Source organism: Grammomys surdaster, unplaced genomic scaffold (genome assembly GCF_004785775.1).
Source record: "Grammomys surdaster isolate TR1022 unplaced genomic scaffold, NIH_TR_1.0 126091, whole genome shotgun sequence".
NCBI lineage: Eukaryota > Metazoa > Chordata > Mammalia > Rodentia > Muridae > Grammomys > Grammomys surdaster.
Window position 1 is genome coordinate 3,345,838 of NW_021620899.1, and position 72,089 is coordinate 3,417,926.

Sequence of the window (72,089 nt, forward strand, 5' to 3'; positions counted from 1 at the left end):
GCAGGAGTGGGTGTCAAATCCCTTGGCATTAGCCTATAGATAGCATAAGCTGTCCTGTGGGTGCTGAGAACAAACCCAGCTCTGTCAGAGCATCCACTGCTATTAATTGCTCAGCCATCCCTTCAGCCCTACATTCTTTTTGTATAAATTATCCCTTTCATTTCATTCTGACTGAATATTGCTGATAAAATCTGAATGCAGTTTCTTTTCCTGTTTCATTTAAATTATAGAAATAGTTAAGATATCTCATAATTTTAGCAATCTTTTCAGTTTGTTTATTCACATAATTATTTGCTATCAGTTTATAAGTCATTTCATAGATGGAGACTTTTCTAGAAGATGGTGGTCTCCAACTGCAGTTTGATCTTTCTTACAATTACAATTTCTAGATTGTACTAAACACCTTAAGAGGAAACTTTGGTATAACCATTTAAAACGTTTATAATTTAAGCCAGGGTGGTACCTCAAGAGGCAAACTGTTTGCCTTGCAAGAGTGAGGACCAGAGTTTGGTTCCCAGAACACACATTAAAACCTGCTAGACTTGACAGCACATGTTAGTAAGCCTAGCCATGAACAATCAGATCCATGGGGTTTGAGGGCCAGCTAGTCTGTTTGACAAGGACAGGGAGGGATCCTGTCTCCCAAAACAGTAGTTAGTATCTGAGTAACAGCATTCATATTTGTCTTCTGACCTCCACAGGCATGCACACACAACATAAATTATGGTAGGCTGGATTCTTCAACTTTGAGACTAGGTGCAAAACAGTTTATTATATTCATTATGAATCATACTTATTTACTTTTTTCTTCAAATGTAAATAATTTGCATCTACCTCCTTTAAGTGTAAATAAAATTCATTAAAGCTGCATGAAAAAGCTTTTCTTTAAATTTAGAAAACAATTGTTTGGGAAGTATTTGTTTTCGAGTTTTTCTAGAACTTCTGAGACTCTTTTTCTGTTCTGAAGGATGTAGCTCCTAGTGTTTTATATTTTATAAACATGTAATAGCAATAGGAAAATATAAGTTCTTCCCCAGCTAATTGTCTGGGTCCTAGTGCATCACAATATTGAATCTCAACAGCAAACATTACTTCCCTTCTCAATCTAAATCTTTCCCACAGGTCAAAATTTACCAAGGACTTCAAGAGTGCTGTACAAGAGGGAAGAATTGACCCAGAAAACTGGGAGCCCTGCTCACATTGATTAGATGGGTAACCTGTAGTTCAATGCCTTGAACCGTCCTACACCTTGCAAAATTTTATCCAGACAAAACCTTATAACTTAAAAATACTGGCTTCTCTATTAGTTAGAAGGACATCTATCTATTTGGAGATAGTGACTAGGGAGCTAGGGAGGAGGTCCAAACATTCAACCTAGTCATGGAAGGAGGACATCCTAACAGTGCCATGCTTAATAAACAGCCAACACTCAAAAGCAGGAAATCCCAGAAAAAGGTATTAAAGGTGCTAAGTGTAATCTTTGCAGACACAATGGTATATTTTATCATAGAGGTATTCTACATGTGGGTTATATGTAAAGAAATGTACTGTTTTGCTGAAATGTTGTATTCATAGTTTTGTTTATTCATTTTGAGGTTAGTTTTGATTTCCCCCAGCAAAGCAATCATCCCATTCTTCTCCTTCTACCTTGGTACTAATTTCTAAATCAGATAGAAAGGTAAGTTCTTCATTCCCATCAGATACATAGGTTATTCAGCATAATTCTTTGCATTGTACATAAACATGAGGCTCCCCTACTACAGCTGCTACTGAAACTAAGACAATGGGTTTGGCAAGATTTGGTTAAACATCAAGTAAATTTTGAGGTCAAAAGTTGTTAATGCTTGGAATAGCAAAATACTGATTCATCTAGAATATCTAAGCTTGTCTTTGCCTTGGAATATTTATAAATCAATGCTACATAAAATGAGTTAGAAAGTACTTGAGAAATCTCAATTATGAAATAGTACTTTAGAGTAAGGCAGGCTTTTTACATCCTTTAGAATTCTGGCTGTCAGAGTTCCACAAAATATTTCTATACTCTTGTGCCCAATCACTAATCAAAATAGTGCTCATAATGATACTTTTAAAAGAAGGAAATATGTTGAGGTCTATTATAATATTAAAGTGACTTAGAGAACTCATGAGGAGATGGCAGTAATGTTATGATTGAAATAGTAAACCTAACGTGTATAAAGAACTTTACAGAGAGAAAGCAAGTATTTTTACATGCAGCACTTGTATGCTGGTGTCAAAATAATATTCATTTAAAATTATATAGTAATATTTTTATTTTATTTCAATATTTCTAATTTTATTTCAATACTTCTGATTAGCACAGGTTTTCTTCTGTTTTGTCAAGCTTCATAACCAAAGTATGTATGTCAAACTAAAAAGGGGACTGTGCATGATTCTGATGGTGTCATCAGAAATTATATCAGGGCATTGCTACTGCTATAAATTTTTCATTCTCCACTCCCATATAGCACGTATCAGAAAACAGTCACTAAATCAACAAAAATTTGGAATAAACTGAGATTTTCTACCTCTTTGATAGTAATGGCAAAATTATTAGATAAACCCAGCTCCTTCTAATTCACCTCCCTGATAATCACAGCCTTGTGCAAATACTCTTCTTTTTGCAGATTTCATTATTAAAGAATTACAACTGAATAAATAAGTTTTCAGTTTTATAGAGTGCATATGCATAAGAATCTTACCAAGATCACTATCTTCTTTGAGTTATTTTATATAGTACCTCCAACATCCCTGAAATATTCATATGCACGCAGGAAGCTGCCCTTGGCAATCTGTCATATTCTCATTCTTGAACAAAACATTTAAACATAAAAGCATCATTGGAATCATCTTAAAATATGTGAAAATGTATTTTGGCAAAAGTTGTATTTCCAATTTCGTTTTTATTCTTTATGTAACATAGATCTCACGAAGCAAATAAACTCTGTACAGAAAATTGAAAATGCTTATCAGTTTAACCAAAACACAAACTTTGATCCATAAAACCAAGGACACAATTCTTTTCATTATAAAACAGAGTAAGTCAAGCCTTTACATCCACAGTGAGGTTGGTTTTCTGCCTGTGTAGTTGTTAGAATCCAAGAGCTGTGTGGCAGACGAGGTTTACAAATGCATCAGTCTCTGGATCATTACACTGAACTTGCTTGTTGCATAGCTATAACCTCCCGAAATCTTATTTTGCTTTTAGTTTCTTTATTTTCCAACAAAGAAACTTCAACTGATCTAGAAGGTACTTATCAGATAATGTATTTATTCTCCTGAGGAATCAAAGTAATAGTTTAGAATTCAAATATTCACACTATATGCGATAATATAAAAGTCACAATCTGTCAGAATTTTCGAGCCTTTATGTTGCACGAGTTTATAAATAGAAATACTATTTCAGATGTTTAATAGAAATCTTTCTGTAAGAATGATATACTAACTTCTATTTATTTAACAAAATTATAGTATATATCATCATTATAAATAATATATAAACATTCTGTAAATATATACATTGCTATACTTCTTTTTGCTCACAATATTTAACATTTTATTTATGGGACCTAACAGTATGAAGTAATTTTAACGTCATTGACTCTCTTTTTTTTCAAAATACTTTTTATTGATTATTTGGGAATTTCACATCATGAACTCCAAACACACTCACTTCCCAATCTTTCCTTGTCTTTCCTCCTCCTCTGTGACCCAAGTGGGGGGAGGAGGAGAAGAAAAAGAGGAGAAGGGGGGAGAGGAGGAGGGAGAGGAAGAGGAGAAGGGAGAGGAAAAGAAGGAGGAGGAGGAAGAGAAGGAGGAGGGGGAGGAGGGGGAGGAAGACAGGGAGGAGGAGGGGGAGGAGGGGGAGGAAGAGGAGGAGGGGGAGGAGGGGGAGGAAGAGGAGGAGGAGGGGGAGGGGGAGGAGGAGGAGGAGGAGGGGGAGGAGGAGGGGGAGGAGGAGGAGGAGGAGGGGGAGGAGGAGGAGGAGGAGGAGGAAAAGTTCAATTTCCAATTTTTTTTGCCCATATACTCACTGGATCACAATCACATTCCCAGTGGTCAGCTCATTAAAGAAAACTGAGTCCTTCCCCACCTGCAGCTCTGCCAGAAGCCATTCATTGTGGAGAGCTACACTCAGCAGTCTCATCAAGATTTAAGTATAGAGTTTATTCAGGACATGGGGAGTGGAGTTGAGAGGGTAGTAGAGGAATAGAGGCCAGCCATGAGCACATTGAGAGGGGGGAGGGGAATAGGCAGAGAGAGGGTAAGGAGCAAGAGCAAGAGAGCAAGAGTCCTACCACAATTTTTAATAGTTCTCTCTGATGACTTTCTGCCATGAGGTGAGGGGTGGAGAAGGGATTGTCACAGAAGCCTTCTATGTCCCTTTTTCTCAACTGTGAGTCTGCAGTTATCAGTACCATGGGAAAAAGAGATTCCTTGTCCTTTATGGTCGCCAGGAACATGAATCAGACTTACACATGGATTTTGGTATCAGCACATGTCAGGTACCTCAGACCACCCACATCAACATGGTCCTATGCCACTACATAAGCTATGGATACCATCAAAGACATCAACATGGCCTCAGGTGGTAGGTAGTGTAGGGCACATGGATCAATATGGCTTTTGGTACCAGCACAGCCAGCAGACATCACCATGGCTTTAAGCTGCAGCCCGGACCACAGGCATTGCATGGCCTTCAGTGTTAACACATGTCACCAGCATCAACACAAGTCTTAGCTTCAGTAGGACAATGGATCCAAACATGGCCTTCTGCAGCAGCACAGGCCAGGGTTATCACTATGTTATCAGGCTGCTAAACAAACCACTGACATTGTGTGCCATTTGGTGGTAACATAGACCACAGAGTTTGAGACAGCCTGGGGCTACAAGATTTCAGTGTTTAGAATATCTTTGAAAGCATACAAACACATACATACTCATATATATACACACATCATACATGTATACATACCACATTTATCTCACATACACACACATACATATGCATATATACCTCACACATACACATGCGCTTATGTCACAAATATACACACACACAAATGCCTCACACATAAACACATGTTCACACACTTACACAGTCACTGGAGACACACATATACACACACCACATGCTCAAACTCACATTTTTATTTAAGATGAGTGAGCCTGAAGGACACAAAATTAACTTCATCCATCCTTTCCTACACTCTGTTAAGTCACATGGTAGTGTCAGGCCTGTTAAGTACTGGAATAAGATGAGCAAGGGAGGAATGGTAGCTCTGTATTCAGTGCCTGGTGAATACATTGAAAACTCAAACGCAGTTAGATTCATGGCAATATTTTAGTTAAATTCAGCACAGGATTTAGCAGCACATGTTTATCAGACATGGTTTGATACACTGAGTATTTCAATTTTCCTAGGTAGTTAATGAGCCTTTCTAAAGAAGTATCTTGTAGAAAGCTAAAACATAAACTTGCCCCCTGAGGCTTCTGAACTGGATCACTTCACATTCATAATTTGAAAGAGAAAGATTTGACACTGTAAGTTTTTTGATACATCAAAGGATGGATAATTTTTCTTTAATTTTCTTCCGACGTAATTTCTCCTTTGAGCTTACATGCCTGAGTACAAATTTACTGTCCTTTCTGTGTATGCACGCCTCTAATATAGATACAATCAAGCTTTCTACCTTACTGTCAGGTGTAGACTTAGGGTTTTCAATCTTGTCACAATTGTTAATTTGGGTCAAGTAATTATTTATGAGGAGCTTGCTTCTCTATAAAAGAAAATTAACATATGTAGCCTGTTCCTCCTAAGTGCCTTTAGAAATCCACCCTTGGAGTGTATTTTTTTTTTAATGTTGCTAACCATTATTCCCAAAAATGTCTTTAAAAAAAGATTGCTTCAGGTATCAAAAAGCTATTCTTTTCATTTGAACCTAATTTTAACTGATAAAGCTAACAGATGACTTTTGGTTATAAGTTGTCATGTGATTCTGATACATATGCATATTAGGTAATGGTAAAATCACTATACAGCTCCTGACATTTTCTTATGTCTTTTGATAGAAATGTTCATGCTCCTTTTTGTTTTAGGGTCATGAAGTGCACTGTAATCACCTTCATACACAATAATAGCTGAGTAAACTTTCTCCTCTCGGGCTGTAACATGATGCAGATTAACCAACAGCCCTCATCCCTCTCTCCCTGTGACTCTCCATGGTGCCTGCTAAGCACCATCTTTCTACAGTTAACTTCTATGAATTAGGTTTGGGGATTTAAGTGAGGCCATGTGATACTTGCCTTCCTGCTGTTGGCTCATTTCATGTAACATATAGGTTTCCAGCTCATCCATCTTGTCCCACATGATGGGATCTCATTCTCTTATTGGCTGAGTAGCATTCCTATTGTATACTTACCCTATTCTCTTTCCCATTTGTCACTTGCTGAATATCCAAGATGCATCCACTGTCAGTTGTAAATGATGCTGCAGCACATCGAAAAAACACAAGTCTCTTCAGTACACCTATGCCTATCTTTTTGTTGTATGCCCAACAGCAAGAATGCTCGATCATGTGGTATTTTTTTAAATTTTAAAGAAACCTCCAGACTCTTTTCTGAAGTAGCCATATAATTTTATGTTTATACTAAATATACATTAAAGTTCATTTCTCTTTTAGTTCCTTCAGCTCTACAGACAGACAGAAGACCATTCTCAACATTGATTGTCTCTGCAATACTGCATGAAGGCAGTCAGATAATATGTGATGATTGATTTACTAAAGAACATTTTCAAATAGCCCTGATTTCTTCTATATATCTTTTGCTTAAATATATAGATTTATTTATTTCAAGTATAGCAATCTGCTCTTTATTAAAGGACATATTAGAACAAGGTGAGTTAATCAATGGACATGCGCATATATATTTTCAAGGGCACGCAAAAGTACACAAGAGAAAACGCCTTTCTTTAAAAAGGAAGAACACACTGCAAGTCCATCAGACATGGTATTGTCGATACATCTTACTCTGAATTTTACAAACTGCCACAGTTGTGGTGTGTCCTCCTTCTAAATAACAACAAAAATCCAGTTCAGTGTGTTAGCCAAATGGAAATCTGTCAGAAATAACTGAAGTAATTTCTTTAAAACATCCACAGGGATGTAGAGTTAGAAGAGTTAATGTGTTCAATGCATCATTACTTCTCAACCTCCTTCAACAAAAGGGAAATCAGTTATTGGTGTACGGAGTATTTCAGTGTAGAATAATAAATAAATGCACATTATACATATAATTCTAAGCCCAATTGAATAAAGTAATTTTGTTTCTAAAGCAGCAAACAGAGGAGTCCATCAATCAGCTGAATACACTGTGTTTTATACAACACATGTGAAGAATAAATGTGAGAGTTCTTGTGAGAATGGAATGCTGTGTTAGAACTCTCTGGGAATCACTGACACCTGTTGGTCACAGGTGGTAATGCACTTCATATTCAAGCTTAACAGATTTTTATCCTTTTGAGTTAACCATATTTTATTAAAGGAATCATTTATGTTAATGCATATTTGTCATATTTCATTTGTAAAAAGTTGTTTCAAAATATGTTATGGTTTGCAATGAAGTCAAATCTTGCTTGCTGACAGGCAATTGATACAGAGAAAGATATTTCCTTAAGGGGCCTTTCTGTTTACTGATGGTTACAAAGCTAATCTTGTTAACTAGCACAACTGATATGCTGGTTCACAAAAGAAAACTGTTTTAAGACTAACAATTGTAAAAAGAAACATAAAGATACAAACCAATTAGAAAAGTAAGATTCTTTTAACAACAGTTTATGGGACCTATATATTTCCAGAAGAAATGGTTCATATACAAATACTTAAAGATTTTTATGCTATTTTATTGTTAATTACAAAATGTAAAAGATGACTAAATGTGGTGCTTTATAAGGAAGGACAACGAAATGCTGAATTCCATTGTCTTTTCAAATACATTTCTAGTTTCAATATATTGTATCAAGTTCAAGGAGCCCAGCTATGAAATTATTTCAACCATTACAACAATGCTTTTTTGCTTGTTTGCTTTGTACATTTTAATTAATTATTTTATTTGTTTACATTTCAAAAATATTGTCCCCCCCCCTTCCCAGTCTTCCTTCTACGAAGCTCCCACCCCATTCCCTTCCCCTTTGCCACTAAGAGGGTGTTCTCCCACCCCCATTCCTGCCTCATGCCTCTAGCATCCCCCTTCTCTGGGGCATCGAGCCTTCACAGGACCAAGCACTCTCCCTGTCACTGGTGCCAGATAAGGCAGCCTTCTGCTATATGTGTAGTGGGAGCCAACAATGCTGTTGTTTTTTAAAGCTATAAAATCATTTATTAAATATTATTTTTAACTGACAAATTCAAATAGTGCATATTATATACAATATACCTGTATGATGAAAATTATTAGATCAATCTTAGAATATTTAGGCCTCGCATTTGGAGGAAAGAGTCAGAATATGTCAAAGTTATTCTTTGAGAAACTTTCATTGATACCATATATTATTATTCTTACCTTCCATTGCCCTGCTGTATAAGAAATCAACAAAATGTATCCCCCCTATTTACCTGAAACTCTATCCAACTGATGAACATTTGTTATTCCTTTCTCTTGCCATTATGAGTATGGTGGCTATCATCTCCCTTGGCTTCTACGTGTTCAACTCTTCTAGATTCCATATATAAATGAGGAACTAATGTATGCATGTTTCTATCTCTGGGTTATTTCTCTTAACATAATGTTGCACAGGTTCCATGTGTGGAAAAAGACAAGATTTTCTTCTCTTTAGAGACCACACAGTATCAGTTTCATTATCCTTTCATCTGTTGGATACTTCGTTTGTTCTCAAACCTTGGCTGGTGTATGTCATGCTGCAGTGAACATGGGAGTCCAGGTGCATGCTTCTTCAGCTTACTAATTTTATTTCCTTTCAATTTTTCTAAGAATTAGAATTGCAAGCCAAGGCAATATATAGATGTAATGCAATCTTTATCAAGTTTCCAATGGTACTATTCTCAGAAATAGTATAACACAATTTTAAAAGTTGAATGAAACCACCTCAGACAACCAAAGCTGGGAATATCTATTTCATCATTTGCTACCAAGATATACAAAAGGTGTTGCAACAGAATGTGCAGTATTGGCATAAAATAAATCAGGCATATTGAAGAATACAAAAGAAGAGAGAAATCAGAAACAAATTCTAAAATATACAGAAAACTAATTTTGACAAACGAGCCAAAAACATAATATAGAGAACTTATATGATATTAGCCATTGTGCTACAACATGTAGGGTATTCTAAAAAATTAAAAAAAAAACTACTATATGAGTTGGTGAGTTTTTTCACAAAGTACTATTTATAAAGGTTTCTACGGGTGATCCAAAACAATCCACTTGTGGACACTTAATCTTTGACAAAGAAGCCAAAACCATACAGTGAAAATAAAAAGCATCTTCAATTTGCAACAAATGGTGCTGGTCTAACATGTTGCAATCTACATCGAGAAGAAGGCAAATTGATTCATATTTATTATCCTGCACAAAGCTCAAGTCCAAGTAGATCAAGAACCTCAACATAAAACCAGGTACACAGAATCTAATAGAAGAGAAAGTGAGAAATAGCCTCAAAGACCATGGCACAGTGGAAAATTTCCTGAACAGAATATCAGTGGCTCAGGCTTTAAGATCAATAATTGATAAATGTGACCTCCTGAAGCTGACAAGTTTCTGTAAGGCAAACGAGACTATCAATAGGACAAAACAGCTACCTACAAATTGGGAAAAGATCTTCACTAACCGTACATCTGATAGAGGGATAATATCCAAAATGTATAAAGAACTCAAGAAATTAGACTCCAAAAAACAAATAACTCAGTTAAAAAAAATGGGTTACAGAGCTAAACACGGAATTCTCAACAGAGGATCCTCAAATGGCCAAGAAGTACTTAAAGAAATGTTTGACATCGTTAGTCACCAGGGAAATACAAATCAAAACTGAGACAACTTAGACCAATTAGAATGACTAAGATAAAAACCTCAAGTGACAGCACATGCTGGTGAGGATGTAGAGAAAGGAGAGCATTCCTCTATAGATAGTGGGATTGCAAGCTGGTACAACCACTCTGGAAATCAATCTGGTGGCTCCTCAGAAAATTGGAAATAGTTCTACCTGAAGACCCAGCTATACCGCTCCAGGCAAATATCCAATAGATGCTCCCCAATATCACAGGGGCATATGATCTACTATGTTCGTATAAACCTTATTCAGAATAGCGAGAAACTAGAAACAACCAAAGTGTTCATCAATTAAAGAATGGATAAAGAAAATATGGTTCATTTATATAATGGAATACCATTCAGCTATTAAAACCAAAGACATCCTGAATTTTGCAGATAAATGAATGGAACTAAAAAATATCCTTAATGAGGTAAACCAGACCCAAAAAGACATGCATGGTATAAACTCACAGGTAAGTGAATATTAGCCAGAAAGTACAGAATACATATGATATACCCCACAGACCCTAAGGAGTTAAACAAAAATGGCCCAAGTGAGGAAACCTTAATCCCACTTAGAAAGGGGAATAAAATAATCATGGGAGGCAAAGGGAAGAAAGGACATGGGTGGGGAAGGGGAGGAGAGGGGGAAAATAGAGATAGGATCGTGTATAGGGGAAACAAGAGAGAAGTCCAGAAGGCCAAGAGAAAGTATGGAAATATGCAGCTACAGGAGTCGGGGAGGGGGGAATTCTAGGAAATCTAAGAGACCTGGTATTACGGGGGTGCTCCCAGGACTTACTGTGAGGAGTTTTAGCCAAAATGCCAACAGTGGGGATATGGAACATGAAGATCCCACCCCCAGTATATGGACAGTGGAGGGATGGGGACACCAACCCACCTTCAGAATTTTTGACCCAAAATTGTTACTGTATAAAAGAAATTCAGGGACAAAATGGAGCAGAAACTGAAGGAATGGGCAACCAGTGACCTGCCCAACTTGTAATCCATCCCATGGGCGGGCACCAAACCCTGGACACTATTACTGATGCTATGTTGTGCTTGAAGACAGGAGCATAGAATGACTGTCATCTGAGAGGCTCTATCAGCAACTAACTGAGACAGATGCAGATATTCAAAGCCAATCATTGAACTGAGCTGGGGGATCCCTATGGAAGAGTAAGGGGAAGGATTGAAGGGGCAGAATGGGATGGCAACAATTTAAGAAGACAATGTCAACTAACCTGGATGCCTTGGAACACTGAGCTACTAACCAAAGAGCTGGTCTGAGGCCCTGGCACACATGTGGGAGAGGACTGCCTTTTCTGGCCTCAGTGGGAGAAGAAGTGCCTAATTCTGAAGAGATTTGATACTCCAAGGAGGAAGGATAATGAGGAGACTGCACAGTCTTAGAGGCAAAGGAGAAGGGAATAGGGAAAGAACTGAGAGGTAAATCTTCGAGAGGGGCAACATTTGAGATGTAAATAAGTAAAATAATTAATTAATAATAATAAAGGTTAAGGTATTATCTAAATAAATAAAAATAAAGGTTAATCTTATGATTCCAAATAAAAAGATCATTCCCTGTGTGAAATAATATACTTATCCACTGTTGTTTATATCACATGATGGTAGTTCTACTCAACCCTTTCTCATCCTTCCCCCACCAAAATATGAAATTGCGGTATAATAAGAGGAAAGTGGATATGGAATAGAAAAGATTAAATTGGATGGTAGATGGGATGTCAGGGTAAAGCAGGAATATGGGGAGGGATAACTCATAGTAAATTATTTTGAAAACCTACTAGTAAATGACTTATCACTATACCCGTAGATCAGTACATCCCTCAGCCTTCATCAAAGAAGCTTATTATTGTAGATGGTGGTTAACAGAGAACCAGAACTGGTCAACTTGTCAATAGTAAAAAACTTCGGAGTTTTTAGCTCTAAGTAGTATTTCTCTATCACAGCTCTCCAGTCAAATCTTAAGGATCTTCAGAGAAGAGGATCTGAAATATTGTTAAGTGGCAGAGGTGGTAAATGATGCCAATGAAACTGTTTTTTTTTTTCTAAACACAAGACAAATGCACATATGAACCCACAACTATTGTGACAGCAGACTCATGATTTATGCCAACTCAACCCAAAGGAAATTTCTACATGGTGGGATGCACAGGGCAGTAGCTACACGTGTAGTCCCATCCTTAGTTGAGAAATTATTGCCATTGGATAACTGTTAGAAAGCGAAGAATCAAGTTCTTTTTAATAATATGATCTCTAATACACCCTACTTCAGGGTAGGTCCCACACCCAAGAGTAATTGGCTAACACAAATTAGAGTCCAATGATTTAAAAGAAAAAGGAAACGACTGTTAGATCACAAAATTGGGTGGGTTGGGAAGTAGTGGTAGATTTGGGAGGAATTTGGGGAGAATATGATAAAAAAAATTACATTGTATGAAATTCTCAAAGAATTAATTAAAATCACATTAAAAACTAAGATGCATTTGTCATATAGCTCTTTCCGTTGCTTGGTTAAAGTTACCCTAAGGTATTTTTTTATTATTTGTGACTATTTTGAAGGGTGTTGTTTCATTATTTTCTTTCTCAGCTCATTTATCATTTGTATGAAGGAAGGCTATTGATTTATTTGAGTTAATTTTATATTCATCCACTTTGCTGAAAGTTTGTTGTCTATCAGGTTTAGGAGTTCTCTGGTAGAAATTTTGGGGTCACTTAAGTATACTATCACATCATCTGCAAATAATGATACTTTGACTTTTTCTTTGTCTATTTCTATCCCCTTGTTCTAATTTTGTTATTTTATTGGTGTAACTAGAACTTCGAGTACTATATTGAGTAGATACAGGCAGAGTTGGCAACTTTGTCTTCTCCCTGATTATAGTGGGATTTCTTCAAGTATCCCTCCATTTAATTTGATATTGGCTATTGGTTTGCTGTATATTGCTTTTATTATGTTTAAGTATGGGCCTGATCTCTCCAATACTTTTAGCATGAAGGGATTTTGTATTTTGTCAAATACTTTTTTGACATCTAATGAGATGATCATGGGATTTTTTTTTTTACTTTGAGTGTATTTATATAGTGAATTATATTAATGAATTATCATATATTGAACCAAACTTACATTCCTGGAATGAAGAAGGTTAACAAGCTGAAGGACCAAGTGAGGATGCCTCAATACAACTTGGGAGGGAGACGAAAGAAATCACAGGGTCAGAGGGAATGAGGGACCTGAGTGGAACAGGAAACATGGATGGGAAGAGGAGAATATGATCAGGTATTGGGGGTATGAAACAGGAGTGAAGCCCTGAGGGTCAGCAGAAAGAATAGAAATAGGCAACCTTAGGAGGTAGGAGGTGGTGGGACCCTCTAGAATGGAATGTATCAAAGGCCTGGAAGGTGAAAGACTCTCAGGACTCAAAGGGAGGGATCTTACATGTAATTCCCAATAGTGGGGAGAGGGAACTTGTAGAGTCCACCTCTAGCATAAAGTGAGGGATAGGGTTGCCATCCCACAGTCAAAACCTCTGATCCAGAATTGTTCCTGTCTAAAAGAACTGCAGGGGCAAAAATGTAGAAGAGACTGAGGGAAAGGAGGTCCAGTGACCAACCTAAATGGGAATCCAGCTCAAGGGGAAGCCCCAAGCCCTGACACTCTTACTGATGCTATGGTGTGCTCACAAAAAGGAGCCTATCATGACTGTCTTCCAAAAAAACCCAACAAGCAGCTTAGTCAGATGCAGATATTTGCACCCAACCAATGGACAGAAGCTGCTGACGCCTGTGGTTGAATTAAGGAAAGGCTGGAGGAGGCAGAGGAGGAGAGCGAACCTGTAGGTGGACCACCAGTCTCAATTAACCTGGATTTCTGAGATCTCTGAGACACTGACCCACCAACCAGGCAGCATACACCAGCTGATATGAGGCCCCCAACACATATATAGCAGAAGACTGCTGGGTCTGGCCTCAGTGAGAGAAGATGCACCTAACCCTGGAGAGACTGAGGCCCCAGAGGGTGGAAAGGCCTGCTGGGGTTGGGAGGATGGGAACATCCTCTTGGAGATAGGGGAAAAGGAATGTGATGAAGAAATGTTGGAGGGCAGACTGGGAAGGGGATAATGATTGGACTGTTAATAAAAAAGATTAAGATTAAGAAGAATTTTTAAAAACATAAAAAGCAGCTTGAAGAATTATAGAATTATGAACCCTGTGATTTACCTCAAGAACAGTGAAGGCTGCAGAAGGTAGTAAAACAGAAACTTAAAAATGAATTCTACCCAAAATTTCACAATGGAGAAAGCCATGCAAAGATCATGACACAGCTTCTAACAATGACTTCTTCACTGACATGTTCTGCAAAATTACTTGTTCCAGCTTTTAAAAAAGGACTTTCTCTTCTTTAAAGTATCAATAGCATTACATAGAAGAAGGTTCGAATAAAAAATAAGTTGGATTGCTTTAAACTTGAATATTCCACTATTTAACCAAATCTTAACAGTGGCTTCATATTCTAAAAAATGTACTATATGAATCTTGTCATGCTTTTCATAATTAAAAACATGCTTTTAAATTGATTGTGTTTTATTTTCATGTTCATGGGTATAGGAATTTTAAATATATTTTATTAGTGCTTTAAATTTTTCAAACACTCCTACAATATACTTTGAGCATATTTACCCCCACTTCTACTCTGAACCCCTCTCAGATGCAAGCTCCACTCCCCGAACTCTCTCAACTTCATGTCTTTTAATTTCTAAAACTCACCAAGTTCACTTTATGCTGCTTTTATACTTGTGAATGTAAAGTCATCCATTTGAGCTTAGTCTGCTTTCTGGGGCCTGTACAACTAACAGAGAGCTATCTCTTCCTGTCTGTAAAAGACACTATCAACTGTCAATAGCTTCTCTTCTAGGTATGAAGTTTTGAGCTTTACCTCATCCTACCCCAGGTTATAATGTTATAATGTTAATGTCTTGAGGATCTGATACAGGGAATCAATCACAGCTGCAGTAATTTCATGACTACTGCCATCCTGTTATGTCCAGAAAACAGTTTCATCCTAGTCCTCCATGAACTCTGCTTCTTGCAATCTTTCTTTCCTCTTTCCCATAATGCTTCCTGATCCTTTCATGAATGGAATATAACATAGATCTTTAATTCATGACTGAACACTTCATAGATAATCAATATTTGCATTTTGGCCAGTTGTATGTTTCTGAATTAAACATTGTCTACTGCACAAGGAAACATCACTGATAAGGTCTGTGAGCTGTATTATTATATTAGAATAAAGATATAAAATTGGAGGTCAATTTTGTGCTTTGTCCGTTTAGCAAGATAGTAATAGACACCCCTGGGTCCTATGAGTTCCATGTCTTTGTAGTCCTATAGATTAGGCCTTAAATCCAGTCTTAAATTAGTTGATCAAACCCATAAGAGCCATGTCACCATTGTATTTCCTAGGCTGCTAACTATTATAGCTCACAGAGTGCACAGTTGAATGAGTACCTTATTCATTCATGGTCAGTACCCACTTGAGTTCTCCATGTCCTATACCCAAAATATGTCATGATTTCAGCAATAGGATCTTAACATTAAATTATTGTGGGCAACCAATAATAATGTCAATAACATGTATTATTTTGGGGACTATAAGACATTCCTGAAGGAAAAAAAAAAAGCTAGAGAGGAGTTATTCCGCACTAGGCATAATACCTTTTATTTGATAACCTTTGGCTTCTTGGATGAGTATTGTCCTCTGAAAATGTAGCTCATTTTGAGTTTTAATATGGCTGTATTCAAGAAGCTTGTAACATAGTCAAGTTTTTAAGGCACCCTTATTGTTAGTTAATCCTCCCTTCATCACTTCTACCCTACTCACTCAACCTTTCTCCCACCTAAACCCCCCTTTTTATTTTTCAAATAACTTCCTTTTCGAAGCTATTCATAGTATCTAACTTGTTCCTTGTAACCAGCATTCCTATGGCTAGTATCAAATCTTAATATGCTTTTGACTCCAAATAATCTTGTGAAATGTAAGACAAAAAACATATAATCATAATGACCAAGTAGGAAAAATAAACATATGAAACAGATATAAGACATCAGTTCCAGTATTATGATGAACAACTGGAAAGTCATCTAATTACTGGTAAGATGAGTTGACCAGTGTGGGCGTGGTGACTTAAAAAATGACCAGGAACACAAAAACAAATACATAAAGGAGAAAGAAATAAAATCTTCACAATCAAAGAAAAAAGTAAAGATATAGATAAAGGTAAGAAAGAAGTTTTTAAAAAACAAATACAGAATTTATGAGAATAATAACAATATTGTACTCTATAATGGCTACATAAAATGTCTAGGAATAAAAAGATATATCTTGGAAACATAAACTTTAAAGCTGGCGTTTCTTAAGAACCTAAGGTAGAACAAAATCATAACTATCCAAATAAGTCACAGAAGAATATTTCTGAAAAAATTCAAATCTTTTTACTTAACAAGCTAGAAAAACCTAAAACACAAAATTAGTAGACTTTGAGACTCATAAAAGCACACAGTAAAAATCAGTACGGCAAATATAAGTCACTAGCATGAAAGATAAAGTACTGAATTTAGAATTCACTAGCAAAAAATATTGTATCACATCAGGCACTGAGCTTTTAGAGACTTACATATGCCAGGTAACCACTGTGCAAATGAGTCACACTCCCAGTCCCATAGTAACACTGATGTTAAAGAATATTAACATGGTCAATAGAGAGTTAATAAGAGTTAATATTGTTAAGCAGTAGCTACAAGTCTGATTGACTGGAACATTATAAGGCATTCATTGTGAAAAAAAGTGACTTACAAATTGATAGTAATGTATTTCTTTTTCCTAAAAATAAAAATGAAGCATGATGGTGGATGATGTATGCTATATCTGGGACACTTGCTCTGCCTTAAAAGTCTTGAATTGCTCTAGAGAAAGAAAAACCTTTCCAACAGGTCCATCTGGGAAAGTGAAGATAGTAGAACGGAACATCTTTAGTTCAACAGATATCATGGGAAGGGGATACATGAGGTTCATGGTGGTAGTTCAGAAACCTTTTATTTTGCCTTGACAAGCCTCAGTAGGAAGTCACAGTTGAACTGCTCATTTAATTGGCCACAGTCACCAAATTACCACACCTGGTCACTTGATACTTGTCCTTCAGACAGTGCCTGTTGTTTCACTACAAATGTGCCATGAAGAGTTTACTGAGCGTGAAACAATAGAAACGGAATATATTATTGATTTCAATTTCTATGACCAAATAGCCAACAAAAATGAGTATATGCAAAGAAGGGATTATTTAAGGCTCACAGTTAAAGTGTGAAGATAATCATAGTACAGAAAGCTGGTCACATAGCATCCGTAGTCAGACAACAGAGATGAATGTTCATGCTCAGCTTGCTTTCTCCTTTTTATTCAGTCCAGGACCACAGCCTGTGAAATAATGGCACCTATTGAGTCCAACCTCAGCTAGATAATCCCTCACAGGCTTGCTCAGAGGCCAAGCCAATCCTTTATAGGCATGCTCAAATGATAAACTGATCTAGATGATGCCCAAAGTCTTGTGGAATGGCTCACCTAATCTAGATACTCCCTCAGAGGCTTGCACAGAGGCTTGTCTCCTACATGAGTCCAGATCATGCCAAACTGACATACATTATTATCAATCACACTAAATCAACTAATCCCATAGGAACTGTTGAGAATGACTTTAGTTGACCTGCTGTAGCTTTCACATACCACTTAGAAATGCCACTACATTGAAACAATGATACTCTTCCTCAAAGGAATGAGATTCAGCTTTACATTTTCTTTCAATGAGACCTTGTTCCTGTTGCCATTCTTCTCAGACCACTTGCCTCTTGTCTCATTCCTGGACACTCTACTGTACACCTAAACATTTATACATATATATGCTTCTCTCTTTTTCATTTCTTTCATTTTTAAATTACTTTTAATTTTTAAAGTCCATTCACTGTTCACATCTCTGTCCTGGATGCTTCTCTCTAGCCTCCATAGTCATTTTCTTCAGAATGCCCAGTGATGGCAGAACAACTGATTCAAAGGTGTCCTATCATCAGGTAAATCCTGTATCCAACTGTGCCCAGTATCATAATGTGGGGATTCTACTCTTCTCTCAACTAATCAGTTTGTCCCTCTGCATGATTTTCTATTTTAGAAAAAATTAGGATGGTCTACTAGAGATTCATAGTTCATACCTTTTCTACCACTGTCTTATAAAGAGAGGAGGACATGAAGGGAAGGAAGGAAGGAAGTATGGAATGAATCAGAACCCCACTATACAAGTTTCTCAGGAAAGCTTATCAAACAGGCCTTCAAACTTCAAACAAGGTATATAGCTCTATGGATCTTTTCTGGTTAAATGCTCTAGACATACAATCAAAATGCATGATTCTATCATGTGAAAAACAAAGTTACAGGAATATAAAGCAGTTGGTGAAAAAACAATATATGCAAAAGCCTTGCTTTTAACAATTCCTTCAGAATCATGTAATGGTTAGAAATTCTCATCAAGTGGCTACTCTACTCAACAAGTACATTTACAGAAGTATGCATGGATCTCGTTAGTATATTATTAATGTTCTTAATTTAAAATGATTTGATTAGCTGAACAATACTACAAATATTTAGCAATTGTCTTCTAGGGACAAAAGCATTCTTTATATGCTAAGTCACAGAAATAAAAGGAAAAAGTATTCACATTAAACATAAATGTAAGAAACTCTGCTGAGAAATGTAATCCTTAAGCATTCAGAAATTACAAATGCTAAAGTAATTTGATATTTTCCTGATCTTTGTGATCTTTCAAAGATGTGCTGAGTTCGTTCTAATGAAACAAATCTAACTAAAATATGTAAATGTTAGATTAACAGTTAAAAACAACAAAAATCTTTCTACTTAGTTGGCTTTAATTATTGCAGCATCTGTTCTACTGTACATTTCTTTAAAACACAAAAGCTCAGCAGAAAAAAAAAAGAGAGCCTTCAAAGTTCCTAACTGAAAACTTTGAAATACTGATACTTGATCATGGAATGGGAATAAGCAATTTCAAGCTCCCTTGGTAAATATAATTGAAGGAATAGGGGAGTTCTGAGGAATCTCTCTTATATGTGCACCTGCTGGGTATTACACAGCTACCTTGTATTTCAACATTTTATTTCTATCATGTCGTCAGGTGAATTTGGACAAACTCGGGGCTGAATACCGTGGAGCAGTCCTAACATCTCAGCACCTGATGCTACTTTCTGGAGAAGAAGAAAGCACATACACGAAATGATAGCATGCATTTGGGGGCAATTAAGTCCATTTGAGAAATGGACCTGGAAGGGAGTCAAGAAGGGTAAAAACCTTTATGAAGATAAATGTTTCATCCACAGTGTGATTAAGATAGAGCACACATTGGTACAGACAATCCCAATCACTGAGAAGAGCAGCACCACTCCCTAGCGCTACAGACACTAGTGTATGTCAGAGTACAATTGGGAAGGAATTTCTTCCAGGATTTTGCTAGCACAAGTATGAACAGAATAAATAAATCTGTCAGTTTAAACAAATTGCTCACAAAAACTGCTCTCAGGAGCAGTGTTTTGGCATTCCCTCAGACCCTTGGCAACATTAGGATCTGTCACCCATGGTCAGTGAGGAGAGGCAATGTCAGAACAGCCAAGTAGTGACTGAGTGCACATCCTCAGACAGGCATCTCTGTATGGCCAGTTCACATGGTGTCTGCTGCCTGAGTTTCCTCGTCTTCCTCCTGACAACCTGCTCTTTCGGCCTCCCCAAGGGTACTATTTGTTGATGAAGTCTTGACAAACACCTGTCTGAGATATCATACAACCATTGAAAGCTCAATTAATTTCACTTAAAATAGAAATAATGCCTGGCTTTCATTCAAATCCCACTTGATGTGTGTGTCAGCAAGAAATCTATAAAGAGCCCCTGGGGCTTCCTGTAGCATTTCACTAGGCCCGACTCACATGAGATGATAACCTTAAAAACTGCCAAGTGTGTGTTAAAAAAATCAAGCAGTATTGCTAAACTCAATTGGTAAATCTTAGAAGAAAAGCCTTTTGTCTTAATTTTCCTGTTTCTACTTATACCTTAATACCCTACCAATATGCAAATATTTTGCTTTGGCTTTGGAGACACGGTCTCATATAGCTCAGGCTGGCCACAAGCTCACTATGTGTATGACACTGGCCTTGAACTGCTGATCCTCTCAACTCTACCGTGTAAGTGTTGAGATTATAGATGTGTACCAGCATGTCTGCTTCTTCCAAATTCATCGTATAACCTAGTGATTGGAGTCTCTCGATTTCCAAATTAGTAAATCAAATTAGTTGATCCTCGAAAGGGAAAAGGTGCTCGGTAGACAGCTGTCATTTTGGTGAAATAAATTCTGTCTCCAATATCATGGCCCTGTTTCAGACAGTTTACTTTTCTTTTACATTAAAGCAGGATTAAAGCAGCCATAGCTCAAATGCTATCTCTCCTCCAGGTGAAGAGGTCTGGTATTCCTCAGAGAAACGTTAGCAAAGATAAAGAAGAAAGTTTCTACTTCCTTCTCAACCCCTTGCCACCCTTTTGTTCCTTCAAACCCAGCCTTGTCTAACATCTGAAATTTGCACTCTGAACCACAAGATGTAAAGAAAAGAACACAGAACATGTTTGATGGCACCATATCCTTTTGGTAGATGTCCTGAGAAAAGAATAAGGAAAGCACAATTAACAAGCCTACTTGTATATGAAAGCATCACGTCCTGTCACCTAGGTTATCACAAAGAATCACTTCTATCATGTCTTCAGGTGGATTTGGACAAACTCGGGGCTCAAAACTATGGAGCAGTTCCTAACAGCTCCGTAAGCCCTCGGCACCTGATTTCCTTTCTGGAGAAGCAGAAAACACAAAATGATAGCATGTATTAGGGTACAATTAAGTTTTCCTACTTGTTAAAATACATCCATCACAGTATGAGATGAAAATTAATGTCATAATATCTTAATATACTTTGCATTTTATGTGTTGAGACTAAATTTTATATTCAACTAAAATGCATCCCACTTTTTTGCACTCTTTAAGACAACCTTCAGGATTACATTCATCCATGCATCTTGTACACTAATTCTACAATATTCACTAGGGAATATAGACTCAGACTCTACTTAATACCATACTCCCTGCCTAGATAAAGTAGAAGCTGAAGTATATCAGTCTTTTTGTAAATTCTGGATAATTTTAAGTGTAAAGATCAATCAAGAGATTAAAATATGGGGATCAATAGGTCCTGTAGAACCTATAACTTATTATGTTAAAGAATGGTTTCTTTAGAGCCTAGTGAACTGGCTTAGTGTATAAAGGCATAAAGAGGCTCCCTTCCAAGCCTGTGATCAACATGGAGGAAGGGAAGAATCAACAATATAAATTGTTCTGACCTCTAAACGCATGCTTTCAGACATGCGCGCTCACGTGCGTACACAAACTCACACACACACACACACACACATGCACACAATGTTTTTAAACAGCAAATTATTTGTGCCTAACAAAGATATTAAGATAAAAAAATAACGCACAAATGACTAAAAAAACTAATTTCAGGTGTCCTTAATGTTTACATTGCATCTTTGGATGATACATTACTCTATAAAATAATGTCTTAGTTGGTTTTATAGGACACAAAGATAAGGACATTCATAAGAATTTATTGTTTACATAAGTTGATACCTCAATTAGGAGGCAAAGGTTTGCTTAAATTCTCTGTGAATTATACAATAATACTTTTTTATTTTGCAATGATTATTTTGTGGAAAGAAATTGTCAAATGTCTCCATGGTTGCTTATACAGAAAGATAATGGACCTGGGAGAGTGACCCTGAGGTTGGTATGTATCGTATGAGAGAAGAATCTCTTTTCAATAAATAATAACAACAACAACAACAACAACAAGAGTGCCCTAAGAAGGTGACATTCATTTATATTTCAGGTAAAATAAAGTCTAGAAGAAGCTCCTTTAGCAGTCAGGTGGGGGTACATAAAATTTCAGGCATGTTGAATCTTACCATCTGAATACATCCCAATCAAGGCTTCCTTGTTTTTCATACATATAATCTTCCCCGATACTCAATAATACTACAAATATTGCCCCAGCCATCATGGCTGTACCTATTTGGTTAAATGAAAGAGAGAGGGGGTGATTGTGGGTTTCACATTCATCTCCAGCTCCTCCTGGAATTCATTATTAAAATTATTATTATATATGATTTGTGCAAATCAAAGCTTAGGCCCAGACTTTACTGCAAAGATATCCAATTTATTTGTTCTTTAACCATAGACTTGTAGTCAGTTAATGACATCATTCAGGGAAAAGGGAGAATGAGTGTATGTGTAGGGGCAACAAAATGCAGTACATTGAAGAAATGAACTGATCTCTTAACCTGAGATAAGATGAAACAGTCTGTATTCTGACTTCTTCCTCAAGGAAAAATGTGCTTTTCCAATGGCTACATAAATATCTCAATGTAAATAATGGGTGTTGATTTTTATTCCACAAAGATACTATAAATGTGGTAAATTAGTATGTGTAGTGGAGTTTTCCCCTAATTAACTGATTGGATAATAAAGATGACAAGAAGCCAATTATTGGGCAAAAAAGAGGAGGCAGGCCTTCCAGGTTTGAGAGAGGAAGAGGGGACACAGGAGCAGCCTTTTTTGTATGGTGAGGCAGGTGCAAGAGGAGCAAGACATAGACAGGGAACTGTTAGATCTGGTGGCAGATTCCCCCACCTGAAGATTTCCAACAGACAATAGTAGATGAGTTTAGGACAGTAGATTCTGCACCCAGCGATTCTGTTATCCGTTGATTCTAACCAAAGATTGTCTGGTGTTTTCCATTTGTGGTGATTCAGGAGGGTCAGAGGGACAAGCTGACTTACTGAGTTCATGCTTTGGTATTCCGGGGAGAAATCCAATGACTTTGGCACTGATAGGATTCTACAGGGTGGGTCTAAGTCACAATGAACCTTTCTGTAACTGTCTTTAATAACTTCACACTACAGGGAGTTGAAATTAGATATCTATAAATGACACAGTCTGTTTTCTTGCTTTGAAAACAGACAAAGCAAATTCAGACATAAGCATTTGGAGAGATTATTAAGTTCAACACTTCTGCCATTTAGCATGTTGTTCCTTTGCTATAGTTTTAAAATATTGGGGTTAATCATTACCCCCTATGTTAAGTGAGTAAAATACTAATTTGAAGAAAGTACAAATATAAAACAATTTATATTCATTTATATTCATATTCAATTTATATTTGTCCAACTTTTATTACTCTAGTTCTCATCATTTTTTTAACTTCAATTTTCTTTACCACTTTATTGGATATTCTTTACCAATGATTGACACAGATATTAATCTAAATCATAGGTATCCCTAAATGAGCCTGTATATATTTTGAAAAAAAATTATCTATCAAGTCTGAACTGATGTCTCAGCAGTTAAAAATACTGGTTATTCTTTCAGGAACCAAGATTTGATTCTCAGCACCCACATGATACTTCATAACCTCTATAACTCCTGTTCCAGGTTATGTGGTGCCCTCCTGTGGGCTCTGCTGGCAGCAGGAATACACATGTTACTCAGACAGACAGACAGAAAAAAACTCATGCATATAAAATAATCCTCTATTTAAAAAAAAAAAACATAATTGCCAGATTTAGAAAAGAAACATTTGCTGTGTAGGAATGAAGGCAAACAAGTGCCATAGTTAGTGTATGATTGTCTCTGCCTGCATGCAGAGGCTGGGGGACAATTCTGAGCAATCAGTTCTCTTTCTACTATCTGGATTCCAGGGCTTTAACATAGCTTATTATGCTTGGAGACAGGTGCTATTGCCTGATGAACCATTTCACTAGTACCCACAGTTATGTATTTTGTCTCTTAAATATTCCACTGCCTTCTCCTCAAGATTCCTAAATTTATATCAAAGCTACTCTATTAGATCTGAGAATTTAATTTTGTTACCATTTTAATATCTACGATGAGGAGAAGAGAAGCTGGAAGAAGATAGTAGGCCCTCACTGATGTCCTCAGTGGGCCTGAGGCAGGCAGCTACATGAGCATGTGAGGTGTCTCAGTGCCCTGGGATGAGAAAGGATTGAGCTAATGTATATTCTGGGTCACCAAGAGATGCACTTTGCCCAAGGCCTATCTGCTTTGAAATCCTCTCCAAGGGACTCTGTAAGGCAATAACAGCCTATCTATTGGAAGCCGTTTGTCACCCTCAAGTGGATACTGGCTTTTCTTTCTAAGAGTGTGTAAATTAATTTCAAACTGCAACCTCATCAGCAAAAGCATAAATACAATTTTGTCACTAAGTATTCACATTAACCTCATGAGTCACATTCATGGTCTAACAATAGAATCTATTGTATGTATTGCAAACAATAATATAACAGTGTAATAATATCATATAAAACACAAAAAACAAATATGAGCAGGAGTTTCAATCTTCTTTTTATTACTTAGTCCTTGGGAAAGGCACCCCATTTTGGATATTATTGTTCTAGACCTAAAATCTTGGTTCCAAAATGTTTTTAGCACATAGCCATGTGCCTCTGAAGCCTTCCTTTTCCTGCAGTGACACCCTCCCAGTTGAGTCATTCCTATTGAATGCATCTGAACAGCTGCAGCTCTCTGCAGAAGCCTTACCAGCATCTCTGAAAGAAAAGGCTGTTTCTTAAAACATTATAACATATTTTAAACACACACAAAGAGTCTTTAAATGCACACTGATTTCCTCACACTGACCTAAATTCCTCCAAGTGCAGTTGGAGGCTTCTGTATGCTGATTTGTCAATAGTGGGAAGGAAAAAACATCTGCTGCTATTCTGTGCCTGTGATTTCTTCAAATGCATGAATGTCACTATTATGTGAGATGGCCACTTGTCTGATTTAAGGCATTTATTAATTGACTATTGGTGTCCCGGTGTATTTTGATGAGAAGAATGATAGAGTCATTGGGACTCAAATCTCTCAAAGATGTATAACTATTTAAGGAAATGAATGCTCTCTGATTGTTTCAGCGATTCTGCAGGAAGCCTGTGAATATGGCCCGAGTGCTCAGTCAATTTTGCAAAGCTGTGATGTTAGACAGGCACATGGGCCCAGTCAGCTCCACTCCAGTCACAGAGATGCAGACATCCTTCAGATTCCAGGTGACTGCAGAGGGATTAACAATACGAGCTGCCACTGTTTGATTCGGCTGACATGACTTAGCTCATGCTTGTAATTCACAGGATCATGAGTCTCCCACACAAGCCTCTGGGCTATGAAAATGGCCCCCTTTATGATTAGCAGCCTTTGCACAGTCTCCTCTGCCTCTGAGACTGATCCAGAGAAAAACTTATGTCTTTTCATACGTCAATCCCTTTAGAATGAGTCCTCCATGAGATCAGCGAGGCTCCCTCGGATCAGGTTTAGCATATTTAGGAGCATATATAATGCTAATATTGTTAGGCGATTTGTGTGAAAGTAGGCAAAATTCAGAGATCTCAAACTTCATAAAAGAAGCACGTTATTACAGTGTTCTTTGAAGAGTCTTGCCAAGTAAAGTATATTCTATTCTATATTTTTTATTTAAAAAAATATATTCTTAACTGATGCCAGTATTCCATATGCTCAAAAAATTGATTGCAATTTACTTTGAAAAATTCACCGAGGAAAACCATTATCCATATTTAATATAACAAAGGTGGGAGTGAGAATGGATGCAGGAGTTAAAGAAAAACTTCTTAGTAAGTAATAGGTTGGGGTGAAAGCTAATGTCCCAGAGAAACCTCTAAAACCAATGGGAAGTGTTCGATGGGTGCTTTAAATTCTTAAAATGGTGTCTATCTCCTCACATGCTGCTAGAAATTTGCAGGGCACAAAAAAGAAATGATACATGGCAAATCTTGGAAGCCATGCACCAAGTCCTCAACTCCTTGCTTGGAGCAAGAATTTCATGCCTGCATCTGATATGGAAGCAATAAAGTCAGACCAGAGCATCCAGCAGAGGCAGCTGTGGGAGGGAAGGGGGCCCAAAGCATTCAGGTGAACCTTGCAAAAAGTGGTGTTATTAATAAGACAAAAATTGATTTTCTTTTCCACATGGTATAGGGAATCTGGGAAAGAGATTGCCTAATACTTCAATTATTCAGATATAGTGGTTCATTTTACATATGAAGACAGGTAAAGTCTTACAAGACCAATAGTGAAATAGTGTGTCATATCAGTTTGAATGCATTTGCTTATAGTGTGCTTTTGAGCTTATAACTCATTTGAAGACCAGTTTACAGACAAAGACTATTTGGTAAGAACTTTGTTCTAATCTTCAAGTTGTGGTAGAAACTGAAAGTACAAAGGACTAAGTCAATGAGAGCAGTCATTATTAATCATGGCTAAGGATACAGAAAGGTAGAGCATACTACTTATAAATACATACATGTACAGTATTCTGTCATTTTTTTATTTTATTACAATCTCATTTGAATTAGAATGTCATCACTCTGACCTAAGAAAAACTTTTAAAATAGAAAAATTGAGGAGAGGTGTTTTGGTTTCAGAAGTCTTAGTTCATGGCTGATGGCCTTGTTTCTGTTCACCTTCGGGGAAGAATGTCATGCCAGAAACAAACGGAGGGACAAAAATTCCCACTTCAGGCCAGAGAAGAAACTGAGAGAATGATCAGGGACCAACAGAACCCTCTATGTCCCCCTCCAGAGACCACTTCCCCAGATAAGTCCCACTACCTAAACTTTCACTCTCCTCTCGAATCAGTACCACCAGCTGGTGACCATACCTCAATTTATGAGGCAGTGTGGATATTTCAAATGTAAACTATAGGAAATATTAGTTTTCTCAATATTCTGAAGTTGTGGGAGAGTGGATATTTGTCAAAAATGGTTATTTAGTTAAGTATACATATACTTCATTCTTATTTAATTATGAAATATGTATTTTATTCAATAAAACAGAGAATAAGACAATAGATGCCACCCAGACACTCTTTAAAATTATAGCTGACACCATTCTGTCTAATACCTAAAATTTACCAGATGTCATCAAAACACTACCTTTACATTTAAATTGACAAATGTCTTTTCTCCTTCCCTGTGTATGTGATATGTTCTATCTCTGTGTGTGTGTGTGTGTGTGAACGTTTGTGTGCATGATACGATGCACATATAGAGATTAGAAGACAAGCTGGGATGTCAGTGCCTGCCTTCTCTTTTATTTGACACAGGCTTTCCTTATTGTCTATTAATCATGTGTCAGATAAAATGTCTCCTGAATTTCTGGAGATTCTCCAGTCTCCCCCTCAAAATCACTATAGAAGTGCTAAGATTACAGATATATGCCACCGCATCTGGCTTCTATGGCTTCTAGGGTCCAAACTAAGATCCTCAAACTTAGCAAATGTTTACTCACTGAGCCACATATCAAACCAAAAGTTTTATTTTTCATCTGTACCACATAGTTTTTATTCCAAAACAACAGAATTTTTGCAACTGAAATATATGTATATGACATTATCTGCATTGACCTATGCACACATATTGACCTATTGAAAGATGCATCTGGGCTCCAGATTATAATTTTGCAGTCCAGGCATGTTGATATAAGTAAGACTAGTTTATTCATGTGCATGCTATTCCATCAAATTTATGTATCCATTCTCCCTTGAATGGAAACATGTTGAATCCACATGTTCATGCTAGAGCAGATCTCCTAAGTGAGGTCTATCAGTTTCTTCCTCTTCATATGTTATAATTTTGCCAATAGAAACATAGAAAACATCTCATCTTGATCATGTAAACATTACAAGTGTTGTAATATTGTTCTCAGGAGAGGTTGTACTAACCTACTATCTATCACTGATATTTTATGACTTCACATTTTCCATTATCTCTACCATAGTTCCAGTTTTAAATATTTACAACTTGTGACCTTTAAATATTTGTCAAAGTGTTTCACTGGAGCCTGTGTTTGTTTTCTAATCCTGCCCTAACACAACTGCAAATAACCCAGGTTTGTTAGGTCCCAGTTCTGAAGGGCAGATGTGCAATTCCTCTAGTGTCCAAAGAGCTGCAGAGCTCTTGTCTTCTTGAGGGCTTGAGGGGAAGTGATTTTCTTGCATTTCTAGTTTTAGCAAACTACTTCATTCCTGGGCTCCTGGTTCTTCCATCTTCAAAGCTGACACCGTGACATCTGCAAATTCCTAACTCGGATCTCCTTTCTTCTTCCATCTATAAGAGCCCTTGTGATTACACACTTCTTAGCCAAATAATCCCAGATCATCTCCTTATCTGAAGGGCAACTGAATTCCACTTTTGCCTTTAATTTCTCTTTGCACTGTACTCTTACATAGTTGTGGGTCCAGAGGGTGCTTTGCTTATCATCAGGTTGAATTGCATACTGTTATATTTACAATTGAGGCTAAATATTTTCAAATTATTTTTCACACCTTGAATTTTGTTTATGGAGCCCCCAAATTTTAACATTGAGGGTTGTTTGTTTGTCTGTTTGTTTGTTTGTTTGTTTTTGTTTTATAGGAATTAAGAAACTCCTTTCCATTTTCAGGATCCTAGTCTGTGGCAAATTAAATGCATTTGAGATAAATCCCCCAAGCCAGTGAATGCATTGTCCTTTCCCGTGACTATGGGTAATTGAGAAGTGTCATTGCTGCTAATATTGGTGTGGAAGTGTCATCAAATTTACACCTCCTGAGTTACAGTTTTGGTGGCTCATAGAATCTTTCCTACCTTGAAGTTGTCACCATTATTTTAAACTGTTATATAAAGTGCAGATCATTCTTGCATGGTCCAGAAAGTTTGTGTTCTTTTTATTAATCCGAGTAGTTTTATGTAAACTTTCTTTGATTCCCAATGTAGACACGTACACTATCTTCAGATAAGTAAAAGTTTTGCTTCTTTCTCCAGGACTTCCATGTTTTCACTCTTCATTGTACTGTCTGGAACCTCAAGTGCATCATTGAATAAAACTGTCAATAAAGCATCTTAAATTGCATTTTTGACATGCAGTAGTTATTTCTAAAATTTTATCACTGAGAATAAAGCTTCTTAGAAGCCTCTGGAAAAAGTCATTAGGACTTCTTACAACATTAATAATTTATTCCTGTTCTAATTTAGTATGAGTTTTACTATAGGTAAATACTGAATTTTAGTAAATGATCAACTAGATTCCTATTGTAAAGCTATAATCAAAGATAAATGTTGATTAATTATCCTTTTCAATGGCCAGTGTCATTTTACTTAAGCTCACATCTATTTTATTTTTAAGTACCAAATAATAAAAACATATAGAATTCTGAAAATACTGAATAAAATCTTTCATGGAATTTGGACTTACCCTGGGGGAAGGAATTAAGAAAAGCAGTCAGTTCAGAAGTACCCACAAGATATTCCAATATATTTACAGTGAAAAGGACCTACACTGAGACTTCTGAATGCCCTGGGAGGAATTGCCACTACTGCAAATGCACCTGCTCAGACTTGGAATATATATACCAGGCATAAAAAGGTCACCTTAACCATTTTCAACAAGAGACCTGTCCTTTTTCTCACAGACCTTCACTCAATTGTTAGGGAAACTTTAACTATTAGTGCTTTCCATCTATATACACACAGAAACTCAAGACACATACAAACACACAAGCAGACAAGGAGATAGACAGACACAGACACGCACGCGCACACGCGCGCACAAACACACACACACACACACACACACACACATACACCTTTATTTTTAATGTATAACCAGGTAAATCACAGCTGGTTTTAGGAATACTAGTTCCAAGCACTGCGCTTAAATAATCTTGAGAACATGGTGTTACCCCTTCAAACTATTTCACCTTCACATGCTGAAAAAGACATACTTCGCAGAATTAGACCTTGAAAATTATGAGATATTCTTACAAATTTTAAAGTATTTACTAAAAATCTATTTTGAACTTACCTTTATAATAGAACTTGGATGTTTGCTCTTGGACATCAGTTGAAAGTTACTGATAAAACAAAGGGACATACTCAAAGTTAATTGCTGCCTTCCAACTACTTTGGTTGTTACTGCACTGTGGTGTTCTCGTGTTTCTTATATATTAATGTCACATCATTTCAAGATATCTAATAAATGCTGGCATGCTTTGTGTGTCTATTTTATAAGACAGTGGGCAAGTTATACACTGAGATGACTAGAACAAGCAAGTAGAGAAAAGTGGATGGATCTAGTGTTGGAAGGATAGAAGGAGGAGAAAGAGAAAAAGAGAGAGGGGGTTCTTTACAAACTCCTGATGCTTTAAATAGTAGGCAGCACTCAATCTGAAGATAAGGATATAAGGGCTGGAGGAGGTCTTTTCATATGAAATCAGACAAGATTCATGGCCTTTATGAGATGTGGTATGAACCAGCTAGTTAGTAGCCACAGAGGTGTGAGCCCTACTTTTCCAGCGTCTGCTATTGGAATTATCGCTGTTACTGACAGGAGCCTTGTATTCTCTTGCCAGGAGGCAGACTAGTCAGGGAACAGCACTCAAAGTGATTGCACATTCTTTCTTGCAAACTGTGACAAGAGCTGATCAGTGCTGCCAGGGCATCCTATGCAGACCATCACTGCCCCCTTGTTTCCTAGAGAATACAATATGCCTTCACTTCTCAGAAGCGTGCTGACATAAATCAGCTGTGTTAAATAAGAACAAGTGTATGTCTACACATTTCAGTTTAAGAGTGCAACCTATTCATATCTTTGACTATGCCTAAAAATTATTTATTAAGTTAATAAACTATCCCCTCAAAAGAGGCACTAATAAAAAGTTAATCAACACAATCGTGTAAATTGAACTACTCTTACTCTATCTTAATGTAGTCTTTCAAGTCACTATAAAAAAATAAGATTGAGGTTTTACTTCTATTTTTGCATTAGGTACAGTGGAAGGTACATTAATAAATGTTTTTCCTTTGTTAATTAAGAAACAGCTCATCAGTAAGGAAACCCAACAGATCAATGGAAAGCTGTCTTTTCATAATACTAAAATGTTACCTGCAGATCACAGAACAAAGAAAATGTGAAAAATAAGGCGCTCATTGTTGTACAGGTTTCTTGCTTTAAAAAAAATATGTTTTATTGGATATTAGGATAGAATAATATTTTATTTAATAATAAAAATTATAAATAAATTGCTGTCTTTGTCAGCAATTATACATTTTTGAAGTGGAGAAAAAAAGAAATGGTATATAACTGTGGACTTTACCTTAAAAGCCTTATATTATATTTCTAATATGTTGCTAAATGAGAAATTTAACTGAAATCATCTCAATTCTCTCTGTATTACCAAAATATTATTTTTCTGTCTTGATAGGACATTATTTTAGTCTGCTTAAGATGCTATAACAATGAACCATAGATGGGGTAGATTATAAAACAATCTTTCACACTATTCCAGAGCAGTGGAGCCAACTGGCATCCGCCAACTGGTGAGTGTATTCCTTCTGACTGCAGATAACAACATAACACAGAGGAAAGCAGAGACTCTTTCCCACCTTTCTTCTTTCTTATTACATGGGCATTAATCTAATTCATGAGATTCTCCCTCTCATGACCTACATATTTTCCCAAAACCCCGACTCAAAATACTACTATGTCAAGGATTAATGTTCAACACATATATTTTGTGGATACATAAAATTTTGGCTCATAGATTTGACATAGAAAAGAATAATAAACCATTGTAGTCAAACACATTAAACTAAAAAATAACCTCTCAACATCTATTTCATATGGTTCACTTTACAGCTATGAAAACTTTTGCTGTACCCTACACAAAACATCTACTTACATCTACTGTAAAAGGGCAGACAATGTAAGCTCTACAATTTTCATATTTAGTATATGCTTATTATCTTATTTTAAGAAAGAGGATAAGGTTGAAATTCACTGATTTTTCCAGAATTAAACACATTCTGTGTCCACGGATTAGAACCAGAATGAAGCCTAGCCACCCCTGGTCCAGTGCCCATTATTTATACCATCTAGGAATGGGACAAAACCTTATTAGAAAACTTAACAGAGTAATATCAGTTTGAAAAGAATTGATTTAAAGTGCTATACAGGAGTTTAGCTTAAGTTTAAAATGTAAATAAAATCTCTGCATTTGCTTGTTTGCTCACTGCTGTAACAAATTACTTAACAAACACCAGATTAAAGATTGAAGGTCATGTTTTGGTTCGTAATCAGAAGGCATTCATCATAAGGAAGACAACAAGGCACTTAGAGAAAGTCTAGCAAGGATGACTGAAGAATGATGCATCTAGTCACACTGTGTCCACATCGTGAAGGAGAGCCTCTAATTGTTTTTCTCATTTGTTCACTCTACAACTCCAGTACTTGGCATGGTACCACCAAAATGAAGAATGAGTCCTTAGCACAATCAAACCTTTCTGAAAAAGTTCTCACAGACTTTTCCAGTAGTATTTCTCTTAACAAATTTTAACACCCTCATACTAACAGTCAAGATTACCCATCACAATATCAAAAATTTTAAAGATATTTCTTGTAGTACATTAATTATACATAGTAGTAAGTTTCATAAAGACATTTCACATCAATTTGTCATTCTTGATCATGTACAACCCATTCAGAACATTTCCCCTCGACCTATTTCATTCCATGTATTCATATCTAGGATTGTGAATCTAGGATTCACAAATGAGTTAACCATCTTAATCCAGTGAGATGGCTCAGCTAACAAGCTGAGTTTAAACACTGGAAAGGACTGACTCTTGACCTAAAACCACAGGTAAACCTCCTCCTTACAATAATAATAGTATTGCAAGAAATACCTGTGAGAGGTGAGTTGGTTTGAATGAGAATGACCCTCATAAGCTTGGACATTTAAAAGCTTGGCCCTCAAGTTAGTGGAACCATTGGGAAGGACTAGGAGGTGTGGCCATCTGGAGTAGGTGTGGACTTGTTTGAGTAGGTGTAAGCTTGTTTGAGTAGGTATGTCACTGGAGCTGGGCTTTGGGGTTTCAAAGACCCATGCCAGGCCCAGTCTCTCTCTTGGCCCACAACTTGCAGATTATTGTAACCTTTCAACTACAGTCCCATTACCACACCTTATTTCACCATATTTCCTGTCATGATGATAATGGACGAAGCCTCTGGAATGTAAGCCCGCTCCAATTAAATGCTTCTTTTACAAGTCTCCTTGCTCATAGTATCTGTTCACAACAAATAAAACAGTATCTAAAACATTAATACAGTTGCAGTAAGCTTACTTGTGAGGGTCATTTCATAATGTTCTGTGCATATAAAACTGAGTTATGACATACATTGAATATATAACATTTTATCTAATTATAGCTCAACAATGACAAAAGAAACCAAATTTAAGTGTAGAATTAAACAAACTAAGTTGCCACTAGTAAAATTTTGGCCATAGACTCTTCTTTTCATCTACAATTTCATTAAAAAGTCACTGTTTGAAGCTGGAAGACTTTAAGAGATGTCTCAAAGGTTGCCTCACAACAAGTTTCGTAATTACAAAAGTCTCTTAGCATGAGCAAATCAACTGCTGACACCTGAAATTAAGGCAAAATTACACAGATGTCTTTTAATCTATTGTTAAATTGCAGTTTTTACGATGATGAATGAAAAATTACTACAAATACTTTTATTTTAAAAATAAGCATACATCATTTATGTCATAACCAATAAAAAGTAATAAAATGGCTATTGGTACCAATACTCTCTCCTCTTAAACAGGTATGAAATAAACACTGAGCAATAAACAGTACAGGAAAATATAGAACTTATCTTTTGAGGATATCTGCAACATATTCTAAGTTAAAATACTCTGCGCATGAATGTGATCCTGAGTTCATAACTTGTTCTTACGAAATTAAGCCCATGAGGGTGATTTAAGAAATTCAACCACTCAATAGAATATGCTTCCTCATTTGAATAATTCACCTTTATATCTTGCTGCAGTTATCTGGCAGTTTTTCATTACCTGTCCCTACACTAGCTATTATCAAAAGTTATTTACCTTTAAAACTTATATCATTAGAATGCAGAACATCTACATTGAAAAAAAAATTCTGGTGAGCAAAATTGATTCTGGTCCTTTTAATTATTTTTAAATATTTTTATTTTTAAAAAATTGAAATATAATTATATCATTTTCTCCCTTCCCTTTCTTCCCGCCAAACCTTCCCATGCACAGTACCCTCTTGCTTTCCCTCAAATTATGGCCTCTATTTCTTTTGTTGCTTTTATACATATGTCATATCATATCTTATATTATATATGTCTAAACATATAACTATAACATTCTCATTCCAAGTAATGTTACTTTTACTTATGTGTATACAATTACAGGACTGAACACTTGATATTGGTTAATCAAGTGGGAGTTTTTTTCTCCATGGAAGAGTATTACTCCTACTTTCCCTCTTTGGTGTTAAAATGTTTGTTGGTGTCATCTTCGTTCAAGTCTTGTTTAGGCAGCTATGTTGATGAAAGCCTCTGGGTGTAGCCTGTCTGACATTTCCTGAAGACAAAAATCTCACAACAAACTTCATATGCCTTTTACAATCATTCTTCCCCCTCTTAATACTATGATCCCTAAATCTTCAGAGTAGGAGTTGCACTGTAGATGTATCAGTTTGGGCCAGGTAGTATATGATTACTTTTTCTCTGTAGTTTTCACTGGTTTGGGTTTTCTATAGTGATGTAAGTTTGTTGAAAAAATATGTTTCTTTGATGGTGGTGAGGCTTATATTTATTTGTGAATATAAGGAAAATACATAAAGTGTAGTTAGGAATTACATTGGTTGAGTCAAGTAGCATCAGTACGTTTTCTTCCAGGATCCATGACACCATTAGACCTTGGCTAGATTTCCAGTACCAAGTATGATTTTCCTGTTGTGCTTTAAGTCCATTTAGAAAAACATTGGATACTACCAAAGTGTGAGTGCCACTATTGATACCATAATGATACTCATTTTAGCTCATTGACATCAAACAGGGATACTATCAGTTGCTTTTCTTTAGTACAATCTTGTATTTTGCCTTATGTTACCATGAACGTTAGTTCTTAATGAAAAGGTTTTCAGTCAGAACTAGCTCAGATCTTGTAGGTCTTGTCTTCCAAGGACATGGTGTCTTCAACAATAGGGACTCAATTTCCACTTCCAAGAGGAATCCAAGGGCATGAGCAATAAGGTTTGTTTTTGGAGTCTCTTGAACAACCTGGACCAACAACTCAAAAGGGTGATTCTCATGTCTCATATTGAGATTTTTGTTAGATAGTCTATGGATCTTGGCAGAAGCATTGTCAAACCAGGGGGGAAATTTTTATTTAAAGCATTATATAGATTATATGCATATTGTATGCATGTATTATATATAATTTTAGGTATGTAAATTCTAATATGATTGCTTACAACTTCTTCAGATATCTGTACTCTCATTTTCCCCTCCTTCTTTATTAATATCCTTCCCTGCTTCCTAACTAACACTTCCTGCATTATTTTTCCCATTTCCCCTTTCAAGTCAGTTGTACCCCGAATCTCTCATCTCTCTTTCTCACCACCACCTCAAGATCCATTTAAGTTTCCAGTTTCTGCAGTTATTCTAGGTTATAAATTCATATATGAAGAGTTGGAGCAAGGAGCCACAGTTGAGAAAGAAAATGTGTACCTTCGAAAAAAAATGGTAATCTGAAATATATGACCACTTAAAATTATATATTGTTATACAAGCCACTTAAAAGGACACACATATTAAGGGGAAGTCATTTTATTCAGTGGTCAATCATCTTGTTATGTCTAGTAAAGTATGAAGTTTTCAAGCTAAAATAAAAATTCTGTTTTGAAAATTTTGGCAAAAGTCAATTTTTTTGCTGTCTTTTCAAATTTTCCACTTTCTTTATATTCTTTCTAGTTTTGTTCTCATTTGTTTTATTATTGTTTTGTGGGGGACAGAGTTTCTCTGTGCTTTTGATTGGTTAGTTGGTTGGTTAGTTAGATTGTTTGGTTTTGATTTAGTTTTATGTTCATGATACAGGTTTTCATTAAGTAGTTCTTGGTGACCTGGAATTTTCCATGAAGAATAAACTAGTCTTGAACTCACAGACTCCGAGCCTGCCAGCAGCTCCTGGGTGCTAATATTAAAGGTTTGACTACCATACCTGGTGTATCATCACATTTCATTATCATTATTTTATTCTCACACAACTTTGAACACATGTATCATAAATCCTGAATGGTCACATTGACTCCCCTACCCTCTCATATCCTTTTCTGATCTCCCAAACCTTCTCTACACAAAGACCTCATCCTGCTTTCTATGGTTTGTTGCTGTTTTTGTTATTTATATTTTTGCTTTGTGACCTACCAGGTTTAACTAGGGCCACTCTGAAGGACATGTGTGTGCAGTTGGTTACTGGAACATCAGTATTTCACTATTGACTCTTTAACTAAAGACAGTAACGTCCTCTCTTCCAGCAGCCCAACACAGATACTAGCTCCCTGTGTAGAGCTAAGAGGAAGAGCCTTTTCTCATCTATGAATAAATGTTTATTGACTCAATCTCATATATATCTGTTATGCAGAGAATATCAGCTATTCTGAGCTCATAAATGCAACATCCATTATACTATCATAATGTAATTGGATATCCAATGCTAAGAATCATCCTGGATTCACTAGTTTTCACAATCCACCAACAAAATATACTGAGTATGTACAACACAGATATGAAATAAGAAAATCTATCTCATTCAACTCTAAATAGGTTCAAAATGTTCCATTGGGTTTTATTCTTACTTCTTTGTTTTGTATAGGGCAGCCAGACTAATTTTTAAAATGTTAATAACCTGTGGTGGTTTGAATCACATTATAGATTCATATATTTTCATGCTTAGATCCCACTTGATGAACAGTCATCATTAGCAAAGAATTAAAAGGTGTGGCCTTATTGGAGGAGATGTTCACTTAGAGTGGCCTTGGAGGTTTCAAAAGCCCATGCCAGACCAACTGTCAGCCACCCCCATCCTGTTCCTCAACCTGCTACCTACAGAACAGTGTGTAACTCTTAACTACTTCTCCAGCACCATGACTACCTGGGTGCCTCCTTGCTCCCAGGCATGGTGATAGTAGACTACTGGAAGCAGGCCCAGTAGACTACCCTTCTAAAACTGGAAGCAGGCCCAAATTTAATGTTTTCTTCTATAAGGGTTATCTTGGTCATAGTGTCTTCTTACAGCACTAGACCATTGACTAGCACTTTCTCATAGCTTTCAAATACCTTTAGAAAAATGAAATAAAATAATTAAGATCTTGGCTGATCTACAGTTAAAGTTAATCACTTATTTGCTATAGTTTAAATATTGAACATTCCTCCAAAGTTCCAAATTGAATCTATTATGGTGGTTTTTGAAAGTACTGAACCTTTAAATAGTGACCCCTGGTGGCAGGAGGTTGTGGGACATGGATCTTACTGTCTTTGTCTTCCAAATCACTGTGAGGTGAATGAGCTTCATTTTCCATACCTTCTCCTTCCAATGAGGCATTTTATTAATTCAGGGCGCAAAGTAATGGAGCCACTATGAGCTGAAATTTTCAAAGCTATAGTAAATTTTTGTAATTTAAGCTCATGATCAATTATCTCAGCTATTTCACCGTAGCCACAAAAATCATAATATCCACCAGTCTTATCACTTCTTCCTTACCCCTATTAAGTGCATTTCTTCATATTCAGTATACCACCTTGACTATAGTCTTTGACTGCAGCAGTTACCGGTCTATGAATTCACCCAAGTATTTCCAATATGTATCTAATTTAATTTGTCAGTATTAGATAAATTAGTAAGTAGTTGGTAAAGATGTGAGGAAAAGTTTGAATCTCTGTAATAGTTATTAATGCACATAACTTATAAAAATAACAAAGGAGTGTCAACAATATCTCCACAAGGAGAGATACCTTAGATAATATACCTAGTATTTCCTTTATGTTTCCTAGTGGAAACGGGAGACATTGTTTTTTTTTTAATAACTGGATTCTTCCTAAGGTATTAAATAAGTTTGTGTAGTTAAATATTGTTAAAGATGTAGCTTCAGAGAAATAAGTATTTTCAAATCAAACAGTATTAGGGAGTCACTCTTGGTAGTTATTCATCGCTTTGATAGATATTTGTTGATTATAAAATGCTCTATTACTCTACATAAGTTGCATGCATTGGTAACACGTCTGGCAAGAGTTAGAGAGTATCTCAGGATCCAGAACAGAGATTTTCCTCAGTATGAAGTTAATTAAGCCACACAGGGACTCCAATCCCTGAACTTGCCCTCATTAGCACCATGCTGTAACCAACCAAGCCAAATGGCCAGAGAGTCTGAAGGCCAAAGTCCTCCTATTACCATTCTAACTCTAGTTTTCTATCAGAGAAGAATCAGTTTCATATTTATCAAAAATATTAGTGAAAAACTCCTCAATTTAATTACACATATATTTCAAAACTAATGTGTAAATGATAGCTAAAACACTTTTAGACTTTATAGATAAAGCCTGTTGATTTGTTCTTTGAATTATACAATTTTACCAAACACTCCTGCTTTCAGGTTGAAAAACTCATGACAGAGATCTTTTTCAGCTCAGAGGTTCTACACTTTCCTAATGCTGTGACCCTTTCTTACAGTTCTTCGTTGTGTGGTGACTCCACCATACCATAAAATTATTTTCATTAATGCTTCATAATTTTAATTTTGCTACTGCTACAAATAGTAGCAAAAATATTTAAATTACTATATAATCAATATTTAAATAAAAATATCCGGACTTGGTCGCGCCTCGACAGCGAACATGTCTCGGCCTGTCAGAAATAGGAAGGTCGTTGATTATTCACAGTTTCAGGAATCAGATGATGCAGATGAAGATTATGGGAGAGATTCAGGCCCTCCTGCTAAGAAGATTCGGTCATCTCCCCGAGAGGCTAAAAATAAGAGGCGATCTGGAAAAAATTCACAGGAAGACAGTGAAGACTCTGAAGAAAAAGATGTGAAGACCAAGAAGGATGATTCTCATTCAGCAGAAGACAGTGAAGATGAAAAAGATGATCATAAAAATGTACGCCAGCAACGACAGGCAGCATCTAAAGCGGCTTCTAAGCAGAGAGAGATGCTCTTGGAAGATGTTGGCAGTGAGGAAGAGCCAGAAGAAGATGATGAGGCGCCATTCCAGGAGAAAGATTCTGGCAGCGATGAAGATTTCTTAATGGAAGACGACGATGATAGTGATTATGGCAGTTCAAAAAAGAAAAATAAAAAGATTGTTAAGAAGTCCAAACCTGAGAGAAAAGAAAAGAAAATGCCCAAACCCAGACTAAAGGCTACAGTGACGCCAAGTCCAGTGAAAGGCAAAGGGAAAGTGGGTCGCCCCACAGCTTCAAAGACATCAAAGGAAAAAAACTCCTTCTCCCAAAGAAGAGGAGGAGGAAGCAGAAAGCCCTCCAGAAAAGAAGACATCTGCAAGCCCCGCACTCGAGAAGTCTGGAGATGAAGGGTCTGAAGATGAGGCCGCATCAGGGGAAGATTAAAAGTGATATTTGAGGAGAGGTTTTATTAAAAAACAAAACAAAAAAGGAAACCTCCGTAGGACACGGTTTTGGGCTGTGGCTTGACTCATGGGCTTTCAGTGCTATTTCATTTGTCTAGAATAATGTTTTTCTCTCTTTCATCTATCTCTCTCTCTCAAACCATTGTATGCTGACGTGTTTAAGTTGCCATTTTGTCTCATAGCCTTTTCTTTGCTAATCCCCTCCCCCCACGAAAGCCATGTCACTTAATCACTGGATTGACTGTTTCATCTTCGTGTTTTTAATGGAGGGAAGGAATGCCATGGCTGCAAAGCAATAAGATTGAGGTGGACGCTATGGAAACTGCTTTTTGCTAGAGAATGGCAACATGAACAATAATCAAAAACAAAAGATAGTAAGGTTTTAATTAAATAATTGTTCTTTCTTTTCCTGTACTTTTGACAGACCAGTTGTCATTTAACATGAGCTTATATGTCTAAACTGTAAATGTCAAAAAGAATCATGACTCTAAATTTGTACTAGTCAGGCAGTTGGGAAGTGAACATGAATTCTGGATTGTTAACTCGGTACTCACTGTTTCCTTGAGTGTGGAGGGAGTGGTATTTCTTGAACTTAGTATATTTGTTATTCTCAAAGAGATTCAGAGCCAGTGGTTCTTTTGTCTTGATCAGTCTTTTTTTTTTTTTAAGTAGGCCACCAGAATCAGTCTTAATTTCATATTTCATTCATGTTTTCATTGATTCAAGTTTTTAAAATACATCCTGTTATTGGGTAAAGTTTTACCAGTGATCAAAAATTAAAAAGATTTCTTTGAATTTTGATGACAAGATGAGTCTACCCCTCACAGTGCATTTCTTCACAGGCTGATGATGTTAAAGTTTTAAGCAAATAAAGTTGGAGTTAGTGTGAAGTGCAGATACAAAAGATTGGGATTTATCCTTTATGAATACAAAAAATTGAAATGAGGGCCCATGAACCATCCATTTTTATTTTGGGATAGAAACAGTTGTTTCCTTTTGATATTTAAATCTTCCCTTCATAGTAACACGATAATGACATAATCTCACTTCCTCTTGCTGCTTCCTTACTGTGGAGTTACTTGCTTCTTAGTTGGTCTGCCCCTCCTTTCTGTTCATGTTTCTTTTTAAAGCAAGAGCCTGAGCCTCAACGGGATGAGTGAACTGTATTTTAGGGTGCCTATGTGCCATTGATAACAGTCTAGATACTTTAGCAAAGCATCAAGGACAGATCTATAGGTTGAATCCTCCATATTCAGGTCCCATTCGCCAATAGATGCAAAGATTAGGGGTCCTATTATGCTAATAAATTAAAGATTTAGTGGAGTAATTTCTGTATATTTTTCTGCACTTAAGCTAAATTTGCTTCCTCAGTATTCTGCTTTTGCGTTTTTTAAGTGACATGTTTGTCTCAGACAATGTCATTTTCTTATAGGTGTTCGTAGGACAAAGGGTTATTTAAGAAATATTTTTACTCTGGTTTTTAAGACACTTTAAAGAACATTCTTAGATCTGCTTTAAAATAAATAAATGAGTAAATAAAACACCTAGTGGCAGAGAGTTATTTCAACCCTGCACTGCTAATAAATGAGTATTAACATGGCCAAAAATAGAAACTTGAACATAAGCAGTTCACTTATTGTATTCTGTAATGGGATATATAGTTGTGAGCTGTGTAGTGGGTATTACCGATTATTCTATTTGCTGTGGTGGGCTTGCTCAGGAACCCGTCCTTAAAGAAAGAAGAGACTCACCATTTCCACTAGGCATCTCTCCCTTTTAGGGGTTTATAACTCAGTCTTACATTCCTAGTGACATTTGGGCTTTTCTTAGGTTATGTTTCATAAATTTGTGGATAGGGTCTCTTTCAACTTAAGCCTCAATTTTTTTGAACAGTCTCTTTAATAATCTGCATTAACATCTCTGATTTTATCTATGTATAATTGAGAAATAATACTATCTTCTAGGTTACTTGTGTAAAAGGTGTGTCTGATTGGACTTCTTATTTAGAATCCCTTTTAAAACCAACTCATTAGATTGAAGATGTATCTTCTAATTATAGGTCGGTTGGGTTAATGGTGTCACAAGTGAGCACACAGGCTCTAAGTGACCTTGTTTTCACTTTTTAGTGGTTTATAACACTCTGGTCTTCCCTTCAAATCATGCATGCAAACAGGAAGACATTTAATGTGACTCAACTGGAAACAGGTGCTCAGCAGTTAGGTGTAATAATGACATGAGGGTATGTTCATACGTTCGTAGTAACTGGTCCTTGGCACCTCCATGGCTTACTCTCCGTCCTCTTTTTCTTTCTAGTGTGCCTATAGTGAAGTGGCAATGTATTCACTGTCTTAATTTGCAGTGCTCAGGAATGGGATGTTCATTTGAAGGTGCTTGTCTGTTACAGAAGCTCAGCTAGGTTTACCTCTTTAATAGATGGAGCAGTTCAGCTAACACTACTTTCTAGTTCTTCAGGCTCTGCTTAAAGCCTTTGTCTTCCCCTGTCAGAAGTGGTAGCCTCTGTGTTGCCCAGTGGCAATTCACTGCTGCTTTTAACCATCTACCACTGATGGGGTTTGGGAGAGAGGACCCAAAGGGTATATTTTAAATATCTGCTGAAACACTTAAGTGCTTTCAGTACCTCCCTCCCCATATTAATCTTACAAAGGAAAACTAATGGTAGGATGAATGTTTCTTTTTCTAGAGTAATGAGAGGATCCCCACAAACACTTTACCAAAAACCCCCAGTATTTTGTGTACCCCAGGCTGGCCTTGAGCTTGCTACATGGCTAATCTTAAACTCATGTTTTGTTTTCAAAATAAATGATTTTTTTCCTGTCTTCAAAGCTTATATATGGTACTAGTTCAGATAGCACATAAAAATCAGTGGAATTTGAGGTTATAATCTAAAAGGACTTTTGATGACTATAATCAGCTGATCTTGACCTTTTTTTGAGGCCTGGTTTCACTCTAATCTGTCGGAGTCTTTTTTCCCCCTACCCCTCACTCACACACTGCTGGGATTAATGCCACCATGACAGGTGACACTTTTTTAAGTGGGCTTTTTATGTCCACGAACATGTAGATTGGAGAGGGGAAATAGTGTAAACAAAACTCAGGTTTAGGGGCCCCTGCCAGAGCAGACTTGAATAGAAGAAACAAAGCTTTGTTGCTGCCTGTGTGGACAGTTCTCTTTACTGTAGCACCAGAAGCTACACTAGAAACATTCCCACCTGTGACCAGGTAGGAAGAAATGCAGGCTCAGCACTTCATGGTGTGCAGATGGAGGTCAGAAACAAGCAGTACACGCTTCTTGCCAAAGGAGAGGGGAAGTTAAAGCCACTGGTTGCTCTTGAGAGTAGAATATTATCATTTTCTCTCTGGAGGAAGCTGCTGAGTTACTTGAAGATGGGGAGTTCTTGGTTTTTTGTTTGTTTGGGTTTTTTTTTTTTTTTGAGTATTTCAATGTCAAGCTGTCAATAGCCATGTTGCTAATTTGAACCTCCTTTTCCCTTTGTCTTAGAAAATACATAATTCTGAATATCAAATCCATAGATTATACTTTCGTTAAAAGCCTAATTCATAGTGGTGTGGTTGTACTAACCACTAGGAGGATCCCATATGCCTACCTGTTGCCATGCCAATGAAGAATGAAGTGGTGACATCTGAGCATGCTCTGGCTGTAGAGCATCACAGTTGGGTGGACACTTTGTATATTGGGTGAGGGGTTTTCTAGATCATTGGGGAGGGTAAATTGATTTTGGGGGTGTTGGTTTTTTTCAGTTTTGGGGGATTTTTTTTGTTTTTTTGTGGTTTTTTGTTGTTGTTTTTTGGTGTTTTTGTTTTGTTTTGGGGGTTTTGGTGTTTTTGCTTTTTATGGAGGGTTAGGGAGTATAGTACTCAGTTATGCCCTAAAAATAACATGTATAAAACCCTGAAGTGTGATATGGGTATGTGTGAGTGCGTTTGTAAATGTCTGGCAATTAAACCTTTGCCTTCTGGAAGTTAGTGAATTTTTTCCCTTTTCCTCTGGAAGTATTTGTTACAAGACTTGTAAATAAGAGCTCTACATAGTCCACGTACCGTGAACATATTGCAGCAAACCTTACATGCTTCATTCCTGCAAGGCACAAGACTTTGCCAGGCTGCTCAGCCGCCACGATCATCTTTTCAATGCCTTTGTTTGCCTTCATTCATCTTTTAGACTTAATTTGTCAGTTCTGAAAACTCCTACTAGTCTTCCTCTATTTTAGTCTTGAATCTTTCATGTTCTGAGCAGAAAGGGTCAGAAAGCTAGCCTAACTATCTGTCTTAGGCCACAGGCTGAGAGCCTGGCAGCCTTTTCTTTATACTGCAGTGTGGCTGGATACATGGCTAGACAGCAGAGGGTTGGGCATTCTTGCAATACCTTAGCAGTGCTGAAATCTGCAGCGTGGTACTAAGGAAGCTAAATTTTGAATGTAACCACTTTATTTAAAGGTTTTCTTCTTTAATTTAAATGAAACCGAGTTGAAGTGAACGTGATTTTGTTGACCATGTTCATGTATTATAGATGCGACATGCGTTGGCAGGCTCACGTGGTGGTCTGATGCGACACTTCATTTCATTTACATATCCTGGTCTGTACGCATTTGCATAAACAGCAACAACAAACTCCTGCCTTGCTCCAATTGAAGGATTTCCAGGACTGCTGTCTGTTCCTGAACTTTGTTTTAAGTATGTGTATCCTTTGCCTGTATTTTGTATTAAGAAATAAGGAAAAGAACCCCTTATTGTTGAGCATGTTGGTATTGTCCCCTTATTTTTTTCTCTCTTGGGGACATATGAAGCAAGTATTCTTTTTCTGTATCTTTTTCTTTTCTTTTGTAAGCCTTTTGGTTTGTTTTGTTTAAAAATGGCTTTATAAAAGGGCTTTTGTAACCCAAAAAAAAAAAATAAATAAATAAATAAAAAATAAAAATATCCAATTACTACAAATAGTAATTAAATATCGGTGTTTTGTGATAGTCTCAGGTAACCTCTGTGAAAAACTCATTTGACTCTAAAGGGGTTGTGACCCACAGGTTGAGATCTATTGATTTAGCACATGGAGTTCATAAAATAAAGACACAAAATAAACTCAAAATCTATTGGCCCTGTTAAAATTTAAAAAGGCATTAGTCTAATGCTATTTGTTGTAAAAGTTTTTCAAACAACTACATTATACACATATATACATGTTTTATATATATATATATATATATACATATATATATGTATATACTAATATGCATATGTACATGGATGCATATGCACAGATATTGTCACTTATGGAACACTATTTACATATTTTATCCATATAATGAGTGCCATTTATACTACAAGTCAACTAGTAAAAGCTGTCATATTGACTACTTACAATAATTTAAGACCCTGGAGACCTGTATTTTCACTTTCTCTGTTGCATATTTTGTGTTTAGGTGAGAAAAATATTAACCCATGATGATTGAAAAGAAAATAACAACTAATAACACAGAAACCGTTGTTCGCTGAATATAATAATATATTAATCATCATTATGTTGCTGTAATCAAACAACATGACTAAAAGCAACTCTGGGGAGAAAGAGTTTATTTGGGCTTATGATGTCATAAGAATAGAGTCTATCATGGTGGGCAAGACACAACAAAAAGAAGAGAAGGTTTGATAGCAGGAACAGGTAGCTGGTCAATTACTTTCATCTACACAGGAAGCAGAGTGAGTAACTTCAAAACTCAACCCCTGTGACATGTTTCTACCAGCAAGGCACTACTTGAAGGCTGCACAACCTCTTCAAACAGCACCATGAACTAGGGCCAAGTGTACAAATACATGATCCTCTGGTGTACAGTCGTCACTCATTCTACCATATCATGGCCGTGGCCCCATGGGGTCAGGGTAATTCTCTGATACAAAATTAATTAAGTCCAATTTCAAAAGTCCCTAAAGTTTTTTAACAGAATCAGCACTGTTCAAAAGTCCAAATATTCTTCTGAGACTCCATGTAATCTCTTAACTGTGACCTTTTGTAAAATGAAAGACAAGCATATTCTTCCAGCACACAGTGTCATATAATATACATTCCCATTATAACATGAAGAATGGTGAAATAGTGAGGAAAGACTGGATCAAATAAGACTAAAACAAAGAAGGAAAATCACCAAAATCCTCTGCCTCTATGTCTGCAATTGCTTGCTTTAATTTCAAGAGGCATTAATGGTCTACCTTTAAGCTCTGCTATCTGCAAAGTACATCTCACACTTGGGCTGGTTCTCCTCTCTTATATTACCTCCCCTTGTCATGCATATTCTAATTTAGTCTTCTTTTACTATGATCAAACACTGACTAATTGCAACTGAAGGATAAAAGGATTTACTCAGCTTACACTTCCAGGTCTAATCCATTAATAAAATCTCAGCAGGACCACAGGGTAGGAATCTGGAAGCAAAACACATGGAAGAATGTTGTTTGCTGGATTGCTCTCTGCTAGTTCACCCAGCTTTTATATACAATCCGGTATCACTTCCAGAGTAATGGTGCTACTCAAAGTGGCCTAGGCCCTCCTCTATCAGTGAGAAATCAAACAAAGCCCTACAGATATACAATACATATGGCCCAATCTGATGAGGACAGTTCTTTAATTGAGGTTCCTTCTTCTGATGTGATTCTAAGTCATGTACAATTGACAATAAAAACTAAGCAGACAAGCTGGTGTAAAGTTTTGCAATAAATTAAGAAAAAAATATAGACTATCAGAAAATAAGGAAAAGTATATGTCCTTAGTGTTTTAAAGGTACAGCAAAAAACATTGCATATTAAGGCAGAATTAGTAGCTTAACAATATGCTTTCTTAGTAATGCTATCATTAGGTTTACTTGCTATATTTTTCTAGGTGAATTATCTAATATTATATCACAATTTGTCAAGATATGACAGGTACCAAAGAATTATGTGAGAAGTGTTAGAAACAACATTTTCTTTGGGATTATGTTGGATTTTTTTTGTAAATGGCCAGCCCATTTCTAAAATATATTCCTTATATTTAATAAAATGTATCTATACATATAGTCTTGAGCCATACAAAATGTATGAACTCTATGTAAATTATCTGAAAAGTTTCAGTGAAGTATTAAGAAATCAACCAAGCATTATGTTAAAACCCTAAGCTTAGGTTATTATATTTTTTTAAAAAAATACTTTTATTTGTTTTGATGCTGTAGTCAGAGCAGCTGGCATTGTGAGCATTTTAAATATTAAATTTCATTACATATATGAGGTAATGTATATTTAGTCTTCTGACAACAGACATCACAGGATGGAGATCTCTATAAAAGTGAAAACATAGCAAGTAAGCCTAATGACGTTACATCATTGTGCAAAGAAATACATCAGATAATGACTCTGAAAAGCCTTAGCAGAACATAGGAATTCCAGAAAGATTTAGAGACAGAGATCAGGTGGTGAAATTGCTTTGGCAACTGAGTGCTTTGTGGGCCTGGAGTCAAAGATGGTAAACTTATTCTGCAAAGCAATCTGTAACATTACTCTAGGCATCTCTACAATTATTTTCTTAGATATTAGGCATTGTATAAACAAAGCAAGAGCTGGAACAATTGTGGACCTGTGAACTACACACAGAGTTACAGGATGTTGAAGAACTCTACCTAGCCAGCTAGAGCAAAGCCCTTTAGGAATTTCAATAAATTTCAAAGAATTGAAGTGTTAATGAATTTCCTTTTCTTCTTAAATAACTTAGAGATCAGAGAGAATGAGATATGTTCAAAATCTCCACTGCAGTAAAAAAATATCTAAAAAACTATAACCATGGCAAATCCATGAGTCAAAGTGATCATAAGCAAAATAAAAAAGATGTATTGAGTTCCGTAATAATAACATAAGCTATCAAAATCTGCAGTATATGCTTGCAGTGAATGTCGCAGCTTCCAAGGTCTGTTGTAGCAGGATGTGAAAGTACTAAGAAGAGTAAAACACCACTAGACAAAACTTCTGAACACTCCTAATATTATAACGTTGTAATATGGTGTCTGCTTTCTAAGAATGATAAATATCTTCATATTATAAGATTGGGAATACTCTTAATATTATAATGCTACAATATTAAGTTTTGTTTCTAAAGATGATAAATATCTTCATATTACAGATTGGGAGCATGCAGATTGTGTCTCAAAGGAAATAATTGGGTAAATATTTGAAAATTAATATTATATATACCATATTAGAGAATTCATATAATTATCATATAGTCATACAACATTTACAATAATCTAACTCCCATTTATCATCATTTCTGCAGGAATGAAAGAGAAGAACACCTTTTCACACAGATAGTCAGCTCCTCTTTTTGAAAGCCACAACTTCTGTAATCATTGATGGTAAAAACCTTCCTTCATGAAACTAGAAAGGAATCAAAGTTTTCTCTCTAATTCTTTTTATTTAGCATTTTGGAAAGAGTTTAAGACAGGGAAAAGAAGAAAGAGAGCAAAAAATAAAATAGCCAGTGTCAATAAACGTATAAATCCATCTTTACTTAATGAGTAAAACGATTATATACATGAAATATTAAGAAACACTATTTACAAAAAATTACAATAAATAAATAAATTTCACAAGGCTAGATAATATGAAACAAGCTCGATTTCTATATGGCAGAAAAAAAGAATGAATTTAAAAAACACAAAAGTTACAAATTATTAAAATATTAAAAAAATAAGAGCATTAGTAAAAATATGCAAAACTACTAGCATGAAAATAATAAAGCACGATGGAGATTAAATAAGATATTAATTTATTGAAAAAATATGGAGCTTCTGTCCTGAGCCTCTGCCTGTACTAGTGGCAGTTCAGAATGCCCCCTCCCATCCAGCCACAAAGCCTTCCTGTCTCCCAGGAGTTCTGCCCTAAGGACACCAGAGGACTACTCTAGCCAGGGACACAGGAAGCCTGAGCTAACCAGAGACAGCACTGACTATCTCCCAAGAGGTCTGTTCTAACCCAGGTCACAAAGCTGTACCTGCCTCCAAGGAGGTCTGCTCTAGTCAAGACACCCAAGCCAATTAACACCAGAGATAACCAGACGGCAAAAGGCAAGTGTAAAAACACAAACAACAGAACTCAATGTAATTTGGCACCATCAGAACCCAGTTTTCCCACCACAGCAAGCCCTAGCTACCCTAACACACCTGAAGAGCAAGATTCTGTCCTCAAATCAGATCTCATGAAGATGATAGAAGCCATTAAAAAGGATATAAATAATTTCCTTAAAGAAAACAGGAAAACACAGGCAAACCAGTAGAAGCCCTTAAAGAGGAAATAAATAAATCCCTTAAAGAAATACAGAAAAATACAATCAAACAGGTGAAGGAATTAGCATAACGGTCCTAGAACTAAAACTGAAAATAGGAACAATAAGAAATAGCAAATGAAGGCAACTCTGGAGATGAAAAACCTAGGAAAGAAATCAGGAACTACAGATGTAAGTATCATAACAGAATTCAAGAGATGGAAGAATCTCAGGTATAGAAGATACCATAAAAGATAATGACACATCAGTTAAATGAAATACAAAGTGTAAACAGTTCCTTACCCAAAACATTCAGGAAATTTGAAAAACAATGAAAAGGTCAAACCTAAGAATAACAGAATTATAAGACAGTGAAGATTCCCAGTTCAAGAGTAAGAAATTATCTTCAACAAATTCCTAGAAGAGATTTCTCTAAACTAAAGAAAGAGATGTCCATAAATTTACAAGAAACCTACAGAAAACCAGATAGATTTTACCAGAAATGAAAATCCTCTTGCCACATAATAATCAAAATATTAAATGTACAAAACAAAGAATATTAAATGCTGGGAAAGGCCATCCACTGACTGATCCATCTTGGAATCCATCTCATGGGCAAGCACCAAACTGTGATGCTATTACTGATACTATGTTGTGCTTGCAGACAGGAGCCTAGCATGGCTGTTCTCTGAGAGGCTCTACCAGCAGCTGTCTGAGACATATACTTATAGCCATCCACTGGACTGAGGTCAGGGACTCCAATGGACAAGTTAGAAGAAGGATTGAAGAATCAGAAATAGATGGCAACCCCATAGGAAGACCAGCAGTGTCAACTAGCCTGGACCCCTGGGAGCTCGTAGAGACTAAACCAACAACTAAAGAGCATACATGAGCTGGTCTGAGGGCCCTGAGCATATGTAGCAGAGGACTGCCTTGTCTGGACTCAATAGGAGAAGATGCACCTAGTCCTGTAGAAACTTGATGCTCCAGAGAAGGCAGATCCTCCACCACAGGGTGTTAGGGAGTAGTACCTTTACAGAGGCAAAGATGAAAGGGGTGCAATGATGAACTCTCATAGGAGGGATCAGGAGGGGATGTCATTTGGGATGTACATAAATAAATTAATTAAATAGAAAAAAAGAAAAACAAAAAGTATGCTTAAAAAAAGAAAGAAAATATATGACATTTTGTGGGTGAGATATGGCACTTTGTGGGTCAGGCATGATAATATTAAAATAGAATTTTCCCAAATTGATATATAAAGTCAATGTCTCCAATCATGTTTTATAGAATTTGTCAAGTTTATGTTAAAATCTACATGACAATCCCAAAAATTTACAGTAATAGAATCAATCTTAAAATATATATATACTTGGATGTTTCAGTTTCTGACTCCAAGACTTAAAACATGCTAAAGTAGCTGAGTGTGGAAGCATAGCCTTGTAATCCCAATGTTTGGAAGACTGAATCAGGATAATCAGTTTGAGGCTAGGCTGAACTATACAGTCAGTATCATGCCAGATGGGATAACATGTGAAAGCTTTGATCACAAAACCAAAAATAGTTACATGTATGGAAATGCATATGGATATGGATCAAATTAGGCACTAGACATTGTAATAATAGTTTTGTGTGCTTGCTGAAATCAAGGCTACCTTTTAAACATTTTCTGCATTTCTTTAATAAATACATTAATTCAATTTTTTTAAATTTATCTTTCCAAATCTCAAGCAAATATTAAGACGCCCTCCAGTACCTCTGCCCTTGAAGTGTTTAAGACATATCCTTAGTGAACTGTGTGCCGTAACCCTGTGAAAACATCTTCTCAATAATTAAAGCATTAGCCAGTTGGTTGTTTTCCATAAAAATATAACAGAAATAGCTGATCACCACATTATGATGGAAACTCTATCCCAGGGCTGGAGATTAATAGAATGGCAAATTCCACTGACATTGGTATAGTCAGCACCAGTGTTCTTTCCATACAGACACAGAAGTGGGTACGCTGTTCTGAGCCAATCTAAGGTGATTACCACAGAAACAGCCCTCATTTTACTAACAGCAAGGCACATTATCCTTCATGCATGGTCTGGCATGGAAGTTTAATAAGATTTTGAAAGTGAAACTGGGGACATCTGGAATAAGTACCTTCAATCCTCTGGAAAACATATTTTGTCATATCTGATTTGATTATAAACTGTGTATCAAATAATCATCTCCCTTTTGTCAACAAATCAAATGGTTAAAGTCAAAGTAGCTACATGCCCCACAGTAGAAATATCATGTATGATCCATACATGAAAGTCTGCTACAAGTAATAATGATGTTTCATCTCTTATGGTCATTTCATGAAAGAAAAAGATTGGAAAACAGTTTCTCATTAGGCAACTTCAAATATATCACAACCCTCTAAATTTTATACAAGGAAACTACAGTTATATAACAGTCTTCTAAATAATAGACTTTTGTGATGCTAAGATATTACTACAGATCAACACCACCCTTATAGCTAAAACACATCAGAAGTTACCCTCCTCAAACTAGAATACAGAAAATGGCTGTGTGGATAGGCCAGAGCTTCTGTAATGCCCTCCATCCTTCCCTACACTCACTTCTATTGTGTCCCTTGAGAATTCAGCACCACTAAGAGACTTAGTAATCTCTTAACCCTATACTGTTCTACATATAATATCTTAGCACAGGCTATTTACCTTATATAGAGTACTCTGACTTATCCTTTATCTGTTTTATACTTCACTACAATATGATAAGCTTACTAAATATACAAACGTCAGAGTTAGTTATCAATCCTTTGAACTGTCTATACTTCACACATACGTGTGATACATCAAGATGGGGATTATTGATATGTATTTTCATAACAGATTCTATATATGCAAGAAGGAATGGTATTCTGTCTTAATCATATTTGTATCTCTCTAAAAGAAAACAATAGATGTTCCATAAAATATGTTAAATATTGACTGCTGACCTAGTGAGACTAATTAGGAAAAACAAACTTTAAAAAACAATCAGCACAAAATATAATTAAGGGTAATCTACACATTAATGAAGGGAAAAGACAAAGTCAGTGGTTATGAACTGTATGTTACTAATGCTTGATCCAATTTCTTCATGTTTACTAAATTAAATTCTGTTAAAATCTTCTAGATTCTTTGAGTATCACTCAGATCAATGTCTCATCTCATATTCAAATGCTTTCAAGAACTGCAATAGAACAACTAAAGTTGAATACCGAGCTCAAACACCACTCGTTCTCACCTGAACAGATGCAGCAACTGCTTGGAACAAGCGAAGTACCTGTGCCTAGGCACTTTCCTACATCTATCTCTTAGTCTGGAAACTAGAAGACGGTGTAGCAGTAGTTTAGTATCCAGTGAAAACTAGAAGATTAGAAGAAGGTTTTTGGTCAAAATTAGGGAGAGGAACATACCTTGTTCCTACTAAGATAGTTTCAGAATTCTTTGTTCAATGATAATGTATGTGCCAATAGAGATTACATTTGGCTTTTTATTGCAAATATAAATAATTCCCAGGTGTATCTAATGAATATAAGTACTATCACAGGTGTTACTTATAAGCTTTTCATTTGAAATGCTAAATCAATTATTTTATACAATTGGCATACTGTAGACTCTTATGTTGTCCCAATAATATGGAAATGTGACTTTAGCAGGAAATCTTGGGATAAGAGTGACTTCTGGAAGAGAAATTTCAAATCTAAGATGAGGTGACCAACCTAAAAACATAGGTAGATAATACTGAGTAGATACTGAATAGAAAATAAAGGTTCAAAATTCCAGGCAGATAATTGATCCAAATGTGGCTATGCCAGGTTGAGAATATTTATGCATTCAACAGAAGCATACCTGCAAAGATCTGATTCAACATTAAAAGAGATGATTTCATATTATTGGGACACTGGTGTTTGTGATTTAAATAAAATCATAGAAGCAGTTATAATATCACTTTTGTATTCTTCCACTGATTAGTTCTGAGGCTGTTAGAAAACTGTCTATAGTCAAAAAGAGAACCACAGCGAGCCCATTAAAGGATTTATATAAAGCATCTAGCATAATAAAACTCAAAAATATTGAAACACTGTTATTCACTATCATAACCAACATGTTTCCAAAATTCAGTAATTCAGAATTGGGATGAAGTTCCAGAGCTACTTATATTAAATGCCCAAAGAAGACTCAAACTGGATTGCAAATATCTCCTTATCCAAGTGAGGAAGAAGAGGAAAATTAAGATGCATTCGATAAATCTTCAGTTCTAATTTGCAGCCAAGTGTCATTTCAGGTTCAATGCCAAGTCTCATTTCCACTTGAGAAGCCAGCCTCACCCTGGCTTCTGGACCTCCCCACCCACCACACACACATTTAAGAGCAAGCAGTACTTACAAGTCACCATGGAAGTTTTTGCAAATTAATATTGTCCCAATAACTACTGAAAGAATCAGCAATTGTTCTCATGGTTTCTGGGGATGGCAGATCCATATCAACGCAAGAAGTGATTTGAGTAATTTTTAAGTACAAAAGTGAACTGTGGAGCTTGCCTTGTAAACACTGTTTTCATCCCAACCTTTACTCATAAAGAAACATGTAATTATTCCGTGTAAGGGCTGGGTGAGTTACATACAGCTATATTAATGTTATCTTCTCATCATTAGTCTTTTTAAGTATTATGTTCTTATAACATTAACTTGACATGCAAAACATAGCTTTGGGCTTTAGAAGAAAGTTCAAATCTAGATATCTGATATATTTTTAAAAATATTATATATGATAGATTACTGCAGGGAAAAGATTTTTACCATCTAAACCCCTTCAATGAGAATTTTTATATAGGCAGAAGATTGTATATGCTTCATATGCTAATTTTAAAAATCAGTCTCTGAGTTGTACTTTTGTTGATTATAGTCATCCAGTTTTTGGACATAAAAGTTTTCAAAGTAATGCAAACGGGGTTGCTAAGTGGAAATATTTCAGGAGTTCGGAAAGTATAAGCTTGACAGAGTCATAGCCTTGAAATCCCAAGTTTACAAGAAAATTTATTGTACTCACATGTTGTGGCAATGAAATGTGATGTGTGGCATTAAATCAAGAAACAGACAGGGGAACACCAGCACCTACAGTTCTATGATCCAGTGTAAAACAAGAAAACAAAAAAGACAAGAAAGAAAAAAGCACCAGGAGGGACATTACAATAAAAAGCACCTGTTTAAGCTATTATTTTCTAGGCTTTGGTCTTAAGCTCTGAAGAAAACAGCTTTCTCTTTTTTAAATTGCTCTTAACATCAAAAGCAGGAAAATAAAAATTACCAGTGAATTCATTGGAAACTTACTTTACAGCTCTGTACTTCTGAGACATTGCAAACCACAAAGAAAATTGAATACCCTACATAAATACAGGCTGTAACAGTTACAGAGGGTAGCATGTATGTAGTCTGTGAGAAGGGCAGGGATGGCATTATAATTTTGTGGAATGCAGTATGTGAATGTGTGTAAACAGAAAACCATAATTTCCAAAGGAAATGACCAATGCAACAGTCACCTATGGAAACACTGCCTGTTCTTCATATTGCCTTTCCTGTGGCAAAGTATGAAAACATTTCAAGTATCCAAGAAACTTCGCTCAGAACCTTTTGAAATATATATGGTTAGCAAAATAAAATTTGGTAATTTTACAAGTACTGATGTTTTCACTAGGGCAGCTCTCAAAACTTTGTCTTTACCTTCGAACTATTATTTTTATTGGATATTTTCTTTATTTACATTTCAAATGCTATCACCTTTCCTGGTTCCCCTGCTCCCGAAATCCTCTATCCCATCCCACCTTGAAGCTTCTATGAGGATGTTTCCCCTCCAACCTACCCACTCCTACCTCCCTGTCCTTGAATTTCCCTACACTGGGGAATCAATCGTTCACAGGACCAAGGGCATCTCCTCCCATTGATGCCCGACAAGGCCATCCTCTGCTGCATATGCAGCTGGAGCCATGGGTCCCTCCATGTCTACTCCTTGGTTGGTGGTTTAGTCCTTGGGAGCTCGGGGCGGGGGGGTTGGTTGGTTAATGTTATTGTTCTTCCTATGGGGTTGCAAACCCCTTCAGTTCCTTCAGTCCTTTCTCTAACTCCTCCATTGGGGAACCCTTTGCTCAGTCCAGTGGTTGGCTGTGATCATCCACATCTGTGTTTATCAGGCTCTGACAGAGCCTCTCAGAAGACAATTATATCCCTGTAAGTATGCATTTCTTGACATCCACAATAGTATCTGGGTTTGGTGAATGTATATGGGATGGATCCTCAGGTGGGACAGTCTTTGGATGACCTTTCCCTCAGTCTCTGCTCCACACTTTGTCTCTGTATTTCTTTTCATGAGTATTTTGCTCCCGTTCCTAAGAAAGACCAAAGCGCTCACATGTTGGTCTTCCTTCTTAAACTTCATGTGATCAGTGGATTGTATCTTGGGTATTCTAAGCATTTGAGCAAATATTCACTTACCAGTGAGTGCATGTCATATGTGTTCTTTTGTGATTGGGTGACCTTACTCAGGATGATATTTTCTAGTTCTGTACATTTGCCTAAGAATTTCATGTATTCATTGTTTTTAATAACTGAGTAGTATTCCACTGTGTAAATGTACCACATTTTCTGTGTCCATTCCTCTGTTGAAGAACATCTGGATTCTTGCCAGCTTCTGGCTGTTATAAATAAGGCTGCTATGAACATAGTGAGAATCATCACAATCCCTGACCTTAAGCTGTATTACAGAGCAATAGTGGTAAAAAAAAAAAATGCATGGTTTTGGTACAGAAATAGGCAAGTAGATCAATGGAATAGAATTGAAGACCCAAAAATGAACCCACATACTTATGGTACTTGATCTTTGACAAAGGAGCTAAAACAGTCCAGTGGAAAAAGGACAGCATTTTCAACAAATGATGCTGGTTCAACTGGAGGTCAGCATGTAGAAGAATGCAAAATGATCCATTCTTGTCTCCTTGTACAAAGCTCAAGTTCAAATAGATAAAGGACCTTCACATACAACCAGATACACTGAAACTAATAGAAGAGAAGGTGGGAATGAAGCTCAAATATTGGGCACAGGGGAAACATTCCTAAACAGAACACCAATGGCTTATGCTCTAAGATCAAGAATTGACAAATGGGACCTCATAAAATTGCAAAGCTTCTGTAAGGCAAAGGACACTGTCAGTAGGATAAAATGTCAACCAACAGATTGGGAAATGATCTTTACCAATCCTATATCTGAGAGAGGGCTAATATCCAATATATACAAAGAGCTCAATAAATTAGACTCCAGAGAAACAAATAACCCTATTAAAAAATGTGGTACAGAGCTAAACAAAGAATTCTCAACTGAGGAATCTAGAATGACCAAGAAACACCTAAAGAAATGTTCAGCATCCTTAGTCATCAAGGAAATGCAAATCAAAACAACCCTAAGATTCCACCTCACACCAGTCAGAATGGGTAAGATCAAAAACTCAGGTGATAGTAGATGCTGGCCAGGATGTGGAGAAAGAGAACACTCCTCCATTGTTGGTGGGATTGCAAGCTGGTACAACCACTATGGAAATCAGTCTGGCAGTTCCTCAGAAAATTGGACATAGTACTACCTGAGGACCTAGCTATACCACTCCTAGGCATATACCCAAAAGATGCTCCAACATATAACAAGACTGCATGCTTCTAACTATTATTATCTAGAGTAGCATCATTATAACCTCAAAGTACTCATAACATCATTAGGTATGAAATATACAACAAGAACAAATAATTATAGACTGTTCTTAATGTACTAAATCAGAATCCAAGTGAAGTACTGAGAAACACTAAACAAAAGAGAAAGAAGGAAAAGAATGGAGAAAATATACATGATATTTACATTCACAAGCTAATCTGACATAATTTTTAAAGCCTTCAAAATTGGAAATACATTTAGTGTAGTTTGCAAACCGCATATTACACATAGTAAAAAGTAATGAACTAAGATTTTTAGTAATTATAAACAAAAGAATGAACATATAGATTCACATATTCTTTGTATATCATTATAAAGTCCAAGATTTAAAACAAAAATCCAGGTGGTAAATAATAAATTGACTTATATAATAACATAATAATCCTTCAGAATTTTATGATTCTTACTTAAGAGATCACCTTTCTTCTTTTGTTTCCTTAATACTGCACCTGCTATGCTATTTTGCTACATGCATCCATGCATGAGCTCCTTTACTGTGTATGTTTATGTTTTGAAGAAAAGACTCAACAACGGGTGTTTAACCAACAATAGCAGAGCACTAATCACAACCCCAGCAAACACATAATGAATGCAACTAAGTCTGAACTGTGCCAACTAGATTGTTATGGTGACCCTGTGGGACTATTTATCATGTTTCAAAACAACTATTAGTAGCATATGCAGACAAAATGTATGATGGCTTCAATTTTTAATTTGGACTTTGCAGCTGGTTCTGTTTTTTACCTACCATCTGCTAATCCTTAGTTTTTCTTACTCAAACAGAAATAGTGTAGGTAATCATACCTCCCATAAACCACCCTTATGATTTATGAAAGAAAGCCCTTCTAACTGCCAAGATTTGTCCCTAAAATATTCACAACACATTATACTATCCACTGAAAAGTGTGACAGATGTAAGGAGTTGAATACTCATTCTCAGCATCTTCTGTTCCTCTAGATAATGCTTCAAGAATAAATGTTTGTTATCAAATGCTAATAGTGAAATGGGTTATGTGGTTCATCCAAACATTCAAGCAAATTCAAGATTTAACACATACTGATGGTTCAGCCATACTTCCTTAGCCTCACCCACTGCTGGTCTTCCCAAGTCCTTAGAATATTGACAATATTTTTACAGATGACAAGGGCAACACTCCCTTCTGATAACCATCCATCAGATTTTGATGGTGCCCTAAAGTTGATACTTAATAAAGTTCATTCAGTAGTAATAAACAAGATAGACATGAACTTTGCTGTTATGAACAAATCTTCAGATAAGTAGCTTGAAGACTAGTCAGTATTGAAGAATTTGTCATCTGCTTCTCATTATGAGGCTTCCAGTAATTATGTAATTGTAGAACAACACTAAAGAAATTCAGTAGCCATTACAATCTACAGGAACATAATCTAGCTTATTGTTAACCATATGAAAACTACAGCAAAAAAAAAAGAAAACTTGGATATTCAACCAACCAGAGCTCCCAGGGTCTAAACCACCAGCCTGGGGGCACATAGAGAGGGACCCATGGCCCCAGCTGTATATGTAGGGGAGGATGGCCTTGTTGGGCATAGGTGGGAGAGGAAGCCCTTGGTCCTGTGAAGGCTGGATGCCCCAGTGTGGGGGAATTCGAGGGCAGGGAGGTAGGAGTGGGGAGGGGGCACATCTTCATAGAAGCAGAAGGAAGGGGGATGGATTGGGGGTTTCTAGGTGAGGGGAAATGAGGGAAGGGATAGCATCTAAAAGTAAATAAAATATCAAATAAAAAATTAATTAAAAAAAAACCTTGGGTATTGGGGCAAATCACTAAAAACTGATTTTGTGATCTGACTCAAAAGTATACTACCTAAATTACGTAAGGCTAGAGACTCATATCTGTATGTTCACAAGGTAAATTCATATTGTAAAAATGTGTGTTTTACTTAGATTTTTTTAGCATCACATAAGTTTTGTTTTTAAAATTATTTAAGAAGTTTGTGCTCTTGTATCATGAATTTTAGCTATTTTTTTCACCCCATTTCTCTCTCAGCCACCTGGCTTCCACTGGAGCCCTTCTTCTCAACATGCTTCCCCCCCACTTTAAAGTCTTGTCTTAGTGTGTTTCCAACTGAGTAGAATTAGAATTTCTTACCCAAGCACTGCGGGAGAGGCCATCTGCATCATGTAAGAAAACGACATCCTCATAAGCCTCCTGGGTTCTACCTTTTTCCATGATGAAATGTCAGCTGGCCCAATCTTGTGCAACTCTTGTGCAGATAATCCTTTGGCCAAATACAAGAGTGAGGTAATTTTCATAGGTGGCAATATTCCCTGGGACTAACATGTTGTTTGTTGGAGGTACTTTCTTTTACATTCGCTAGAATGTAAACTCTGGGAAGCTATTGAATTTCATCTTTATGTATCTCAAGTATATATATTTGTGGAATGAGTGAATGAATAAGCCTAGAACTAGAGTCATGGTCTGAGAAAGAAAGACAAGTAAGTAAATGCTAGAACATTGTCGTTGCATGATTGTACTCTAATAGCATCACACAGCACATCAGTGATGTGTCACGCGTGTCTGTGCCTCCCCCTTAAACCAAAGATCCATCCTGATTCCCTGTTACATTAACACTAACATTAAAGTTAATCCACTTTGAACAGTAGATAGGCATTTGTCATGTTTGACTTTTAGTTAAGTGTTTACAGAAGTCTTAAGGAAGGGTTTGTGGTATTTGTGAAAGATGACTTAATATGACATCTCCATCATCAATCTCTTCATTCATGATATGAAGAGAACTCCAACACTGTCATGACTTCAATATGAAAAGCTGAAGACCTGAGACATGAAGATTCCAATGATAGGATAAAAATGCTAAGCTTCGGAAACAATGACACAACTACTTAGGCTGTTTTTAAAGATTCACAGGTGTGTATGCAGTCTGTCTTGATCATATCTATCCTTGACTTCCCCTACCACACCCACCAGGACATTTTATCACCCTAATCTTTTAAATTCTTGTTCTACCCATAAGAATGTTTTAAATAATAACACCTTTGAAAAGATGCACATATATATAGAAGACAGTTTTCAAACTCAATTGACTGCAAGGTTAAAAATGGATAATAAAAGACACATCTTGTGAGAGAATAACATTGAAAACATTCAGCTTTCATGGAGCCCATTATAAAACCAAAGCAGGACTTTATGCTCTTCAAGAATTCAGTTCACATACTGATGTGTGTTATTTGCACTGGCAAGATTAAGCTATTACTGTCAATAAAATTGACAATCAACTCAACTCTATTTTCTGACAGCTGCAGTTTGTTTTACAATTAAGGCATAAAAAGTAGGATGAGGTAGATATGTCATCTTATTCTCTACAATAAAGGCCAAAAGTATTCCTTCCTGTATTCTTTATTAAGACCAATGACAGTGTCTGAGCAGAGACCATCAGTGGGCATAGTAATAGCATTGCTGTGTCGTTCTATTTCTCTATCGCATGTGGCCAATTCATAAAAGCATATCACGTGACATCATTCACAATTTTTTAATGAGGCAGATCTTTCTTATAGTAAGGTCTCAGGTTTCTATTCTTGAAATTTTCTATAGCACTATATTGAAACAAAGTAAAACAAAGGTGTTCATCAAATCTATACATTTTATACTAATAGATCCTTCTGTGTTATATCATTACATTTCACTGCTCTGAGTATACTTATAGCCTAGTTGCATAAATTACAAATCTTGAAGATATGAATGTCTGAAGACCTGAGCTGTTTCTACTTTCTCCAGCAGCATTGCTGAACTTTCAAGTTGCTCAGGTCTCAACAATACATTTTGACCCTCCACATCATTGTAGTGATAATTCAGTCAAATCTCTGGATTAAGAATTCTCATATGCAAAACAAAAAAAAATGAACAATCTAATTCACAAATGACAACAGCAATGACATGAAAAATAAGTGTGCTGAATGCTGTAAAGATTATTCCTCCTAAAAGCCTGCAGGCTGCACAAGGATGGATGATTAGCCCTGATTTGTATGCAGCCAGCAGCTTGTCTGAACCCTTCAGGTTATGACCATGACACCGGGATACTTTTGATTTTCTTCTTAATTGAAAATCACATGGTAACGATGGCCAAGTTCTGTGTAGCACTATCTCATCATCTCTCAGAGGCAATCAATGACTTCCCAGCTGCCCGAACTAATAGAAGCTCAACTGAAGAACATTCAGAACACAATCACTGTCTCCCTTCCCCAACTTTTTCAGCAGAGTAGAGATGTAATGTTTTCCATTTTGTTTAATGTAGTTTTGTTTTCATTTTAACTATGTCACCTTGGACCTCAGGACAGAATGTACCTGTGTCTTAATTAACGCACACTTGGAAACTCAAAATAATGTTTCTTTATATTCATCGTGCAGGCAATAAGAATTGCCTGACCTAAGCTTTGGTACAGAACGTCATGAAGGTATAAAGGTCATATAAAGAGAGATTTTTCAATCATGAATCTACTTTTTTTCTTTCCATTTTTTTTCTCCCTCAGGTCTACAATGTAGGAGAATTACAATCTGTAAAAGAATAAAAATTCATGACTATTTCCATCATAATTTTCATGTTTTACAATCTCAGTGTGGTCAGTTCATCTTTGCTTCTTTTAGATCACTTTGTTTTTAATATCACATGCTGTATATACACCTCAAAAATTCAAAGCACTTGATGTTAATTATCAAAAAGTTACTCATGACAAATGCCACAGACAACATTAGGTGTATGACTTTAACTGTCTCTGTTCATATATTCATAGATAGATGTACATCATTAATGCTTAATTGCATTTACTTTCTCTTTTTTATTTCTAGATAATTAATCTGTAATTTCTAGATTATGAATTTGTAAAATATAACAATTTAAAATGAAAACTCAACATTTCCTTGATTAAGTGTAACATTTAATTTTTGAATAAACATACAAGTTGTTCTTAACATTAGACTACTGACAATAAAAATGATTATCCTTATTTGTAAATTATTGTTTTATAACTACTATTTACTTTTCCTTCATTTTACTTAAGCATTGTTTTATGATTTATTCTTATAAATGGGATTTATGTTTCAAAAACTTTGAATATCTTTAGATCTTTTATGGTATGATTCAATTATCTTCCTATATAGCCTTAAATTTCCATATACTATGAATAGAGCTGCCTATTACATCCAATGAAATCAAGTCTCACACACACACACACACACAAGTTCTCACAGCATAATATAGAACAATATGTATCACCTGTGGTGAGAGAACATGTTACAGTTTCCATTCAAAACTGAGCAATGAATAGTTTATCGGGGATGAGACATATCCTAAAAATGAATGGTAGTAAAATATACAGGTCTGAGAATTTGCATGTAGTTGTCTATATTTTTTTTAGATCTATTCCAAATATATATATATATATATATATATATATAACTTAAATACAATTATAAAATATTTTGTAACTACAATCTCAAATTGTTTCTCCCAATATTTATTTTCATTGCCATAAATCATATCATTCATTCATTCATATATTCAACAAATATGTACTTATCACTTTCTCTGTGTCAAGCACTATTTTATGCATTAAGGAAAATCTAAACAAAAACCATAAATTGTCACATAAATGGCACTCAATCTCTCTTGTGAAGAAAAGGAAGTAAGTAGAATTAATAAATAAAATATGAACTATATTAGAATTTTGTAACAGGTAAAGTCAAAGCAGCAAACAACTCTTTAAGGGTGGGATCTCTCCTAGATTTGGCTGGTAGGGAAGCCCTCCATTAGGTAACTTTAACTCTGGTCTTATCCATGATTACTTTAACAATGTCAGTGTGTTACTTGCTCCAGATAGGTTAACATGAGACTCAGAACTGGTCAAGGATTTAACAGTAAAGTGTCTTTTTATCACCTTGGTACAATCAGTCTTACTGGAGTAGCAAAAGTCAGAACTGAAATCAGGCTTAGGTGCCAAAGATCTCACTGTACCTGCAGCTTTGAGAACCTGAGGTAATAGAAAATGTTTCATTTAGAAGAGGACATCAGTAAGTGAACAAGGGTGAAAGTCAAAGCTCACAGCAATTTGGTCATTCGTTAAATTTTTCTCATGTCTCATAGCCATATAATACAATACTGTCAGGACAGCTGTTTACTTTCACACATTAAAAGTTAACAAATATACACGTATTTATACATAAATATACTTAAATTTATATATGTCTAAATAAATACATATCTGATCATTTTATATAACTTAATATTCATAAAATTTAATAGTTATGTATAGTCTACATGTAAATAAAACATGTATATGATTTATGTGTCTAAAATAAAATCTATATCCTACTAGATAAAGAAAAAGTAATACTTATAATTTATTTTTTGATTTAATAAAGTTTTATTTTTCCAAATGAAGAGTTGATTTAACCTGTTCTGTGCTTTGGAAGCAGCTTGCTTTGTCCTTCACTAAGTAGCTGCTGATGCCCTTGCAGGGAGAGCAAGTGCTCTTCAAAGTTGAACCATCCCTTTAGCCCCTGATAATTTCTTTTTTATAAGTTAATGAAACTAACACTAAGTCACTATGTTAAGTTTACTATTGCTGTAATGAAATGTCACAGACAAAGCAACTTGGGTAAGAAAGAGTTTATTCAGATTATGCTTCCACTTCACAGTTCATCATGAAAGAAAGTCAGGACAGCAATTCAAAGACAGAAACCTATAGCCAGGAGCTGACATAAAGAAGTGCTACTTATTGGTTTGCTCAATCCACGAGATTGAATGTCACAGAGGATCCTAAGTATATGCTGGAATCTTGATGAAGCAGTCTCTAATGGAAGTGAAGAGATGGACTTGTCAGCAAGGCATGGGCAAGCCTTCAAAGAACAAAAGTTTCTTTCTTTAGCCTTCTAACAGAAAGTGTAGCTTAGGTTAAGGCTGTGTGTACCTGCCTCAAGATCCAGATTAAAGGTGTGTGTCCTTCTCTCTCAATGGTCTGTATTAAAAGTGAATCTACACACTTCAAAATAATAATAATAATAATAATAATAATAATAATAATAATAATATCTGTCTCAGGTACACCTTACATGTTTAGATTTTAGTTAAACCCAGCTGAGGTCAAGTTGATAACCAAGAATAGCTATCCTAATCTCTCTCTGTCGCTGTCTCTCCATCTCTGTTTCTCTCTCTCTCTCTCTCTCTCTCTCTCTCTCTCTCTCTCTCTCCAAACACACACACACACACACACACACAGGTTTATTCCATAGCTCAGATGGTGGGAACAGTAAGACAATAAACAAATACCTTGTTAATACTTTTAGTAAAGTCCTTTGGGTATTACATTAGTTTCATTTTTGGTTTTGTGGTAAAAAAAAAAAAAATCTGAAAGAGAAAGACTTTACTTTGCCTTAAATCCAGAGGGGATATAGTCCATCCCAGCAGGGAAGGTATAGTAGCAGGAACATGAGTTCATCCCTTGCATTGCATCAAAAGTGCAGGGACACAGAAAAGAACAAATGAGCATAGACTAAAGAAATCAAAGCCTACACTAAAGGACATGATTCTTCCAGCAAGGCTCCACTCCTTAATCTTCCAAACAGTGCCCCTGGCTGGGGCTATGTTTTTACATACATTAGCCTAAGGGAGGTGCATTTCATATTCAAACCACAGCAGGTGGTATAGATGGGTCATATGGTAGTTTCAGTGTTCTGAAGCCTGTTCGTGCTGGTTTCAATAGAATCTGTATTAATTTATGTCCTCACCAGCATTGTATAGGAATGCATTTTGTCCATATCCTAACCAGCCATTTTAAATATTTATTTTCTTAATTATAGTCATTCTGATGGATTCACAATTCATTACTTTTCCCTGGTGGCTAAAGATGTTGAATATTTTTTCATGGAAACCTTGCCCAATACATACTTCCTTTTTATCTGAAAATTTTGTTTATCTCAAGAATGCATGTAATATTGGTGATTGTGAGCCTTAGCCCTTAACGACTGAGACATCGTGATTTTTGTAGACAAATTGTTGGAACTAGAAAATATCTTCCTGAATGAAGTAACTCATACCCAAAAGAATATGAATAACAGGGCTCCTGAGAGGCCCAACAAGCAGCTGAAAGAGTATGATGCAGATACTTCCACCCAACCAATGGAGAGAAGCCAGGACCCCAGGGGTGGAATTAGGGAAAGGCTGGAAGACGGTGAGAAGGAGGGCGACCCCATAGAAAGACCAGTAATTTCAACTAGCCTGGACTGCTGAGATCTCTCAGACACTGAGCCACCAACCAGGTAGCATACTCAAGCTTATATGAGGCCACCAACACATATACAGCAGAGGACTGACTGGTCTGGCCTTAGTGAGAGAAAAAAACATCTAACCTTCGAGTGATTTGAGGCCCTAGGGAGAGGGGAGGTCTTGTAGGGTGGGAGTCGGGGTGTGGACCTCCTCTTGAAGACAGGAGAGGAGGAATGGAATGAGGAACAGTCCAAGGACAGAGCTGAAGGGATATAATGACTGGACAATGAACAGAAGATGTTATCTTCCTGTATCTCCATCTGTCAATTCTTGGTTTATGCCCTGAACCTTTGGAGTCTTTTGCAGAAAAGTTTTGTTGCTCTTGTGCTATTACGTATAATCATTAAAGGATTAATACATATATATTGTCTTCTTAGGAGTAACATGTTTTATCAATTTATTTATTAATCAGTTAGATACCTATCTAATATTAATACCCATTCCAAATAAAATAAATAAATACAGATGAAAAACAAAGCAAATTCACTGAGGAATAAAACTTTAGATAATGGTTACCTATTTTATAAGAATACTCTTCCATTTTATAACTATACTCTTGCATTTTATAATAATATCATTAGGATAATTTTATACATCAGGATTTTCATTTGTAAAGGCTACCTTTGTTTTCCTCCAAAGATCACCAAGACACTTCCTGAAAATTAACATGAACTATATTAACCTAACTGTAATCATGACAGAGGCTTGACAATGGCCATGTGGTGTGTAATGTGGAAGGCATAGGCTGTTTTTCCAAGGAAGTCTCTCCAGGACAAGTGGTGAGAACTGAGCAAACTTGGTCTTACTTAGATAATTTATTTACTATTTTTATTGTATGTTTGCATATATGAATATGCATTATCTTCTTGAAATGACACATAGTACTTACTCTACTTGATTTTGTATAAAGATAAAATAAACCCCTCTTCTACATAAAGTATTATATGAGACTAACCACCAAATAAATTCTACTAAGTGCTGAAATGAAAAATGTTAGATAGTTCAGTCATGTTACAGTGAGGTACACAATTAGTTAATAGCAAAATATTCTTTCTTTCTAAAGCAGAAAAAAAATGTTCTTGAGATTCACAGAGAGAAAAAAAACTGAACCTAAGTGCTGTAGTGCAGAATATATATTAGAAACCACAGAAGTAAAGGAAGGGATCATTGGATAAAGCATAAGTGAAGAGTACATTGTATAGTCAATTTGTTAGTTTTTTGGATGGTAACATAGGACAAAGAGGAAAAGGAGTTAAAAGAAAGCAGACTACACATCTCTACAGTACCCTGAGTGAAAAATAACAGGGTAATGGGAAGGAACTGAGTTTAGGCAAGACACAATGAGGGAAGCTCAAACGTGTGACATGAAATAAGGCTAAAGTTAGCTAAAGTTCATAAGGGGATTTGTGGCTTGGCTCATGGGAAAATCCTGTCATGGGTAAATCATGACAATTTTCAGAAAATATTCAGAAAAATAATCTTATAAGTAAATGATATAGAGTGGGCAACACATAGCTTATGTAGAAGAGTACTTTCTGAACAAACATGATGACCTAATTTCAAATCCTAGTACCCACGCACAAATAAAGCCTGCTATGTACATACATGTACCTATAACACTAAGGATTCCTGGGATTGCTTCTGACTAAACTAGTCCTTTTCTCAAGGAAGAAGTCCATTTTAAGTGAGTCATCTGGAAATTGATAGATATGGGACCTAAAAGCCTCCACTGGCCACAAAACACATGTATAGGTATACCCATATTAGTGTGTCTTTGTGTGCATTGTGCAGTTGTACACACATATAACTAACTCAAACATACACACACACACAAACACACACACACACTATACATATATATATATATATATATATACTTCATATTTTATACATATATATATTGTAAGCATGTATGCATGTATGTATGTATGAACATACGTATGTGTGTATATATATTGTGTGCGAATGTATGTATGAACATGTAAATGAATGTATGTATGCATGTATGCATGTATTCAATTGTGCATATTATATCTTGCTGTCAAAATTCTGGCAGATAATACATCCAACTAATTCTTTGTCCTTGAAAGTTTCAAACCAACAGAAACATGCTTCATTCAGATAATTGGCTCCATGTAAATAACTATTAAACTGATTAAAAAGAGAGAATAAGACCATAAAGTGACAAAAATGTAGCCTCTCGTGTTGGTGCTAAAGTCAATATTGTAAAAGGAAGTTTTAAATTTTATCCAAATTACTCAAACATTCTTCCCCAAATTGTCTTGCCTTAAAAGTCATCTGTTAACTCATCCTAAAATGTCTTTATTTCCGTTAATGTAACACAGGCCTTGTCACAGTATGCAGTTACCAAAAATAGTCATTATGTCTTTGGGCAAAATAGGCAGACAGCATTGGCGAGAAGAGCATGGGAAAGCGTAGCTCCCCTATGGAGACAGAGATTATATGTCTGGCTTCCTAAATACTAGAAGCAATATTGGATTAAAAGTGTGCCATTGAAAGACTCCCAAATGCAGCTGGGTACAGTCCAAGGTTCCTAGTTCCCAAATACACCTGATTCCCAGGAGGGAGAGAGGAGAGAGATGGGAAAATGTTTTATTTTTTTTCCTATTCAATATTGTAAGAGGCATCTTTTGTGACTAGATGACACAAAGAAATGAAGTGTTCTTTCCAGAGTTACAATTCTGACAGTGTTCTCTGACCTTGGGAAAAATGTGTGGCTCAACCAAACCATCAATAAAAATCTCTTACACTTAGTTTTGAAGGTCTATTTAATTGGCAAAGTGCCCTTAGACACTACATTAAAAGCACTAGACAAGTGGGATGTCTTTTCCATTATTAAGTCCAAGTTTAAAGAACAGTGAAAGAGTCGTGTAAGAACTCTGTGCAGACTCTGTCAATCACCGGAGTGATGAACGATGTGTGGGTTAAGTAAGTCAGAGAACACAGAAGAGAAAGGAGTCTACAGAAAATATTTAAAGATATATTCTTTATAAATGTACGTAAAGTGGGGAGGAAAATGTGAGGGTATATATAAAGATACTATTACTATAGGTGGTACAGTCAGTTCCCAGAGAAAGAGGTAACATTTACAAATGTTTTACTTAAAATTAATTTTACATTAAATTGCAATAATTGTGGATATAAGACATTCATTTGGTTTTAAATTAGCAGATGAAGTAGTGGGTTTCATTATGGTGTTTCATACAAATTTTTTCTCATTTATCAACCTTCTCTACTGTCCTTTCTGCTTCCTGTCCCTTACTGCATGCTTCTCTTCCTGCTATGTACCCCCCTTAATCTGTGGGCTACATAGATTCTATTAGTCTTTCTTCTTTGTCCATCTCCCTTTCTTTTTTTTCTCTTACTAAGACTTTTTTTTATTGGATATTTTATTTACATTTCAGATGTTCTCCCCTTACCCCATTTCTCCCCCTCCCACCCAGGAACCTCCTCTCCTATCCCTCTCCTCCTGCTTCTATGAGGATGTACCCCCACCTAGCCCCCACTCCCACCTCCTCACCCTTGAATTCTCCCACACACGGCATCCAGCCTTCATGGGACCAATCTCCTCTCCCACCTATATATGACATGACCATCCTCCCTTGCATATATAGATAGAGCCATGGTTCCCTCCCTAAGTGCTCCCAGGCTGGTGGTTTAGACCCTGGGAGCTCTGGTTAGTTGGCATTGTTGCTCTCTTCATGGGGTCGCAAACTCTTTCAACTCCTTCAGTCTTCACTCTAACTCCTCCATTGGGAACCCCATGATCAGTTCAATGGTTAGCTGTGAGATTCTGCCTCTGAATATGTCAGACTCTTGCAGACCTCTAAGGAGACAGCTATGTCAGGCTCCTGTCAGCATGCACTTCCTGACATCCACATCAGCATCTACCTTTGGTGACTGCACATGGGATGGATACCCAGGTGGAATGGCCTGCAGACGGCCCCTCCTTCAGTTTCTGTTCACACTTTGTCTCCATATTTGCTCCCTTGAGTATTTTGTTGCTCCTTCTAAGAAGGACCGAAGCATCCCCACTTGAACTTTATTCTTCATGAGCTTTATGTGGTCTGTGAGTTGAATCTTGGGTATTTCAAGCTTCTGGGCTGAAATCCAATAATCAGTGAGTGAATACCATGTGAGTTCTTTTGTGCTTGGGTTACCTCACTCACAATTAATTTTCTAGTCCATCCATTTACCTAACAGAACATGTGTCCCAGGTTTAGGGTAGGTCATTTTCTCAATAGTTTGATTAAGAAGATCCCTCATAAGAATTCCAAGCTACGTGGCTCTTAGTTGAATCCAGATGATGTCAATTTGCCAACCAAAATTAACCATCACTTGTATAATTTTATAAAGGTTAATTGGGTATTTGTATTTTTCCTTAATAGGAATTTTTATTTTACTCATTAATCACCTTATTGATTAGAAGATAGTTTGGTGCCTTGACCAGTCATAATCAGAGAGATTCTTCCCCCGGCAGAAGATAAAAATGGGTTCAGAGGTGCACAGTCATACATTATGCAAACAGTCTAAATTGGAGATGTTCATCAAGTCCCTTCCCACAGAGGTCAGGAAACCCTGTGGAAGAGAGGATGAAAAGATTATAGGAGACAGAGAAGGTGAAGGACACCAGGAGAACACGGCCCTCAGACTCAACTAAGTAGAACTCAAATGAGATCATGAGACCTGAATGGGTCAACACGGGGTTCTCTGCATATGTGTTATGGCAATGAGATGGACATTTTTTGTGGTTCTCCTAGCAGTGGGAGCAGATGTGTCTCTGACTCTTTTGCCTGCTCTTGGGACTCTTTTTCTCTTACTGGGTTGTCTTGTGCAGCCTTGATATGAAGGCTTTTACCTTGTCTTATTGTATCTTGTTTTGTCCTGTTTGGCTGCCTTCCTTTGGAGTCCTGATATTGTCTTAATAGAAAATGAATGGGAGGTGTATCTGAGGCAGAGGGGAAGAGGAAAGGGATCTGGAAGGAGTGGAGCGAGGATAAACTCTGTTTGGTATATATTATATCAAAGGAAAATCTATTTTCATCAAAAATAAAATAATAAAATGAACATTCATTTATTTGTCTTTAATTCTTACAGATAGTTTTTAAATTATGTAAGAGATCAAATAATGGACTGATGTCTGGTTGTCTCACATATGTGTGGTACAACCTCAGCAGAGAGGATGTGGAAAATGGTGCCATTCTAAGTGATAGTGCGAAGGAAACGAATCTATCTGTAAATACTGTGCAAAAAGGACTGCAAATAACTCCTGCAGTGAGCTATAATCTTTTACCAGTGGGCTTATTGGATAATTGTTTCTCCTGCATATAAGCAGTTATGAAACACTGAAGATCCCACCTTTGAAATATGAACTTACAGGTCAGTGAGGTAGGTTGCTAGAACTGGAGATATCAGATGAACCTCGTGTTTCCTTAGTAAATTTTAGACAGAGAGTATCTGTAGAATTGCACATCAGTGAGTTCCTAAGTTACTTTTCCTGTTGCTGCAATAAAATACTCTAAAATCAGAAACATAAGTGATAAAGAAGTCTCACAGTTTGAGGTTACAGTCCATCGTTGTGTAAAAGTCACAGCAGCAGGAAAGTAAGGCAGCTGTTAACATTGCATCTCAAATTAAGAAGCAGATGGTAATCAATTCTTACACCCAGCTTGCTTTCTTCATTTTATACAATATAGAACCCTATCTTAGGGAGTGGCACCTACTATCTCTCAAATGCATCTCCTATCCACAATTAACATGATCAACATAATTTCCTAAAACCACACTAAAAGAACACCTAACCCTTCACACACGTATCTGGAGATTGGTCTCTTAGACAGTACCAGAACTTATAAAGGTGAAAAGGAACACTAAACGTCACAGTTAATGTAATAGATCTAGTTTCGCTCTTTCGCCCAAGGAAGCCTAAAATAAAACTGTTCTAAAGACAGTAATCTATCACTCTGACTTGCCAAATTTGGAACAATTTTATTTTAAAAGTTAAGAAAATTTATAAACCAAAGTATAAGTAAGTACTTAAAAATCAACTATATAAACAAGTGTATATATGAATTTTCAATTCTGAAAGATCAATAAGGGTATTCTATAGTCAAACAGCCTACCTACCACCGTAAAGCACTGGTTATAGTTTATCATTTACTTTAAAAAGACACATAATAAATTGTACAAAAAAAGATCAAGTTACTGTGGAGTCACCTGACAGCAAACCTCCAGGTGATCAAGGTGATGTCATATATCATCATATACCTATGATACAATATGATGAAAATGACATATGCCACTTATAATTGTATTATAACTCCTTATACCTTAATATCTCAGGCTCATCAAAAGAAAACAGAAGACAAACTCTAAGACTAAGAAATGTTACAAAACATTACCAATACTCTCAATGCAATGAGAGTCATAAAAAACAGGAATTCATGTAAAAATTACCATAGGCGAGGAATACCTAATGAAGAAAATAAATGTTATGTTATTTTGCTATTTGAAACCTTAGAATAACAGAACACAAAATATAACTAAGAAGATACGAATTAACTATGAATTTTAGTTAATATTCTTGAATGAGAATTGGTTCATTAATTATAGAAAATGTGTCATGACAATATGTCAATAATAAAAGCAACATGATATGGACTTTGTGAAACCTTGTACACTTTACTTTCTTTGAAAACAAAAATTCTTTGCTGAAGAAAACTCCCACATGAATAATTAAACAAGCAAGTTAAAGCTGGTGCCTACATCGAATTTTCATCCCATGTTCTAGTGTCTATGGTGAAGAAAGCTATTCTTCAG

The 72,089-nt window shown here is 36.3% G+C and overlaps 1 protein-coding gene across 1 annotated transcript; it reads left to right on the forward strand.

Moving 5' to 3' along the window:
• Positions 1–39,061: 39,061 nt before the first annotated feature.
• LOC114611302 (nuclear ubiquitous casein and cyclin-dependent kinase substrate 1-like) lies at positions 39,062–40,619 on the forward strand. Its single transcript, XM_028755948.1, is given in 2 exon segments — positions 39,062–39,671; positions 39,673–40,619. Coding segments are annotated over 2 exon segments (732 nt in total). The 5' UTR covers positions 39,062–39,071; the 3' UTR covers positions 39,805–40,619.
• Positions 40,620–72,089: the final 31,470 nt, after the last annotated feature.